The sequence below is a fragment of the Cyprinus carpio genome, unplaced genomic scaffold (genome assembly GCF_018340385.1).
Source record: "Cyprinus carpio isolate SPL01 unplaced genomic scaffold, ASM1834038v1 S000006617, whole genome shotgun sequence".
Classification (NCBI taxonomy): Eukaryota; Metazoa; Chordata; class Actinopteri; order Cypriniformes; family Cyprinidae; genus Cyprinus; species Cyprinus carpio.
The window spans coordinates 479,378-551,466 of NW_024879255.1; the positions used below are offsets into that span (position 1 = coordinate 479,378).

Genomic DNA, 72,089 nt, shown 5'->3' on the forward strand with positions numbered 1-72,089 from the left:
CTCTCTCTCTCTCTATTTAACAGCATCAACTTACAATGAAATACATCTTCCTCCAGGTAGACTGAATGTTTTCCTGCCTTGCTAAATGTTGGGCTCATGATCAGTAAGTTGTATTTGCTCTAATTGATTTAGTTAAATCAAAACTTGCGGACTCTGAAGCTGGGTGCAGTTAACGCGAGTCCCGCGCGCTGTGAAGCGGGAGCAGCTGATGGAGGACTCCGCTTGGTCTTAAAGCCTTCCGCAAATGCTACGTTCACAAATAACAATGATTTTCGTAAAATAATGATTAATTATCAATTGATAATTTGTTATTATTATGGTCTTGTGAAAACAATAATATGGGCTGCGGGAAAATAATGAATAAAAAGAGTAGGGCTGCTGTGAGTGCAGGCATGTTTCAATCCAGTAACATGACAAGACATTGTTCCTCACAGCCAAAAAAACAGACCGAATTCAGTTCAGCTGGAGGGGGCTGGGGGTAGTTCTGTATAGCTTGTGGAGGTTGATATAAATGTGTGAATCTCTTGTTCTTTCATATGGACAGTGTCTTATGAGGGTATCAAACTTGCAGAACAGGTTTAGATAGGACTCGTCATTTTGGTTTTAGGGCAACTTTGAAGAAAGGTTTTGATCCACTTCAAATGTTGACTAATGTATAGCGCAATATAGTTAATTGGTTATTATAACTTAATTTCAGAGGAAGTTGCCTTAACTAAAAATAAATAAATAAATTCGCAAACTGTTGCGTTAATTTTATTTTGTTTCGTCTAAACAATATTTTTTTTAGACTATGAAATATAAAGTCTCACAGAATGTAGCCTTTTCATAACCAATATATTGAACCATCTCTTTATGTATTTCTAAATCCCAAACAGAGTCCAGACATCAGTATGATCCATCTATGATGTTTTATAGGCTTTTTTAGATTTGGGAATACAAATGCGTTACAGACATGACAAAAAAACATTTTGGAGTTTTTGGAGACAATATTATTAGTATAATTTTTTTTTTTTTTTTTTTTTTTTTTTTTTGTAGCCTATTTACAATGCACAAACCAGAAGCAACAATATCTGCAGAGAAGGGTTGGCCATTCTCAAAAAAAAAATATATCAATTTTATTTCAATTTTCGTTTTTGTGTTTCAGAGGAAAAATCAGTGTTAAGGCATCTCTCCATTACAGACCGTTCTGAAAGAAAAATTATGCAAACGTGTATAAAATGCTTTAAAAACTTTAACAGAGATGTCTAGAGGCTATTTAATAGGTCTGCCTCCCATGTAAGATTTTTCTAGTTACTAGTCGTTCATTTGTCATTATTCAACTAATCGCAGGATTATATTACACTACATCTATAATCCATAATGAGCCTTAATATATTTAGCGCTCAAGCACATGCATTAAGTTTGCCCCAAAGCACAGGCAGAAGTAGCCCAATAATTGTAAAAAAGGAGACATTTTAATTATTTATTAATAAATGTTTTCTTGTCCGCTGCAAGATGAAATTCACAGTGCTGACTCTCTCCACATGAATGCGCCTTTAAAGAGAAATACAACCTTCACAGATTACATAATGCTTTTGTTCTGAATTGATTTGTTTAAAAGACATTTCAAGCTTTCTGTAGATATATTTCTCATGTATGTGAGACACCACAATTTTAAGTTAATTCATTATCAAGAAAAAATTCAAGTGATCTAGAGGGCGCCTCCCTGTCCTGCATGCGCATTAATAATTTTCGCACAAACACTTAAATATGAATAATTATTCACATTTTGCATATGCATTACAACGTAAATTATTTTTTACATGCAATTATCCAAAATAAAACCAAACAAGATTTGTAATGAAGATAAAACAAATAAGAATAAATGCTGCGCATGCTCTCAGCATCACTCGCGCCGTGCAAATAAAAAAGAAAAATTTATTGCACACCTGCATTTAAATGCGGCTGCAATTTTATTTTTTTTAACTTAAATTCTATGTAAGCAAGTAACGGCGGCTCCCTTTAAAATCACTGAAGTTGTCTATTAATGAAGCTCTTTTTTTACATCATTTGCACTTTGGTGATTATAATGAGAGAACTTGAGTTTAATCATGAGACGTTTTATTAATCCGTCCATTCTTTAGAATTTCAATGATTTAGCTAAATCGTGCAGGTTTAATTTATTCGTTTCTTGTTTTAATTAGAACTAAATAATGGGAACGAAATTATACAGTGCCTCACGTTTTACTAAAATAAAGAAAATTATTTATTAAACACGCAACAATTTCTTACAGACAAATATATTTTCCCAAGAAGTTGTCTGTCAAAATAAAGGACAGGTAACGAATAACAAAAATGCATGTTGTTTTATTAAAGGAATTTTAAAATATAAATTAAAATATAGGCCAAATATATGAGAATATTGACATTTTGCATATAAATCCATGTAGCCTAGCTCACTAAAATAGCCACTTTTAATGCTCTGATGCAAAGTAAACCACAATTTCTTTTGAATAATATAACACATAATTCATATTATATAAATAATACTGCACACCTATTAAATGTGTCAAATCTAAAATATGGTGTAATACTGTGCAGCTTAGAGAAAATATAAGCACAGGCTCAGCCACAGGCTTGACATTTATCCTGCTTGAATTCGTTCTAAGAAATGCACATAACTTCATAATTACCAAACTTTCATCTGTGAATATTAAATATTTTAACTATAGTGTTTTTCTTTCATTTTCCCTGACTGCAGCCGTCAAATGTAACACATCAGCGAGGCAAAACTGACGTCTATTTTCGAAAATGTGCTTTGATTGTGCTTGTTTGAAAACTTGTGATTAAAGCGCCACTCAGTGGTCAAAAGCTGCAAATGCACTTTGCAGACGCCGCGGCGGCAGTATGAGCGGCGGTAGAAGTAACGTTTTGGATGTCCACATACTGTACGTATGCCCTTTTTTAAAGGGTCATGAAACCCCCTGTTTCAGCACGGGTTAGTACACACCACAGTTTTAAAAAAGGCTAAAAAAGTGGGCGTGGTGCGCAGCGGAGGAGGAGGAGGAGGAGGAGGAAGAAGAAGAAGAAGAGGGGAGTCCGACAGTTTCATTTAACTCCTATCGAGTTAAAAACACAAATAAATGCACAGACATTTGCACTCTGCATCGAAAACATATATATGAGCGCACTGTTGCTTATTCTGAGGTGTTTATATAAGCCTTTTGACGGAAAAATGGTTATGCTCACCAAGTGAATGAATCGTGTTTGTGCTCGAACTCTTATTACAGAACAAAAACAAACACTCTTCTTCAATCCATGAACGTTTCTCTCAGTTGATGTGTGCGATGTCATGTCACAGTATGAAATGTCTGTCATAGCGAATCAACACATGCGGTTGTGAATAATTAAGCGAAGCGTCTTCTCATAGGATAAGAACATGCAGTTTCATTAATAATTTAATAGACACCTACGCGTCATCTATGTACTATAGTCCACTGCCACGTCACGAATTGTGACGTCAACACAATGTAGATTTTAAACCCGGAAGATGAAAATAGAGCAAAAAAAGCTTAAAATTAACCAGTTTTCTCCAACAGTTAAAATTATTGGATGCTAACATTGTCTTCTATGATGTGTAACACAAACACCTCTGCTAAAATCTCAGAAAAAGTATTCTGGGGTTTCATGACCCTTTAAGGACCTAACTTACATTGCCAGCCTGTATGTTGCAAATATTCCAGTGAAACTGAAAATGTGTTAATTTTTTATTAATTTATTATTATTAAAGTATTTAATATTTATTTACTTATTTTGGCCTTAGGACTGCAACCCTGAAGAAGCAGAAAAAGGAATTTCTGAGACCACTCTGGGGCTTTTTGTGATTCGCAAAGAAGGTGCTGGTGCTGAGGATGAGCCTGTTGATGTTCGAGTAGTGATAGAGGGTGCAAAGCTGTTACAACACTTAAAGAGTATTTCCTTTGGATTAGTAATGCTCTTCGGACTGATCTACGCCCTCAACTTAAGCTCCCCTCAAAGTCTCAGGTTCACATTTGAATTCTTCCAGAAGGTACTGATGAATTTAGATGGCAGCAAGCTTTCCCCAAAGGTTCAAGCACTTAAAATGAAAATGTTTCAGTGAATAGGACATTCACTGGTTGCCTACATATTTCCAACAATTGGAGGAACATTGAAAACTTTTAGACAAGAATGCCCTGAAAGAAATATTTCTACAAACTGATGACACTAACTCCAGCATGCAAGAGACTGCACTTTCCTGCTTCCTGTAGCTCTGAAATTTTTGATACAGGAGATGTTACTTATATTGCTATTGAGTCCAGGAAGTCAACTGTTCAGATAACTCATTTTCCGGTAGTGTTGAGGCTCTCTCGGGTTACGGTTCCAGTTCTTAGCCTCGTTGTAGTACTTTCTCGTTTTTCATGTTCTGCTTAAATTCAGCTTCAGAGAGTGAAAACAGTGTTCAACAAAAGTGGAATGCTACTTATACCACCATCAAAACAAAGGTCTGACATTTTTGAAGGCATGGCTGAGAAGATCTTCTGCAGTGAGTAAGACACATTGTAATGGCCTAAATGGTGAAATGTGAAAACCTGTTATATGTATTAAAAAAGTGTTGAAAACTTGATATATGTGAAGTAAAATATTTACTTTTCTTTTTTCCTCTTCATTTTAATTATTTTATTTTATTGCATTTTTTTTATTGTATTTTATTTTATTGTATAAAGGGTCCTGGTTATTTCATTGTTTTAACAAATATTTAGGAAGAGAAGGGACCATTTACATTTCTGTTTTGTGTTATAGATCAGGAGAAAGCACATTGTTTACTGTACTATGCAATAATATGACAGTGTTACCTTGAAAATGTGGAATTAATCTTTGATGCTAAAAATATGGTTTCTTGTTGATCCGTGTTAGTTGTGGGCACAAAGAGCTAAAAAGTCAAAAATGAGTCATAACCACTGGAAGATTTAGTTTATAAGGATTCATGAAACTGCAGAAAACAGTTGCTTTTATTTGTTAAGTACTGCGTTACAGTGTGTTGCTTTCATGCTTTTTTTTTTGGTCAGATTGGATGTTACTTTTGACTCATGGACCAATTACAACAATAAATGTTTGAAATTGTAACGTTTTGTCCATTCATTTAATAGAATTAAGAAAATGTAAGATGATTATATAAAGCAAGTAACAATAAGTTATTGAAAATGAGTAAAGTTTATGTATTATACAAGCTTAAATCACAGTTCATCAGTTTTCATAAAATGTATCATTAATTCATTAACGTTAACTGAACATGAAAGGGTGAAGCTTAAACAAATGTTAACTTTTGCGTTGGATTTATGTGATTAAATTGGATGGAAAATTGACATCTAATTGAATTACATAAGTTTTAACTTTTGGGGTTAAATATTTTTTTGAGTGTCTGCGCCTAGCTCACCATCTTACCGGAAGTCCTGTAGCTAAGAAGTTTTACAACAAGTTTTACAGCAGCAGAGTCCGATTAAGATGGCGGTCCGTGCAGTCGCATCTCACTGAGCTCCTCGAGAAGTCCCGATGTTATAGTTAACAAAAAAAAAAAATCCACTATTAACTGCCATTTGTCCAGTTCTCAGCACGAAAATGAAGAAAAACAGCGGAAAGTCTCCGGCGCAAAAAAGTCTCCCATTTGAAAGCTGTGTGAAGACGAGTGAACACGGCTATGCAGATATGTCTAACGTTAGCAAGAACAAACGAGGGCCGACAACCCCAACGGAAACCCCCGAAAAAACACACCTGGAGAAGAAAACGAAAGGTATGTCTCAAGAAGAAACAAACACCGAGACCATACTGAATGCTATCAAATGCTCTCTCGGTCAACGTGTAGACGACCGCATGGAAGAATTTAGTACGCAGTTGCAACAGCACAGCTCCATGCTAGCTTCTATTGCTAAATCTGTGCAGTTCAACGCAGAAGAGCTAAAAGAGTGTAAAACGAAAATAAAACACCTGGAAAAGAAAGTGGAGACACTGACTAAAGAAAATGAAGACATGAGGGGTCGGGTATTGAACAATGACAGATACAAAAGACGGTGGTGCCTGCGCATCAAAGGGAAAAAAGAAACGGCCAATGAAAACATAAGAGCGGAGGTGGTGGAGCTTCTTCGCAGGATTGCACCGGACCTGGCGGTAAAGATGGATGAAGCGGTCGACGTTGTCCACAGAGTGGGAAGACCGACAAACAAAAATAAACAACAAATAATAATATCAAAGACGAGCAATGAGAGATGACATCTGGAGGCGAACAAAAACTTCTCCAATCTGCAAAGAAGAGGGGATTCGCTTTACTGAAGATCTGACTCAAGAGGATTGGCGTTCCAGACAGGCTCTCTGGCCCAAAATCGACCAGGCTAGAAAGGAAGGAAAGGCTGCAGGCTTCAGGGGCCCGTTTGGATTCATCGAAGGCAAGCGTATTATGGAGGACACTTAAGTTAGGGGCTGAGACTAGAGCTTAAATGAATACATAGTGGATCAGATCAGGTGATGGGACTTCTATCTCAACGTTTTTACTCCACCTCCCTACATTTTTTTTTTCTTCACAAAAAGTTCATTTGTTCATGTGTGTTCTGTATTTCAGTTAAATACTGACTTTTCTTTTATTTCCTTTAATACAAGGGGACTTAAAAAGACTCAGTTAAGCGAAAAGCTGTCTTTTTGTTTTGCAAAGGGCAACAAGCACATTGCACTTTTCTTCAAGAGACTCACTCTGATATATCTGATGTTAAGTTTTGGTCACAACAATGGGGAGATAAAATTCTCTTCAGTCATGGGACAAATCGGTCGGCTGGAGTTGCCATATGTTTCAATAGATGCCCTGGTAAGATTCTGGGTGAAAAAAGCAGACAAGGATGGACACAGGGTAGCCTGTGTTTTGGAAATTGATGCTAATCTTATTATTCTGATTAACATATATGGTTATAACAACGATAACAAAAATAAAAATCTGTTACATCAGATATCAGAAGTTATCATAGAACTAAAAGCAAAATTCCCCACAGATCATATTATTGTTGGAGGGGATTTCAATTTAGCTCCTGATGAGTGGATGGATAGATGGCCTTCCAATAATTGAGAGAACATAGAAACACAATTTTGGAAACTCTTGCTAATAATAACCATTGATAGACAATCTGGAGAAGTTTACATAGTGGGGTGAAACAGTTTACTTGGCATAAACTGTCATGATTCTGCCCTCTTGTCCTTGATTCTTCTATAGTCTTGAGGCAGGATCATGACAGACACGTGTTTTGTGTGCAAGCACATGGCCTTGTCTTTGGGTCATGTGCTTGTGTTGTCTCGTTCCCTTGCCCCGCCCCCTTGTTATCCTCGTTTTGTCTTTATTGCTTTACCTGTGTCACCTGTTATGTTATCATTAGTCTGCCTATTTCAATCCCCTTGTGTTCGCTGTCTGGTGCGGTTCATTGTTGCACATTGTCAAACCTGTGGATTGTATTGCTGTTGTGTGATAACCAGAGTGAAGAGTCTTTTTGTTTTACTGTGGGTTTTCAGTCTAGTCAGAGTCTTGTTAAGTGTTCGTCTATTCCCTAGTTGTTGTTTTCCCCCTTGTGGGTTTTGTTTTCCCTTTTTGTCAGTAATAAACCTTGTGTGTAGTGCATCCTGTCTGCGCTTGAGTTCATCCCCGCATCCTCGTGACATAAACCTAATGGTCAAAACAAATCACGAATTGATTATTGGCTGATATCAAACTCAATATCAGATCATGTCACAGAAACAGAAATTGCTAACTGTCGTTTAAGTGATCATTGTATTATTAACCTGAAAATTGGAAACCGTAATAAAAATAACAAAGCAAAAGATTATTGGAAATTTAACTCTCAGTTACAAAAAACTCAAGAGTTTTTGTCATTCCATTAAAAAAATATTTTTGATATAAAAAAAATGACAATACACTAGACACATCTATACTAAAATGGGAATTTCTGAAATTTAGTATTAGAAAGTATTCAATAACGTTTGGTAAAAAGTGAATAAAGAAAAAAAAGCACAAGAAGCAACAGTGGTTTAAAGAACTCATGAACTCATTTTATAGTAAATAAGATTGGAGTGAAGAGGACAAAGAAAAAATAAGTAATTTGCAATCCAAATTGGATAGAATAAGTATATAGATAAAGTAAAGGTGCATATATTAGATCCAGGGCCCCGGTGGATTTGAAGGAGGGGAAAAGAATACTGCATACTTCTGCAAATTAGAAAAACGCAGACAAGAATATAATTCGATTTGTAGTCTAACAGTTGATGGAGAGGAATGTACAGAAACCAAACGCATTGAAAAAAGAATTGTTTTCAGTTTTTATAGGAATCTTTATAAATCTTCCTACTCCAGAACAAGATGCCTTATCTTTTTTTGATAAAATTAACAAATTGATTCCTGTTATTGATGAAAATTTTAAAGAAGTTTGTGATGAGGAACTAAGAATTGTAGAGTTTGACTATGCTATAAAAAAAATGGCATCTGATCGTTCGCCAGGAGCAGACGGTATTACAACTAACTTCTATAAACACTTTTGGGAAGATTTAAAACACCTATTGTTTCAGGCTATAAATGAATGTATTAATCAAAAAGAACTGATGGAAACAATGAAACAAGGAATAATAAAACTGATTCCAAAACCTGGAAAAGATAAGAAAATATAAGTAATTTAAGAATTAACCTATTACACTGTTGAATACAGACTACAAGATTCTAACAACAGTTTTGGCAGAAAGATTAAAGACGGGTACATCTAAATTACTCAGCCCCCAACACAATCTGGTTTTCTTAAAGGAAGATCCATCCATAATAACATCCTCCTGGTCCTGGATCTTATTGATTATAATTATTTAATTAAGGAAGATGGTTTTTATCTTTTTTTTTGTTTGGATTTTCCATAAAATGCATTCGATTCAGTGGAACATTTATTTATGTTAACACCCTGAGACCTTTGGCTTTGGAAATAAGTTTCTTAATATGATCACTATGTTTACATACAGATATCATAGCTGTGTTTCCCTCGCGGCAGAAGGTACATATCCTAGATTAAGGTTTTGAACGAGGAATAAGACAGGGCTGTAGTATTTCTCCTCTTTATTCATTGCAGTGACTGAACCTACTAGCAATTGGCGGTAAAAAATTTGAATATTAAAAGGTTTAGAGATAAACAATCATAAGTTTACTCATAAGTCAGCTCGCTGACGATACAACTCTGTTTTTACAAAATAAGGAACAATACCAGTGGCTGTAAAGGTAATAGAGCGGTTTTCACAAGCATCGGGCCTATATCTGAATCTGAGTAAATGTGAACTGATGAGCATTCATAACTGCGCTGAATTCTCACTATATAATATACCAGTCAAAAAATGACATTAGATATCTAGGTATTTGGATTACCAAATCATCAGATACAAGTGAAAAAAAGAATATCCAAGATAATACTGATAAATGTGGAAAAACATTAAACAGTTGGCTACAAAGAGATTTAACATTATTTGAGAAGAACGATGTTGACCAAGATTGAATCTATTTCCAGACTGATATATCCATCCTACTCTCTTGCTATTTCTCCAAAGTTAATTAAAGAAATTAATAGAATCAATTTTAATTTTATTTTGGAAAAATAAACATCACTATATTAGAAAAGGGGATCTGTTGAAAAAATTATGAGGAAGGTGGTTATTCCGTAAGGCAATCGACTTTGAAATTTATGAATGGAATATTGAAAATTAAATGGCTCCAATCTTTTTTTGAGGAACCTGTGAAGAGATATGGTTTCTCCTGAACCGGCATATATCTTTGATAGAGTGGGAGGTATTAAATTTTTAATAACATGTGACTTTGAAATATCTAAATTTGCCTATAAAACTTTCAAGCTTTTCATCAGCAGGTTTTGTTACAGTGGAAACTGATGTTTAAACATAACTTTCAGGGCCCCACAATGTTTCCATTATGGACACAACAGAGTTTTATATTGTGTAGAAGGAAATCTATGTTTCCATCCTCCAGCCTGAAAGACCTGGTGGGAAAAACCTTCGAATATGGTCAATTGTTCATATATTGGATGAAAATGGTAATATACTTGAATTGGAGAAATTTAATTCTAAATATAATATTAACTGCTCAATTGTGGATTACAACAAAGTAATACAGAACATTCCAAAGGTCCTTATTCAAGCAATAAAGAATAATTTTTTGAACAATGCATCACCAAGACTACACAAAATTAAAATCAATTATGTGGACCTGGTAGATACAAAATGTAATAATAAAATTCCTTAAGCAAACTCTTGTTAACATTTTGTACCCAGGTAGAACAAGAAGCACTCTTTTCTTTCTTGGTTATAACAAATCTGAAATATCTTCAATTAGAACAAAATTCCTAAAATATCCAATTCCTCCTACATTTAAGGAAGTACATTTTAAAACTATAAATAATATATATCCCTCTAATGAAATTGAGTAAAGAATAATTTGAAAGAGTAATTTGTAAAGAAAAGATTCAATTTTGAGGTAGCCAATTGTCATATCTGCAACATTAATGTTGAAACAACAGAACACCTGTTTTATGAATGTCAACTTGCTCAGAATTTATGGAAATCATCGTTCACAACCTGTTGTCCTCCAGATCTATAAACATAGATTTCTTTTCATTATCAAAACATTCAGATGGGTGTAATTTCTCGTTTTACAAAATAAAAATGATGAATTTTTTCCACTCAATAATCTAATTATAGCAACAAAATATTATATACATAAATGTCGATTTGCTAAGTCCTCCCCCACATGGTCTGCACTTAAAAATGAAACTTTTGCTGTTCCAAAACTGTCTCATAAAGGTTGAGAATGACCAGGCTAAAAAACTGCATAAACATTTAATAACACTTCAGATATGCTGAGTCCCTTTTATTTGGTTTGTTTTATTTTATTTATTTTGTTTTAGCTTATCTTTATTGTTTTTTTTTTTTTTTTCAATCTAGTTTGTTCTCCCTTGTCATGTGAACAGTATAGAAAATGTCTAATCAGATGATTTGCTGGAGGTGTGACTCTTAGTTTATGATACAATAAGATTTATATTGTACATTTTGAGGATGTAATATATTTTTTTGTCTTCTTTTTGTCAGATATTTTCATTGTTTATTGTGATAAGAAAAAAACAATAAAAGTTTTACAGCAGCGATATCAAACGCTCATTGGCTCTCGCCGGTTTCGTCATAGATTGCGACCCATACAGTCTATGATTGCGACACACACACGGCATGGTGATGCGTGTTTTGAATGAGAAACGCGCGCCTTGACGGAGTGGATCGGGAGAGTATTTTCAGCATTTTACAACTTAATTTATGCCCTGCTCCTCGCACTACTATTATATTCTGCCAGAGAGGACTGCAACTGCAGTGTATCGTCATTTGGACTACTGTGGTACTGCTCTTTGACACATCTGTAATAAATTCTTATGATTAAGTTACATGTGTTTATCTGTTACGTTTCTCTTATAGACTGTATACTTTATACACTCACTCTTTACACTCACTCTTGTTCTTCATATATATATATATATTGTTATAATATGTGCATCTGTGCAGTTCTTTGTCATAAATACAGTTTACAAAATATACTTAAGTTTCCGCTACGTTCAACCCTTATCACACCAGAGGTTTCCTCCAGTGAAAATGAAGCACATGAACGCATAGGCTATACTTTATAAAACAATGTTGCCATTTTCACTTGAATATATATATATATATATATATATATATATAATATATATATATATATATATATAGATAGATAGATAGATAGATAGATAGATAGATATATATATGCTCTGATGATTCCTTTAAGGCTTCGATGGTGTCTGCATTTTTCTTTATCAAGCTTGCAAAATTGTCCATATTCTCTTTTATTTTTTCAGCCACATGTCTCACAATGTTGTCTTGCAATTTGGAGAGTAGCCTATCAGCTTTTCCCTTCTTTGCGACCGGAGTGCACAGAGCTGAATCAGGAAGAGGGACAACTCCTCCGTCGAAATTAGTGTAGTAATACATATTACCTGCTTTGACAACCGTTAAAAAAACGTTAAATCTTTGGTTTTCTGTTGTAAATGAAAGCATCCTTTTACCTTGGTCTCTTGGTTTTTTGTATGTCATCCTTTTTTATTTTTATTTTTTGCAACTGCAGTCTGACAAACTCTGGGTAACAGATCACCAAAGAGTCCGAAATCCTTATCTCATTAAAGCCTACAACGTGTTTGCACTAATCAATTGTAACGTTTAAGGTTAGAAAATCTTTTTTATTTTATTATTATTAGTATTATTTTATTAATGCAAAAACACTTAATAACAAGCATATAACCACAACAACCCCAAAAACAACAGATTGACAAAATGAAAAAAAAAAAAAAATACACAAGATAGAAAGTAATAAATAAATAAATTAAATAAATGAATAAATAAAACTAAAAACAAACAAATAACATAAACCAGAGGGGGGAAATTATACAAGGTCAAACACTGAAAGCAATTTTTGACTTTTGAATGATTTTTTGTTTTTATGCCCATCAAACATAAAACTTAAGATTTATAGTCAATGAAGCATTTCTCAACCTTGAATATCACCAAACTATATTGAGCCATGATGATATTTGTGATAAATATAATGTAAGTTGCTCCTCTAAAATGTATGATAAAATAATTAAGAATATACCATTGCAGATGCAAATTAGTTAAGGAACAAGTAAATTATTCAATCATAATTCCCTAAATACCTGATCTTATGATAGAAAATGTTAACTTTGCTGATAAAAAAATGTTCTAACAGATTTTTGAGGAATTTCCTATTAAAAAGTTGTTTTCCAGGACCAGTAAATGGATCTTATATATTTTGTCATTATGGTAGGAAAAGAGTGTCTGAAATTAGAACTAATTTCCCATCAACCCTAAATGTAAAGAGATGCATTTTAAAATTATGAATCATATTTATCCTGCAAAAGAATTTCTAAGAGTAAGATTTAATGTTGGGGACTCTAATATATGACAATTATGCAATTTGGAGATAGAAACAGTTGAACACCTGTTTTTTCAGTGTAATTTTGTACAAACATTCTGGAATGATACATTCTGTTGGATGCACCAACGATTACCTGTAAGACTGATCCTCTCATGGGAAATTAAGTTTGGTTTGTCATTTAAGGATAAAAAGATAGCCTATGTAATAAATAATTGCTTTTGCTGAAATTTTACATTCATAAATGTAATTTTTTCAAAACTCCCCCACGATTAGTGGCGTTTAAAGAGGAATTTCTAATGTATTTGGAGACATTAAAAGGAATGAAAAAAAAAGCTAGATTTTTGTATACTTCATTACAGGACTTTGGTTTCTTAAAGTGAAAACTTCTTACTCCCCTACTTTTTCTTTATCTTTATTTATTTTTTTCTTCAGTGTTGTTATTTTTTTTTTTTCACTTTTATTTTATTCTACATGCATTTTGTTTTATGATGTACAGAGTGTGAACGAAAATTGTCTGTAATCTCAGTCATTATTTGTAAATCTCCCAGTAATGTATGCCTTTCTGTGTTAATGTTAAGCACTGAAGGAAAAAAAAAAAGATTATCGTCCCAGCCGCCATCTTGCGCTAACCCCTCTTGCTCATCTCAAACAAGACTACTCTAGAGGCCCTTTCACACTGCACGTTGGACCCGGAAAATTGCCGGATCATTGCGGGGTAGCCTTCTGTGTGAAAGCAAACACGTCCCGGGATTGATCCCGGGTTGGGGACCTAGTAACATTGCCGGGTTCAGTCGCGGAACGAGCGCTGTGTGAACAAAAGCAAGAAACTAATGCCGTGTCGCAGTGATGACGCACGTTATCGCGCGACTCTTTTGGCGTGTTTTGAATGTAGATCAACGTTCGCGAAGAAAAAAATATGTGCAACCTGTAACGAAGAAGAGATCAGTTAGTTCCTCACTTTCCGTGCTAAAGCAGATCGTTCGCCAGCTTAAGTGAAAGTTAACGTGCCTAGCGTTTTCGACTCGTACATTACACGTCACACCCTGATATCACGTGTCTTCACGGGACCTTTACGGGTTGTGTGCGAACGCACGCACATATTCCGGGTAATCACAGGCAGTGTGAAAGGGGCAAAATCTAGCGACCCGGGAACAATTGCCGGAAGAGCAGGTAAGGAAATGGCGGGTGGACGTCAGCGCAAACGGAAACTGACTCCGTGTCAGGTGGATGGCAACAGCTGGGCTGGGAATGGTCAGGAGATGGAGGAAGGAAGTGACGTAGTAAGTAAGACAGGAGAGGTGGGGAGCATTGGAGAGTTGGAAGACAGCGAGGGTAAAGAAGAGTGGAATATTAATAAAAGTAAAAAAGAAAAAGAATAATACAACTGATTGTGGTGAAAGTGCGTCTTTAAAGTATGGTGGGGAACAATATAAGGTATTTGTTAAGTTGGGGCAAGAAGGTACCACGTTCAGAGAGTGGAATCCAATACAACTTACAAAAGGGTCTAAGTAAAGAAATTGGAGAGGTAAGGAGTGCAAAAATATTAAGAAATGGACAACTTCTGGTGTTTTGTAAAAAACGAAACGAAGAACTCAACTCAAAAAAGCAGTTAAGATGAGTAAAATTCATGGTAAACTAGTGCAATGTTCAAAGGCTAATGACAAAAAAGTTAGTCAGAGGAGTCATTACAGGCATTCCGGTAAATGTAGAGACGGATGCTATAATAGCAAACATTAAGCAGGCTAAAGTATGTGAAGCTAAAAGACTTAAAACTAAGAGATTTGGAGGAGACATTTGCGACAGCTTATCAGTTATGCTTACGTTTGAAGGAGAAAACATTACCAGATAAGGTTTTTGTTGTTTTTATGAGTTATGTGGTTAAGTTGTACATCCCTCCACCACTTCGATGTTATAAATGTCAACGGTTTGGGGCATATCGCGGCTGTTATGTAAAGGGAAAAAAAGAGGTGTAGTAAGTGTGGAGGAGACCATGAGTATGATGAATGTGACAAAGCTCGCAATCAATGCTGCAATTGTGGAGGGGGAGCACAGTGCAGCATACCAGGGTTGTGAATTTAGTAAAAGAGCCAAAGAGGTACAAAGAATTAAGGTAACTGAAGGCATTAGCTACTCTGAAGCAGTAAAAGCTGGTCCCCAGAGTGAATGTAATACCAAAACTAAATGAGGGCATTGGAAATGACATAATAAATGAAGAGGATGAAGAGAAAAGGAAAAGACAATTTAGTTGTCAGCAAAACATGATTTTGTGATTTTTTCTGGTTTGAATTGAAGATTATCAACTGTTCTGCACAGACAACGAGTCGTACTGAAAGGATTAAAATTATTGTGAAAGCAGCTGAAAAATATTTGGGGATAAAAGGAATGGTTTGGAAAACCGTTAGGGATAACTTAAGTACAGACACACAGTCTACCCAGCACAATGTTGGTATAGACTAAATGGTGGTAAATGTAGGCATACTACAATGGAATGCTAGAAGTTTAATAGCTAACGGCCAAGAATTTAAGAAAAATATGTAGATGAGTTAAAAGAGAAACCAAATATAATATGTGTACAAGAAACATGGTTGAAATCGGAGTTAGATTTTATTATTAAAAGGCTATTCAGCAATAAGGAGAGATAGAGAAAATGGTAGAGGGGGAGGATTAGTAACTTTTATACAAAATGGTTTAAGCTATGAAATTATAAATGTAAATGATAAGAATGAATCAATTATCATAAGGATATGGACAAGTAAAGGCTCTATAGATGTAATAAATTATTATAAATCCTTGTGGGGAAAATAGAGGGAAGTATTTTGGAAAATATTGTGGGATCACCACTCAGTGAGGTAATATGGTGTGGGGATTTTAATGCACACAAGAGTACATTATGGGGAAGTAACAGTACAGATGCAATGGTTTAGCTTTAGAAGAATATATTGATGATAAATGCTTGGTATGTCTTAACAATGGTGAGGGAACACGGTTTAACAGCAACAATAAACAATACAGAATCAGTACTTGATTTAACTTTTGTATCCAGTGCAATAGCAGGTATTATTTAGTACGTGGAGTGTAGATAAGGAAACTACATATAGGTAGTGATCATTTCCCTATTCTAATTAAAGTTGGATCAGAGACGTGTCAAGAAAGGACTAAAAAATATTCCAAGGTGGAAAATAGAGAAAGCGAAATTGGGAACAGTTTCAGATCATTTGTGCAGTTAAAAATGTCTTCCTTTAAACTTAAAAAATGAGGATAAAGAAATAGGAATAAATGAGTTTAATAGTGTATTAGTAAATGAAATAATATTGTCAGCTGAGGAGGAAAACAATACCTAAAAGTAAAGGAAATAGGAAAGGGTAAGAATGTACCATGGTGGAATGATGAGTGCAGTGTAAAGCAGTTAAAAGCAAGAAACAAAGCTTTTAAATATGTTAAGAAATATCATTCTCAGGATGCTTTGATAGAGTATAAAAGAAAGCAGGCAGTAGTTAGGGAAAACAGTTTTAAGACACAAAAAACGCAATTTCTGGAGGGAAAAGTTTTGTAATGATATAAGGAAGGGATGTGAAGTTATCTGATATATGGGGAATGATAAGGAGGATGGGAGGCGTTAGAAGGAATTATGAATCACTGTATTAAATAGTGGTGATAAAGTGGCAGTTACGAATTTAGAAAAAAAAGCTGAAGTTTTAGCTCAAACATTTAGGAAAGTGCATAGTTCTGAGAACCCTCACTAAGGAAGCACAAGTGAATAGAAAGGAAAGTGTTAGAAAAGTTTCCCAGATATTTTAAAAAAGAAAGGGACATTCAGGAAATCCATTAGATGTACCGTTAAAAAATGTTTGAGTTGAAAAAAAGCAGTCCTTAATGCAAAACAGACTGCTCCAGGAAAAGACATGGTATGTTACAAAAATGGTAGCAAATATGACAGATGAGAGGACACTAGAAATAGTACTAAAATTTTTAATATAAATTTGGGAAATGGGTCAGCTTCCATCAGTGTGGAAACATGCAATTATTAGTACCTATTTTTAAAAGCCAGGGAAAAAAAACCCGTCTGACCCGTCTAGTTATAGACCAATTGCCTTAACATCGCAGTTGTGTAAAATAATGGAAAGATTAATTACAGATAGATTGACGCCATTATTTAGAAAGTAATGACCTTTTTACCCCATATCAGAGGTGGGGTTCGTAAGGGGCGAAGTACAATGGATTCATTATTATGTTTAGAATCCGATATTAGGAAAGCACAGACTAATAGGGAGGTGGTAAATAGCAGTTTTCTTTGATGTAGAGAAAGCATATGATATGCTTTGGAAAGAAGGGTTATTAATTAAATTACAACGATTAGGGAATTGGTGGTAGAGTATACAATTGGATTTTGGATTTTTTGTTAATAGGAATATTCAGGTAAGAGTAGGTGCAGAATTTTCTGAGGTATATATACAGTAGAGAACGGAACTCCACAAGGTAGTGTATGTAGCCCATTATTATTCAATATTATGATTAACGATATATTCTCAAATATTGACCAGAAAATTGGAAAATCCCTGTATGCTGATGATGGAGCATTATGGTTTAGAGGCCGTAATGAATCTTATGTTAAAGCAAAAAATGCAAGAGGCAATTAAGGAAGTGGAAAAAAATGGACAAATAAATGGGGATTTTAGATTATCAGTGTCAAAAACACAAGTCATATGTTTTTCAAAAAAGCATAAGATCACACCTGTATCCTAAATTTTATATAGTCAGCCTCTTGAGCAAATGAAGATTATTAGGTTTCCTTGGGATGTGGTTTGATGAAAAAACTGACATGGAAGATTCATTGGGAAAAAATGGTAATAATAAATGTAAAAAGATTGTTAATATCCTACGCTGTTTATCAGGACAAGCATGGGGAGCAAGCAGGGCATCTTTAAAAAATATATATTGGGCACTAATGAGGTCTGTCTTTGATTAGGGGTGTATAGCATATATGTCATCAGCAGAGTCTAATATCAAAACATTGGATGTCATGCAAAGCTCAGGCTCTTAAGGATATGTAGTGGATCTTTTAAAAAACACCCCGGTATCTTCTATGCAAGTGGAAATGGGTGAGATGCCTTTGCGGATCAGAAGGGTACAACTGATGTTAGCATACTGGATTAATGTGAAGGGACAAGTTGATAGCCATCCAGCTAAAGCTATCTTAAAAGATTGCTGGGAACATGGAAAGTCCAATTACAAAAGTTTGTGGGTGGATTGGCGATGCGAAAGCTGAGAATATTGGGTTACATAAATTACAGTACTGGTTCAACGGTTTCAGTCCTCCTATTCCACCATGGTTTTTTCCCCTATAACCAGATGTAGATTTAGGCATTCATAAGGAAATAAAAAGTAAGTCAAAGGACAGTAGCAGTGAGGGATATTGTTAAATATTATCTGGATATGCATTTCTCTGACGATACATTCATATTTACAGATGGTTCTAAGGATCCAAAGACAGGACACGCTGGGTCAGCAGTATATAAAGTGATCCAAAGAATGGGGGTATGTATGGTCAGGAAAAAGAATAACAGAGATAATTTATCAGTATACACAACAACAGAGCTGGTTGCAATTTTGTTGGCCTTGGAATGGTATACAGGGGACAATGAGTTAAATAACTCAGGATTATATCTGATAGTTATTTCAGCTTTAGAAAGCATAACAAAAACTGGGAATCTATCTAAGGAATGATATAATTCATAAAATTGTTATGGTTTTGCATAAGTAAATGCAAAGGATTTAAAAATCAGGTTTCTCTGGGTACCTGCACATGTTGGAGTGAAACGGGAATGAGGAGGTTGATAAACTTGCAAAACAAACACTGAAACCACAAATAGAATATTACAAGTTCCATATAGTAAATCCTCGAAGCTGCAAAAACATTCATTAAAGCATATGCAAGATCAAAATGGCAGGAGTATTGGGTGGATCAAGATAAAGGGAGGCATTTATATAATATACAACCAGAAGTGGGTATAGGAAGGACAGAGTGTAGGTAGAGTAGAAGAGAAGAAGAGTATAGTATTACACGGTTAAGAATAGGACACACTGGGCTCAATTCTTCATTGAAGATAATAGGGAAACATCCAACAGGGAACTGCCAATATTGCAGTCATTTAGAAACTGTAGAGCATATTTTATTTCAGTGCACAAAGTACAACCAAGAAAGAAACCAGCTTTTTCAGTCTCTCAGAAGTGTCAATCAGAATAATTTTACAATGCAAGGTTTATTAGGGAAAGCATCCAGTAACATTCATCAATTTGTTATTAAGTTTCTTAGAGACACAGGCTTAGCCTATAGGATTTAATTTTTTTTTTTTATTATTATTATTATTATTATTATTTTTTTTTTTTTTTTTTTTTAAGATCCAATATCTCCTGATTCACACCTCCAGCCCGTCGGGGATGCGGTAATGCACCGTTAAGTTGGTTTGCCAAACCGCCATAAATAAAAAACAAAAGAAGGAAGAAGAAGAACAATTGCCGGAACACATTACCCGTGTATTTCTCGGAAAAAAAATGCGGAATCGCAGTGTGAAAGGGGCTTTGTACTGTTGTGCTTGGTGGTGACGTAATTGCACTGCGACGGCAGCGGAAGAGACGTGGCAAAAAATGCAACCTAGCTGCCATAAATATATAGAGGATAGACCCTGAGCGTGTACAGTTCCGCGCTAATATTTGCATCAGTTTGTGGCTAACTGGTATTTTTATTGACCTTTTAAGGTAAATATAGTATTGTTTCACTATTAAAATGTTGATTAGTTGCGAGAAGTATGTTGCAGTCGAACAGCTAACCATCCGTGTACTGTCAGCTTACTTACATTTACCTTCTGTCTGACTAAATAATGGCACAGTTTTGTATATGTTATAACTACCAGCTATTTGCCAGTTTATATTCAAGCTATATATTGAAGTGCCAAGAAGAGCTGCATCGGCTAAATGTTTTATATTTAAAATGTGTATTTGAGAGTACATTAGAATCCACCCTCGAATCAAGTTGGATTAGGTTAATGTACGCGAGTTGAACAGATGATTCTGGATGATTATATATGGATTTTTTTGCTTGACAGACAGACCATGGTTTGTGCAAGTGTCCTAAGAGGAAGGTAACGAACTTGTTCTGCTTTGAACATCGTGTCAACGTTTGTGAGCACTGTCTTGTATCCAATCACAATAAGGTTAGTGCTCTAATATTTAGTTAAAATTCATGACTGAAATGGATAGTTTACCCAAAAATTTAAATTCTGTCATCATTTACTTAGCCTCATATTGTTCCATATCTTTCTTTCGTATTTTCTTTCTTACTTTTTTCTTCAATAGAATGTAAAATAATATATTTTGAAAAATGTTGGTAACCAGACAGTTTCGGTTGCCATTGACTTCCATGGCATTGACATAATACAGTGGAAGTCAAACTACTTGGCCTATCAGCATTCTGTGGAAAATTATCATCTTTTGTATACAAAAATGCATCACAAATGCATGCAAGATTTGTTATGGTATGAGCATGAGTAAATGATGACAGGATTTTCGCTTTTGGGTGGATTATTGCTTTAAGGAGAAAATATATTTTGAAAATGTATAAACACAAACACTTTTGTTTTGTTACTTTTATTTGTACAGTGTATTGTACAGTCATACCTGCAGTGGCTACAAGACAGCGATTACAACCCAAACTGCAGCCTGTGCAGCCAGCCCTTAGATTCCCAGGATAACTGTTCGGCTAGTCTGTTATGGTGGGAGTGGTGAGAACAACAGGCATAATGTTTTACAGTGAATTCAAGTCTGAGAGTTTAAAAAAAGAAAAAAGCAAGTAGGCATTTTACATAGTGTGTGAAGCCATGCATTAGTGTGACTTTCAATACGTACCTTGTTTTGAAAGCTGAACCAAAAGACCCATACCAAATATATATGGTACGACTGTGTGTACATTTACACCCCTAGCAGAATTTTGTAATTTTCTTTTTTTTTTCTTTTTTTTTTTTTATCTCATTGCATCTAAAATTATTTACCATATCAGATTTATTCCCACTGGTCATGTCTGAATGAGCTCGCCTCCCGTCAGCCTCTCTACACGGCACCTGCTGGGTACCAGTGCCCAACATGCCAAGGGTCCTGTGTTCCCACCCTCAAACCTGGCCAGTCCTGTTGCAGACATGCTGAGAGAACCAGCTGTCCTATGTCAACTGGGCTAGAGCAGACTGGGCCTTCCGCTGGTGAGGGAGAAATATGATTATATGGTTTTGATACACTTATTTCAAAACTATAGACACAACACATACTCCTTTATTAATACTATTTTCTATATCTGAGTTAAGTAGAGGGACCCATTAGTAAAAATTAGTAAACTAAATTTGTAAAAGTTTGTGAACAAACTTTGATAGTTAGCTTGAGAAAGCAACTTTACAGTATATATACCTTCATGAGTATGTTCAAGACGTTTTTTCTTTGAAAATTAATTAACACTGATTTAGCAATTTGCATTGATATATTTTTACTTCTTTTACTATCTAGATTGAAGATCCACCAAAGAGTGAGGAAAAGTACAACAACATGACCATTACATGCTACTCTGAGTGGTCATCTTTTGAGAGTGAGTTTGTCATAATTGTAATTTACATTTTTGGCAGGGTTCCACGTGTCTTGGAAAGCATAGAAATCTGTGATGCAGTTTTGCTGGCATAGAAAAAAAGAGAAAATAAAAGTTTTGGTTGTAATAGGGCTGTGCAAAAATCGAATGCGATTTTTCATGCGCATCTCCTCAGTAAAGGCACTCCTGTCATTAGTAGTATATCTGCTAATCGTGCACGTGCGTTCAGATCAGGATTGCCAGGTTTTCAAAACAAAACACTGCCCAATTGCTTCTCAAAACTAGTCCAATCGCGTTTTCATTCCGGGTGATAAAAATACACGTTTTTTGGCAGGGTTCCCTTGTTAATATTCACATTTTAGGGGCTAATAATATCACCTTATTGGTATTGGGGTCGCTTCAAACCCGCGAACATGAAAAACACCCACAGACTTGGCAAAACACTGATTGGCATTTACTACACAGAGCCGTAATTCACTGACAATCTACACAAAAACTCGATTTTAAAATCGCAGGCGATTCTTTGTCGATTTTGAAAGCGATTTTGTGTAGCTTGTCGGTGGACTACGGCTCTGTGTAGTAAATGCCGCTCCACCTGAACCAGTGTTGCCAAGTCTGCGGTTTTTTTTTCCGGGATCTGCAGGTTGAAGCGACCCCAATACCAATAACGTGATATTTAGCCCCTAAAATGCAAATTTTACCAAGGCAACCCTGCCCAAAAAGGTATATTTTAACCCCGGGATGCAATTTTTTTCGAGGAAACTCCTGGAAATGCGATTGGGCTAGTTTTGGACTAGTTTTGAGAAGCAACTGGGCAGGATTTGTTGTGAAAACCTGGCAACCCTGATCTTAACGCACGTGCTGGAGATATACTACTAATTACAGGAGCATCTTTACTGATGAGATGCGCATGAAAATCGCATTCGATTTTTTGCACAGCCCTAGGTTGTAAGTTTACATAAACCCAAAAGAATCTGCAAATTGCATGCCTTTTATTTAGCCATGGAGGTTATTTTTTCAGGGTAAGTTTTTACTTCAAGCACATGCGTGAACTTATAATAGTATATATTATTACAATATAGTTATCAAATATGCTACATATATACACTCACTGGCCACTTTATTAGGTATACCTTGCTAGTACCGGGTTGGACCCCCTTTTGCCTTCAGAACTGCCTTAATTCTTCAGTTGGTACTAAGGTACTAAGCAAAGTGTGCCAAGAAAATATCCCCCACACCATTACACCACCACCAGCCTGAACTGTTGAGACAAGGCAGGATGGATCCATGCTTTCATGTTCTTTAAGCCAATTCTGTCCCTGCCATCTGAATGTCGCAGGAGAACCATTAGAGCAGGGGAATGGTTATCCAATCTTCTATTGTCCAATTTTGATGAGCCTGTGTGAATTGTAGCCTCCGTTTCCTGTTCTCTGACATCAACAAGGCATTTTCTTCAACACAGCTGCCGCTCACGCTGGAAATTTTGTCTTTTTGGACCATTTTCTGTAAACCCTAGAGATGGTTTTGTGTGATAATCCCAGTAGATCAGCAGTTTCTGAAATACTCAGACCATCCCATCTGCCACCAACAACCATTCCACATTCAAAGTCACTTAATAAATCCCCTTTCTTCCCCATTCTGATGCTCAGTTTGAACTTCAGTAAGTCGTCTTCACCACATCTAGATGCCTAAATGCATTGAGTTGCTGCCACGTGATTGGCTGATTAGCAATTTGTGTTACCACGCAATTGAATAGGTGTACCTAATAAAGTGGCCGGTGGGTGTATATATTGTATAATATGTTAATTATAAAACACTATTGAAATAATATATAATATATATTATATTATTCTATTATGTTGTTATATTTTTTTGTCATATATAATAGTTATCTATATAATAATTATAAAACACCATTATAACAATGTGAATATTTATTTTATGGTGAATGATATTTATTATATTTTATTGTCATCTCACACATTGTGGATCTGCATTTCTATAATGTATTTCTATCATAAAAATACCTAGGCAAGGCTTAAAGTTCTCCGGCACCGTGCCAGATCTCCGGCGTGCGGCGTTTGGCTGCCGGAAAAAAAAAAGTCGTCCTACATTGTAAAAACATTTGTTGATATCACGTTCGAGGTTTATGAGTTTTGCCTACCAATTTATGAGAGGAGCTTTCACTCTCAACCAAACTAACATTACTAGCCAATCAGAAGTTTTTGCTCTTCTATAGACAAGAGACCTGCATCAACTGATGAATGGAAAAGAAGCCTGGGTCCTCAAGTGCGACACATTGAAAAAGCTGCGAGGCGCAATGGTCAAAGATTTCCATCTAGCGTCATATTTACATAGAAAAGCAAATTTAAAAAAGCAGGTGGAGGCTTTGGAACCGCATGATCTCTTAATGGTAATTTACCATTAAAGACTGTATGCGTGAAAGGGGCTAAACTCTTCCTCTGTATGCGTGAGTTTGGGTTGCTTAATTAACGTTCATCTGGAAAAACTCACTTGATTTGTAATCAGTTTCAGTTTATTAATATAGAAACATATAAAACAGCCACATGGCTGACCAAAGTGCTGTACAAAAATTCAAAATAATAAAAAATATATAAAAAATCAGCACAACAACGACACATTTGAACAGGGCTCTCCCCCTAATAATAATATAAGTAAATATATACTAATCAAGAAGAAAAAAAAAGTATAAACCCATAACAGACTAAGTAAAGACTGTAATAGAAAAATTATTTGTAAGCCAAACAAAACAAGATATGCATTTAGGAGAGATTTAAAAGTGGACAGAGAAGGGGCAAGTCTAATCTCTAAAGGGAGGCTATTCCACATCTGCAGCCCAAACCACTGAAAAAGCTCGATCCCCTCTGCATTTTGAGTCTGGATTGTGGGACTAGAAGAAGATTCTGACCACTGGATCGTAAGCGTCTGGATGGAACGTATATGGGTACAGTAATTCAGATAAATAAATAGGGGCTAGATAATGTAACGATTTATATATTACTAAAATAATTGTGAAATCAATTCTGAATTTAATAGGCAGCCAATGAAGGGTTTGAAGACAATCCGATTAAAACTGTAGGAGGAGAGTTCGTCAAAATAACGAGGCATGGAAATGGCAAAAACTGCACAAAAAATCCTACAGGAAATTCAAAAGAGAGCTGCGTTATAAATTTGGGCGTCTGTACTTCCCGGTCAGAGAGCACCTGTCCATCAAAAGCTCACTATCCAATCAGAGTAGATCCCTGTTAAGCCCGCCCCCACGAGAGGTTTGTGTCAAAACACCAAACGAAAAACTGCGAAACGTAAGCGAAATCTGTGGCAATGCATTCAGAATCCACGATTACCGAAAACCAATCTTTAAAAAACATTAACAAATAATGAAGCATATTTGAAGAGTCTGATAATTTGTGCGACTGAGTTCATTTTTTTCATTTTCATTGTGTTTTTCTTCTTCATTGTAATGGCATATTTTTGATAGTTTTCTGAAAAAGTTACGTTCAGTTTTATAAAGTTCGTTCAGTTTTATAAAGTTTCGTTCATTTTTATAGAAGCAAATGTAATTCCATACTAGACAGAACCATTTTTCAAAAAAAAAGAAAAAAAAAAGTATATTAAAACACACAGGATCACCCTATAACATTGCAGTAGAGCGATCCAATAATAATTATATCATAACTGACTTTGTTTTTTGTTTTTTTTTAATTAATCCATTGAAAAGAGTGAAAACATTTTTTTAGTAATTAATACACTGTAAATTAAAAATCGTAGACTGCCATGATTATAACAGGGGTAAAAATGTTAGTTTTGTCCAAACATTTTAAACTGATTTGATATACTCATCTGTGCTTCAGCCCCTACAGTGGATATAACTTCAAACCTCACACCCACCAGTCTACCACCTGATCAGGATGTGGAAACAATGCACAAAATGGAAACTGAAAGAGTGCCCAGAATCACTCTGCCATCAGTATGAGCACCACCTCTACCACCGATACAATCACCATTAACACAGGTAACCATTAGTACTGGCATATTGTTTTTGTGAATATTTAAGCATTTAAATGATTCCTTTTTTTGTTTTTTTTTTTTTTTTTTTGTTTTTTTTTGCTTTCTAATATTAAATTTCACTATGTACGGAAAAGGAAATAATTATTAATTAGTTTGTGATTTAACTTTGTTGTGAAGGCTAATGCCACCATCGTGTTCAGACTAGAACACTAATTTAATGTTTACTGTGTTCTGTGAATGTAAATAATGGATCTCCGTAAAAAAAAAAAAAAAATGCATACTGTATGTAAAACAATTCAGTAGTATATTTTTGCTATACTGTCAAATTCCTACATTCAGGTTTTTCCTCCGTATTGAATGAATGGTGACCAGTGATCTGTTCATTCAGTATGCTGGATCAAAACTTATTTTTCACATTTTATAATCAGTTGTTGTGGTGTGTTAAAAATGATTAAACTTCAGCAGCTGAATCTCATAATGGGTCACGAACAACAGGTTTAAATGCATTTGATGTCTGTAACAGTATGCTTTAGGTGTGTGATTGGTATAATTACAGTCTCTAATACAGAGGTCTCCAAATTCCCTCCTGGAGGGCTGGTGCCCTGCAGAGTTTTGTTCCAACTTGCCTCAACACACCTGCCTGGAAGTTTCTAGTATGCCTTGTAAGACCTTGATTAGCTGGTTCAGGTCTGTTTAATTAGGGTTGGAGCCAAACTCTGCAGGACACTGGCCCTCCGGGACCAAGTTTGGAGACCCCTGCTCTAATATATTCTTTGTTAATTTCTCTTCCAATTGTATTCTTAGCTGTATCCCCAAGAAAGGTATACGGACACACGGATTCAGGACACAGTGCAGTGATGCAGATTGACTTTGATGATGATAAATACCGCAGGGCGGCCTGCCCTTAGCTTGTTTGCACAGGTTCTGAAGTGAGTGTCCTTAGTCTGTGGCTTCAAATTCATTTATTGCAAAAAAAGAAGGCCTATCCTACTTTGTCATACGCTGTAATATATTTTCATTGGCAGTTTTGCCAGCATTGATTTTACACAACTAGTATGTGTAAATCCAGTATAATTTTTTTTTAATTGCTACTTTTTCACTAATTTAATTGATTTACCTTGGTTACATTTATTAAGGGAAAACATTTTTGTCTTCCCATTAAATGTACTAATATATGTGTATGATTTATATTCATTTTTTTTAGGAATCGTACTGGCACTAAGAAAAAGACCCTCACACTGAAACAGCGAATCTTCATGTGTTGTTGGTTGGAGTGATTGGTTTCTTTACCCTCGTTATAATCATGGCCCAAACTGGGGTCGAGCCTCAGCTGAGACAGATCCGAACCTGATCCCATGCTGAATCCCCACATCAGGGTAGGCAACATGTGATGGATCCACTTCCCTACTAAAAACTTTGTGGATTCAGCTTGCAGTTTGACTTTACTTATAAAACATGATTTGAAAATGCTGGAGAAAGAATCTTCCATCATTATTCTTGGACTAGTGTTTGGACTGTATAGGAAAGTGTGACTCGGTTGTCAACCATAAAGAAGATAAAGAAGATGGAGATTGGTCAAGTTGTTTGTTGCACAACAAATCTCAGATTTCTCTTGAGGAGAGATTATATAGGCTCCATAAGTGTGCAAACTGTGTATTATTCAGCGCTGTAATTATCCTTGTAATACCCTTCTTAAAATTGGGATAAAAGATTTTGTCACTATTTTGAAATCTTGCATTTTTTTTTATAATATGTACAGAACTCATTAGGACTACACGTGTACTGGTGTGGTTATTGCTTCTCTGAAGTGTCAAAATTTTGGTTACATTTATTAATTGCCGATCAGTTATCAACCCCCTGTATGTGAGAAGGATTTTTTATTTATATACACTTTTCTTTGCTGTTGACTCTACAAACTGTAAAATGGATTCACTAAAGCAATCATTTTGGTTTTGCATGCTTTAGTAAAACTATTTTGGTTAAAGGACACCTATTATGCCCCTTTTACACAAGATGTAATATAAATCTTATAGCTCTCCTGAATGTGCCTGGGAAGTTTTCAGCTCAAAATACTATACAGATCGTTTATTATAACATGCTGAAAAGTGTCATTTTTGGGGCGTTTGAGTGTTTGAGTGTGCATTTGCACAATGGAAACATATCAACTTGGACCTGTTCAACAAAAGAACGCCAGAGGGCGAGCTTGGACCTGAAGCTCACAACTTGATGAGAATAAATTTCGTATTCAGGTCATTGAGATGCTTAAAAACATCAGCGAGATATGCGAGCTTTGAACACTTCTGAAATTAAACTCTTAGTAACGCGTTTTACTCTAATTTTTTTTAGTAACGGAGTAATCTAACACGTTATAATTTTCAAAACAGTAATTAGAGTATAGTTACAAGCCGAGGCCTCTATACGTTACTGCCACGTTATATTGCTGACAGAATCCAGTGTTTTTAATAATCTAGAGATTGTAAAAAGGATGTAGCACATGCACTGTCAAGTCAAGTGCCAGTGTTTTAATTTGAGACCTGCTCCCACGAGACCCAATGCAAACAGAGGACAGTGCCGGACAAGAATTTATAGGGGAGAGCAGACACTCGTGTGTGTGTGCAGGATGCGGTAGAATAAAATGATTTACCTGACTCCCGCAAAATAGAATATCTAAAGATAAAATATCTAAAACAAAAAAATTGTTATTCATCTATTGCCACAAAAGTCAACATGCGAACTAAATATAAATGATGGACCAGGTGCAGCATATGCAGAGTTTCTATTTAGGCTATAACATGTGTTTGCAGCATTGAGCAATGCAGGTGCTGAATTTGCGTGCTCATGAATCCTCTCATTATAACACATGAATTATAGACATTAGAAAGATTCATTATGCATATATTTATTGTGTTATAACAGAGATTTGTGAGATTGCGATGAACTGAGCTGTCTTTTAGAGATTATAAATGCAGCGCTCTTTGCTGGCATTCTGCCATGCCAAACCATACATGCAGCAGCCGCTTGTGTTCTGTGAATGTTGATGCTTTAATAACAAATATTTATCGGGAGTGTGTATACTGGGATTTTATAAATTTCATGGAGAAAAAAGTAATGTAACTAGTAATGTAAACTATAACTTTTGAAATAATCAGAACAGTAACGTGATGTACTTTTTGAAAGGAGTAATCAGTAATCAGTAATTTGATTACATTTTCAGAGTAACTTGCCCAACACTGCACACAATATATTTCTTCTCCTGTTGTTTTGACATGCATTAATTGTGCCCACTAATATCAGTTAATTCACCCAGCTGCAAGAAAAATTTCCCATGGATCAGATTTTTTCAAAAACCATACTTTCAATGTGTGAGGACATGTAAATTTATTCGCCTACCAATTGTATTGTTTGACATGGGCACCTTTGATATTTCTCAGCTTGTGGACCTAGCAAGTGTTGGGCAAGTTACTTTTCCAAAATGTAATACATTGTATATGTACTTATTACTGTCTTTTTGAAAGTCATTAGTTGACATTACAATATTCCTGTCTCTGAATTGTAATGCGTTACACTACATTTAAGTTATTTTTTGAGTTTCACCTTTTCAAAGCACATACCGCAATCAAGTTCAGAAACTATAGCGGAAAATAAAGAGAAATGTTCATAACGCCCTAATGTACAAACAGTAACACACAACAGATAGCCTATAGGCTATTTTAGTTTTCCTCACTCCACACAACAAAGTCCTTTAAATTTAACGAATGATATGAAACAAAATAAAAATATAAGTTGCTAAACAAGTCAAAACAATTTAAGGCGAATCTGAACGCAAACGCTTTAGTTCTCACACAGCCTACCTCTCTCATTCGGCACAAATCCAAATGTTTTCCATATTAGTGATGTATCTGATTGCTAAACTATTATTATTGTGTAACCAGGCTTTGAACTTAACGTGGATTGTACTACGGACTATTTTAATAAACGAGTGTTCGTTGCGGGGCGGTATACCGGTTTACACCGAAAACCGGTGTATATTTTCGTTACGATATTAAGTTTTTAATATACCACACCATACCGATGTATTTATCTTACACTCAACGTTTGGAACGTTTATGCTGCTCCGCGGCACACGGGCACACTGTGTTTCAGACGGAACCTTTACAATGTTGCCTCCGACTTCTAAGCAGCGACAGCGGTAAACACAATAGTGCGCGGTGGTTACGTTATAACGCCTGTTTCACACATACTCCGTCTCAGTGGCGTATCCGTTGCGTATTTTTTTTTACGCGCATCCCATGTTAATGGATTTCGCAGCATTCTACTGCACTGAGGTTGCGGTTCCTCATGCGTTCCAGGAGCGGTGTCGTCTGCAGCAGTGCAGCGAACTTTTATGTACCGAGTCTAGTTTTGCCTGTGCTGCAGGCGCTGAATTGTGAAAGTGCATTGTTCGCAGGAAAAATTAACATGGATTTACACTGAAATGCAGTTCAATTTCACAATAATGTATAACTAATTAAAGCTGTTTCCACAGACGCAACACATGGGTTTTTTGGCGCTAGGGTTAAACAAGAACAAGTGCACTTGTTAGATAACAAGGAAAACAATATATTATATTCACTTTTAGGGAGGCAGAAAAACAAAGTTCTTAAGACCCGTGGGATATGCTTGTGATAAAGGATTTAATTTCAAAAAGGCATGAGACTGTTTTCTGTCTGTGGTGTTTTAATTTGAAACAATTTTTAACAAGAACTAAGTAGTGCCTAATTAATTGTGTTTAAATTGTTTTGCCGCTCTGCGCTTGAGCAGCTTATTATACAAACCTAGAAGTCAAATGCATGAATAAATGCTTTGTTTATATTTTATTGAGTTTAAAACACCTAATGTCTATAATAACTATGAAAGATTGTTACTGTTCTGTGATAAAAAGACTCACAATGCTGAAAAAATGTGTGTGTGTGTGTGTTGTGCTAGTGTGTTTTTTTTTACTGATAATAAATCAAAACAATGAACAAATGTTGTGTTTTGTGGACTAAACAAGTCGCGGATCAGTAGCGACTGCAAACGCGTCCTGTTGTGAAAAGCACAATGAGTCCGAGCTGCGGACTGCATATTCACTGCAGACGGAGCTATGTGTGAAAACAGGCGCTTACCAGGAAGATGGATTGCTGCAGAACTAGTAGAACATGTACACGAGAAGAACTTTGGTGGCCAAAAAAAGAGGATCCTGGTCTGTTTGTTTGGAGGCGTTTTTGGTTTCCAAAAATCCAACGTCGACCAAACCAACCATTTTAATGCCAAGTGCTGTCGGGCTAAAAGTGCACGTTTATGGAAATATCACAACCTAGCAGAAAATCCATCGTACACCTGATTCAATTCATGACATGAAAAAAAAAAAAAACGTCATAAACCGGAACCGGCATCATACTGATGTGAGGAAAAAATGTGATAATAAATTTTTTGGTCAACCCAGCCCAGCACTAACAGTTGGTATATATGGTTGTGGTTGACGTGTATATTATTCCGATAATGACCAGGCTGCAACCGTTTGCAATGCTGCGTTGTTGTGTGCATGGAGGCACCTTCCAAGATCAAACAGTGGAACATACTCCGTCATTTTTTTGGTCATACAGATCATTCAAAACTGGCAATGTGTTGACTGGTTATTTTACGGATGCGCTTTCTGGTCATCTCGGGTTTCTTTCTGTGAATTTGAGGGTTGTAGAGCCACACAAAAATGAACCAAACTCAGTGCATGCGTATACACTGTCATTTTGTCCTTTCCGGTTTAATCTGTTAAGTCCAATATATTTAGCATATTCATTCATTTATATAATATAGATAATTATATATATATTATATATCTATATATATAATATATATATGAAGTTGACTTAATAAGTTAACTTTTCATTTAGAGAGAGTATAGTATGCTTTGTCGCAAAACTTTGATTGATGAGGGTCATGACAAACTTCAAACCATTAAAAACTAGTTAGAGTTGGTGTTTACAAATTAAATAAGAAACTTAGGTTACTGATTATCTATCTAGTCTATCTATCTATCTATCTACATACACCAACAAACAAACAAAAAGATGCTCAGAATAAACAAAATTTCGTTAAACAGTACGTTGAGAGTCAAAGCTGTGTAACATTCCCCAATTAAAAACCTATTTATGAGTTTTTGTTGTACTAGACATTAAATAAAAAGCTACAAACTAGTTCGTTTCTAGTCGTTGTTTACTGCTATCTCCACACTCTTATAAAAGTTATCAGATACGTGCTTGTCTAAATTCCACTATCGTGAGAGTCTAAAATTGTAAACCTTACATTTTAAAAACTATTTAGAGTTTGTTTTACCAGTTAGAAAGAAAAGAAAAATACAGAGGTTTGCAGTATTTTGTATCTTACCGTGATCTAAAACAAAAAAGAAGCGAACGTTAAGCAAAACAGTAGTTTTTTTCTGTGTTACAAATCAGGAAAGTTCGCATTTTGTCAGCCCCGATAGAAAGTAAAAGAAAAAAAGATTCCCAGCTTTAGATTCACACTTAATTTATCAGGTCTAATTCCTTTATTTGTCTTTATTTGTGTCAGTTAACTTCTAACATGCTATATCGGGGTATTTTAAAAACCCACACCACAACCTATGCTTGCGCACAATATCACAGAACCGACGTGTTTGGAAGTCTTGATTTCCTTTGTCACGTTTGTTATCAGTTGAAATAGATGGTACCAATGTCTAAACTTTTACAACATGGTACGAAAGCGTAACTATTTCGTCTCAAGTAGTGCAGCAAACCGAGAAAGGACTGGGTTGTTTGCATTGGTGATTACTGATGCGAAAATATCATGTTGGTATAATTGAAAGTGTTAAACACATCTAAGTTTTCGGGGTTGAAACTCAATGGTAAAAGGAGTTTAGTTTTGAGGGTGCGAACATTGTAAATGTGTGTTGTGTGTCAACTAAAGTTAGTGGATCAAAAAAAGATCGGGCTCACGGTCAAAGGGGACAATTTAAAACTTTTTATGATCTAGAGCTGTGAGGTGCACTTTGCCAAAGTTTAGCCAAAAGCTCCATGGAAGGTCAAAACGGATGAGACCTTATATTGTTTTTAACAAGTCAGACTATGGTTATAGGAAATTGCATAATTTTATTTAGTTAATTTAGTTATCGTCGACCAAACAACCATTTTATGCAAGTGCTGTCGGGCTAAAAAGCACGTTTTGGAATATCAACCAGCAGAAAATGCATCGTACACCTGATTATGCATGAAAAAAAAAAAACGTCATAAACCGGGAAACCGGCATAATTGAGAAAAAAAATGTGATATAAATTTTTGGTCAAACCGCCCAGCACTAACGAGTGTATATATGTTTGGTTGACTGTATATTATTCCGATAATGAACAGGCTGCAACGTTTGCAATGCTGCATTGTGTGTGCATGAGGCACCTTCAAGATCAAACAGTGGAAAATACTCCGTAATTTTTGGTCATACAGATCATTCACAACTGCAATGTGTTGACTTATTTTAGCATGCGCTTTCTGTCATCTCGGTTTCCTTTCTGTGATTTTGAGTGTCGAGCACAACAAAAATGAACTCAAACGCAGCAGCGTATACACTGTCATTTCCTTTCGGCTCTTAATCGTTACGTCAAATATAGTTAGCATATTCATCTCTTATATATATATAATATATATTATATATCATATTATAGAATATCTAGAATATATATTAAAGTTATACTACATAATTTAAACGTCTTAGAGGAGTAGATTATGCTTTGGTTCGCAAAAACTTTATTTGATGAGGGTCAGAGAAATCAACTTTAAAAACTAGTTAGAGTTTTTTACAATAAATAAGAAAACTAGGTGTACTGATTACTATCTATCTATCTCCTATTCTATCTATCTAAACAACCAAACAACCAAAAGATCAGATACATGTCGTGTAAAAACAGATATGAAGTCCAAAGCGTGTACATTCCAATTAAAAAACGATTTTTTAGAGTTTTAGCCAATTAAATACAAAGAAAAACTAGGGCTAGTGTTATCTATCTCAAACAAAAAATATCAGAATCCGTTTGTTAACACCACGTGAGAGTCAACAATCTTGTAAACTTACATTTAAAACTAGGTATTAGAGTTGTGTTTACCAGTTACCGAAAAGAAAAGAAAATACAGAGGTGTTGCAGATTGTATCTTACTTACCGTGATCTCAAACAAAACAGAGCGAACTTTAAGCAACAGTAGTTTTTCCTGTGTGTTACAATCAATGAAAACTTAGCATTTTGTCACCCCGATAGAAAAAAGTTAAAAAGAAAGAAAATGTTCCCAAGCAAAGCTTACGTCATTTTTTTTTTCGTCAGATCAAACCTCACAACGCCGCTGAACAAACTCAGAATGAGCCAGGAGCACTTCAGTTACACCACACCTGACACCCTCCCCCTTACGCTGAGGACGGAGTGACCAGCACACAATAGATTGAAATTTTCTGTTAAAAAATTCAGTACGTGTTTGTAGTAATCGTCATCATTTCTTAATTGGTGGCAAACATTCTACCGTTTTTAACATTAAATGCCGTTTTTTGTTACTTTAAAAGTTACGATCACCTATGACAAGTTTTTCTTCTAACAATCACCCCTCCCAGCCACACGAACAAATTTTTTTTTTTTTTTTTTTTTTTTTTTTTTTTTTAGTTTAGTTTAGTTATTCACACTTAATTTATCAGTCCCTAATTCCTTTAATATGTCTTTTATTTTTGTCGATCTTAACTTCTAACATGCTATCGGTTAAACACACACACACATATGCTTGCATAAAATATCTAACAGAAGCAGTGCTGGAATATCTTTGATTTCCTTCTGTAGCGTTTGTTATCAGTTGAAATAGATGTACAATGTCTAAACTTTTACAACGTAGTGCGAGCGTAAATATTTCGTCTCAAGTAGTGCAGCAAAGCGAGAGGACTGGGTGTTTTGCATTGTGTGATTACTGATCGCGAACATATCAGTGTATGGTATATTGAAAAGTTAAAAACATCTAAAAGTTTTCTGGGTTTTGCAACTCAATTTGTAAACTGAGTTTTTGAGAGGTTCTGACGGTATAAATGTTGGTGTTGTGTGTCAACTAAAGAGTTCAGTGATCAAAAAACAGATCGTGCTCACTGGTCAAAGGGTGACAATTTAAACTATTTTATGATCTAGAGCTGTGAGGTGCACTTTGCCAAAGTTTGTAAAAAAAGCTCAATGACAGATCAAAAGGATGAGACCTATGATTGTTTTTTAACAAGTCAGACTATGGTATAGGAAATTTTGCATAATTTTATTTAGTTAATTTAGTTTATTTTAGTTACATTTATTATTTTTATTCACACCTTGATTTTCAAGCCTCAACACAAACATACACTGCAAATGCACATAAGTACACAAATATACAAATAAACAAACTAGGTCACAAAACACACACACATGCATTTATGAGACATACCTAATACGTTCAAGAGAATTGAGATCTTTTATTTCCGGCGTAAGACAGAAGAGCTTCAAATGCAAATATCTACCCCCTCATGAGATGAAGTTATCGTATCCTAAGCCGCCCAGGGTATGTAACAAAGACCAGACAGTTTCTCAAGGATCCACGCTTAGTAATATCACCCCCCAGTTAAGTTGTAAAAGAAAAAAATCTTAAAAAGATGTTTCATCTGTTGTTGCATGTGCATAAACCGACGCTATACATTTTATGAGTAGTAAAGATTTATGGTATTAGGGTACCCCCCTACGGATGGTTGTCAGATTTTACGCGGTGTTCTCAAGAGTCACTTCCACACACCAAGTCCCTTCAAAACCAAAGTTTTATTACGCCATTACCTGTAAAATCCTATCTTCAAGTAGTGCTACGCTGAGATCTCAACAATAGATGGGAAACAATGGCTGACAATTGCAGAGGGGTAAGTGTTTTTTCACCTGGAGTTATTTAAATATATTTTAATGTGAATATATGTTTAATGTCTCTTGGTTAAAATCTCTAGCTTGCGCTTTGCGCCTCACAGGCTTTTCAGTGATGGTTGGAACAGTCCCGTGACGAGATATGTCACAGTATGAGCTCCACTCCTTCTAAACTATTCAAGGTCAACTTCGACCCCGAACTCACCCTTTCCTCCTTTCTACCAGATGACTACGGCGGAGCTATTTGCATGTGATGGCCACTCGAGGCCGGTTTAATCCGGTAGGTCCATCCCCGGTCCCCCACTACAATCCCCTCTCTTTTTTCTCAGCAAGCTGCAAACGTGGCCAGTCTTCCACATAAGCTTTCACCAACAACTAGTATTTCTTTCTCATTCTTTGTTCGTATCTCTTTATTATTTTGACCACGGTGAGCAATTGTTTCTGAGTCACGTGGTGCTATTCGTGATACATCTACGCAGCACCCGCAGCGGACCCAGACACAAGCGGCGTCCGCACAGAGTCTAGGATTGCGAATCACATCACAAATACAACGTCACAACATCACCACATCCACCCCCCACCCACGTTCCGTCTTCAGAGGAACACGTCTCGACAAGATCCAGGAAGCTTTTTCGCTTTTGCTTCAGATAACGTGTTCACACCCCAGGTACGTCCAGCCCGACGACTCCAGAGGGTCGCAGCCGGTGTCCTGCGTTCGAAGATGCGGTACCTCCAGAGCAGGCAAATGGATGATGTTGCGACACATAAGGAATTCAGAGACTAATGAACAACTGATTAGTCTTTCTGTTTTGGCTTTTCTATTGAAATAAACTTAATCACACTCGTATCATTCTTTACAGAACAAGCCGGTCCCATGACGCAGGCGGCCCACCTTCAAATCACAGGACGTGGGGAGGATGCTCACCCATGCTTACATGCGTGGGATCAGTGGTCCTTCAGCTGCCCGATCTTTCCGGAAGCGAGGAAGAGGGGAATTACCTCATGAAATTCACTCAGAATTGTTCCGTGATCGTGATTTAAACAGGAGGCTCGATTATGCATGACTGCCTCTCCCCTGCCCCATGTTAATCGGAACTTTGAGACACTTTTTTGACTTGAGCGGGACAAACCGTTATTTATCGGAAAAGCATGAAGAAGACTCATTGCTAGTGACAACAAGTGTATGTTGTACGATTTTAGAAATATAATAGCGTGTCAACAACAACAACAAAAGAATCCTTACGTCACGGGGCACCCGTATGGGGAAAAGAGCCTCGCAAGCAATAGACGCACCATCCACGCGGCTGGTTTTTGGAGCCTATTGCCAACGAACAACTGTAATGGTTGACATTCCGACACGTTTCAGGCAGAGCATGAGTGCCGTACTGGCGAAATCCATGAGGTAACAAATCGATCAACGCTTATTTTTTTTACGGTTAATGCCTTATCGCTGATTACTGAACGTTTAAATCTTATTCAAAGAAGTGTTAAACAGATTTGTTCAACTCGGTTATGATGATAGGTTGTTCCGTGATATGTCTTGAAATTGTTGATTGTTTTTGTTTGTGTTAATTGACATCGGATTCATTATTATCATTGGTTTATTTCCGTAATTTATTACTATTGTTTTGTTACTGTACAGACCGAATCTTTTTGTTTTTTTTTAATTTTTTATCATTGGTTATTTCTCAGATTCTTACATTTATTCATATTGTTTGTTTGATAAGACATGTTGTTAATTTTTTTTTAAAAAACCATTGCATTATGTGTGATGTTTATTGCCAGCCTTTGGCGTTGTTTTACTTATGGAGAAATGGTGGTTTTGTGGAATTTATACGGTGCATAGGTGTGTTGTTATATCTGTTATGTTTCCGCATTGTGAATGGTGTTGCTGTTGTCAGGAAGTGTACGCGTTTTGTTCTTAAGCTTGAAACAGGTTTGCGTTATTTTGATTTTAAAATAAAAAACAATAATAATTCAAAATGAGCAGGTAAAAGATTGTCAACGATTGATTTAACATCCCGCACACTTTCAAGGAAGATGATCAGAGATCATTAAGACATAGATTTTCCCAGACACGATTTTCAAAAACACATGAGCGAACAGTTACGTGAAAATGATTAACAATTCATTTTCCGAGATGTTACAGCCTGAATTCGCTTAATCATGGTGGATAGATTTACACAAACTTATAGACGTAACGCAACACGGAATGGTTGGTGCTGCAGCTATAAACAGCGGAGAATGAACAGTTCGGTGCCAGGGCCATCTAATAAATGAACCCCTTAGGTTATGATCCCTCAGCTCTAGAATACATGGGTCTCAGCCATAATCATAGTAGCTAGACTAGTGATAGAAGGAGTGGTAGTGTTGGGTGATTTTTTTACGATTGTCCCCAGAGCCAGATTTACTGGTTTTAGGAAATTCACAGAACTTTAAATTTTCAACGGGAAAATAGCCACAGATGATTATGCAGCCTATAATTTCTTTTTGCAGGGATATTTTGAATGAGATTGTAAGCGTTTTCCAGAATTGAATGCGGGTGTGAAGGTGGTTTTCTGAATAATCTCTGCAAGTGTGTGCACAGTCTCCCCACATAGTATTAATGCAGTTTCTTAACACCTGATAAACAAGCACAATGTTTTAATGTATTTGTTTGAACCAAAGGTCGAACAGGCAGTTTTCAAAGCCAAACATCAGGATTGTGGGTTTTGATACTGCTTTAGAGGTTATGTGTGTCTTGTAGCGCGAAACAAACAAGGTGTGGTACATAGGAAGTTTGCCGAAATAGCCCATATCAGTCATAGTGTGTCTCCGGGTCTATCTTCTGTCTCCTTCATGCAGCCGAAAAATAGAATTGCATTTGTTCAGCCCCAAAAGCGATTTCCATAGACAATATGTGTTTTAGCATGTGCATTAGCTCACTTTTTAAAGCCTCAAAGCCCCGACGGTGAATTGCGTGAGAAATAGCCAGAAATAGACATACAGATCTGGGTTACGATTCCACAAGATAAAATTGCATTGCATGATGTTTCTAAATTTTGAAGGGAGCCCTTCTGAGACCCTGAAAATAGTCATCTTTCCAAGTTGTAGGACCTTGTGTGAACAGTTCACAATCAATAACTGCAGAATCGGCTGCTTTCTGCCACTGGAATTAAAAGCCGCATCATGTCCTCCCATATGCACAAGGCTGAACACTGTTAATGATTAAGCTAAAGAGGAAACAATGCTCCGTTGTATGTCAACTTTAACAGAAGGGGACAACGTGATTCCGCAACAGAAGGACCTTTCTGTTCCAAAATACCCCTGCTCATCATAAAACTAATCAGGAGCTAATCATGTGACGTCGACATTCCTGTGTAAGCTTCCTGTCAGCCATGACGACTATCACCCTAAAAGGGCCTGTGATTAAATGAACTCTGATCAACAAGACCCAAACCCGCAGGCAATCATCAATAATTAATGGACCACAACAAAGGGTCCATAACAGCGTGTCTGTCCAGGACTTGTGACCTGCTCGTGAGAATTTTTACAAACACACGAACTTTTCACATAAAATAACCTCAAAAAGGGACAACCAGTGAAGAATCTGAAAGGTTTAACTATATTCACAAATAATATGTTTTATGTCTTATATTTGTTTGATGTCGTTCAAATGTAATCGGTTGGCAACTTTAACCAATGTCTTATTGTTTGGTAGCAGATAGTGCTATTAATGTGTGGTGTTAGAGATTGGAAAGTTTTTAGTGTTGAACGAAAGATTCACGTTATTGGCTTAAACTTGGAGGGCGACATGCTTAATCAATGTACAAAAGAGAAACAGTTAAAGGGCGCGTCTAGAGCTCCTGCAACAGCATCCCATTGAAGAGCGAGTCCGTGGGATGGAACAACATCCACTGGATAAAACCCAAGGCCGAACTAATGCCGTGCTTGCGTGCTTGCCCTTCAAGACCACCGGCTTTCGTAGCCATACAGGAGTGCTTGCACGTCATCAAAGAACTTCAATTTTTCCGTGACCGAATCTTCAAGGCTAACGCAGCCGCGCAAACGAAAAGGACTCAGAAGAAACTTTGTCCGCGCAGCCAAGGCAAGAAGAGCTGTTGTTGGATCGTCCAAAAGCGCCCGGGCAGTCAACTGGACCAATCAAGGCAAAGGTAACCCCCAGACGTCATTTACGACAGGCGAATCCCAGCCGGTATTTCCCCTTCAATTGCGAGGCGTTACGCAGCCAAAGTAGACTAAATTGAACGCCAGTAACCTCCGCTTTCCAGCAGGCAAATCCACAAGTAAGGCAAACAAAAACCCCTCTATCTATTGCTGCCTATGGTGCAAAGTGGTTATTTAGTTGTAAAGATAACTAATGCTCTGCTTTTACACTTAGTTTTCGGTATACGCCGGTGAATTTAGTTAGAGTTGTTCTCCAGTAAACTCACATCATAAATCGTGTTGCAAACTGTGGGTATGTGTATGTTGTTTAGTGGTTGTGTGTGTGTCATTAGTTAGATCCGTAATTAGAGGAGCTTGATAAAATTCTTGTTTCAATCTATAAAAGACAAGAATTATTGTCGCTTTGGTGGTGTTATTTTAAGATTAAACTTTGCATAGATTCTGTGCTAGAGCTCATAGCGTACTAAATTATCATTCTGTTTGTAGTATTGCTCCATAAGAAGGAATATCAACAGACTTGTAAGGCTATACTGAATTTTAAGTTCGGTGGATCGAACCGTTTGATGAAGGTTATAAACGAATGTACCTTTGGAATCAGTTAAAAGTAAAGGCAGTCGAAATCTCTAGATTTGGATTCTTCTTAAAGAAAAAAGAGCGAACATTTCCTTATACAACGATCGGGTTTGCATGGTAAATTGGACAGTGTTTATAAAAATACAGGTGAGGTACATCCACAAGACACATTAGGCGCGCTTTTGCCACTGCATGGTACGGCTCGGTTCGGCTCGGTACGGTTTTCAACTCGGCGAGGAACGGTTCGGCTCGCTTCGCTTTCCTTCTCCACTGCTTGGTTACGGACTCGACTTGGTACGGCCCGGTTTGGTTCGCTTTAGCTAGGTTGCTGTCCACTGCAGTTAGTACGCTTGACAAAGTGGGTGGGACGATCGTTAAATTAGTTTGCCGCCTCCTACTGTCATGCATCATAGTAAGAGCCATATTTCAAAAGCACACACAGAAACACATGGAGCCTGTCAGGAATGTGTTCTTGATTCTCGGATGTGGATGTTTAACGTCAAAGACGGAGAAAGAAATGTGTTACAAATGAGGGCTGATGGCAGCAAAACAAATTACTGCAAAAAAAAAAACCAAACGAGTCTGGAAACTTTACAACGAGCGAAAGCTGAGCACATCACTCGATTGGCACGACGCGCACGAGGGTAAGCTAATCTGTTAGGGTCTCAATCGCTATATTGTCACAAAGCATAAGGATTCGCTGACAATTGTAGGTATAAAATGTGTACTCTCGTATTTCAGATGTATCATATTTGCAAAAGTCGCCGGTCACAGACCATCTGTTTTGGACATTTATAACAGCGCTTCTGAGTGGGGGGTGTGATTGTCATGGGTTTACAAACACGCAGTGGTTGGAGAACTTTAGAAGTCGGAAGAAAAGAAACTTTTATTAATTGTGCAACAAACTGCTGTCCTGCGTGGAGAGGACGGTACACAACACTTCCGCAGTGTGTGTGTACCTCAAAGAAAGAGAGCCAGTGCACTGTGGAAAGCTTTGCTATCCGAATAGGTGACACGCTGTTGTTCGGTAAGTGTGGGTGTAAATACACTTGTTGTGCGTATGTGAAAAAACCAACAGTTTTCCCTTGCATATTTAGTTACCAATTTATTTAATATATTAATAATAAATAGCTCATATAAAGGTAAGGACTCCGGCGTTGATAAGTTGACCACTGTTTATGGAAATCTGTTTTGCAGCAGGGACATTAAATCTTAATTTAGTCCAGGAGTGCAAAATTATTAATCTGTAACATTTGAATATTTTGAATAGGAATTATCACTCATAATCACTCAATCATGTTTTCTAGGTTTGTTCACTGACATGCAATTACAGCATCATCAGGGCTCTTATCCAATGGTGTGCACCTTTGGAGAAATTAATTATCACATGTTCTGTTTAAAGCTTTTGTCAACGAATAGATTTTTGTCATTTTTGGCCCAAACACTATTTTTTAAACCACGAGCAGTATATGATACAAATACTAATCGGTTTTAAAGCTGAGTTTAAGGTAATAAGGTACTCTTCATCTTTAAATGTGACATTTAGCTTGATGAAACCGTTGCTCTTATCCACAGCACCATAACAAAGGAAAAGTACACGTTTGACAAGTAAAATGTATTTAAGAAAAATGTAAACAGATTTTTTAACCGTTAAACCAAAGTACTATGTATGTAGTGCAAAAAATGTCTATAAAGAAAGCATATAAAGACATATGAGAAAGACAAATTTAAAAGTAAAGAATGTACCACCAAGCAAACTTTAAATATGAAAATTATGTAGTGCAACAATCATCAAATAGCCATATAGAAACTTAAAAGTAAAAAATTTACCCTAAACAAACTTTAAATGATTGTGTGCACAACTTATAGTAGTAGAAAAACTCACAGGAAAACAATCCGTTAAAAAATTACCTATTTCCTGTTGAAAGTATGGACTAGGGAGGTTTAGTCGAGGCAGAGAGAGGATTTCTGTTCTTGTCAGCAGGTTCGTCACTGTCGTTCTGTTATTCATCGCCTGTACAAGATTCCCATGACGTTGAGAAAGGCTTGATTGATGCAGCCGTTTGTACATTACTCACTCTGTAAGCGCTTCTGCTCCCTTGCTTGCGGGCCTAATCTATTGCCATCTGCAAATGGTAGCTCCCGTGCCCGGTTAGTTCCTGCTATTGAATATCAGCCACCTGCAGCTATCTGAAAACAGGCAGATGCTCCTGATGGTGCCATGTTCTTTCCTCTTGCCGGACACAAGAAAGAAAAGATAATTGTGATTTTTTTTTCTAAAAGTTTTTGCTAAATCAAAAAAAAAAAAAATTGAGAGTAAAATAAGGTATCAGGATCATCGATTATTTATGAAAGAAACTGTCATTCAAAAACCCCATGATTACAGTGTGAACGAATCAAAGTTACAGAGTAGCAATATGTAGTCATGGTGCGCAAACGATTTCATGATATAATCCAATTTTAGTGCAGGCTTTCAAAACGACATAAGAAAAGGATTAGGTAAGCTAGTCGAAATATATGATTCTGTAACATTAAGTGTTTTAGCATATTTCCTCAGGGTGGACAGAAAGTAACCACAAATCAAGGACTTGAGTAAAAGTAACAGGATCCTATTTATATAAAATATACTCCAGTAAAAGACTATCACTTTTTCCATGTTACTCAAGTGAAAGTACACAAGTACTAATTTTTTAGGTATTAAGTTAAAAAGTACTGAAAGATATAGTTGCAATGTTATATAGGCTACTTAATTTCATTTTATATTAAGCACATATTTTTTGATATCTACTGACTCAAAAATACCTGGGATTTTGTCCAAACATAACACTTTATGGAGTCACGAATATTTTTTGTTGTTGATATGGATATGTTGATGAGAGTAATGTTCACTGTGAAGGCTTACACTGTGATGTCATGAGAGAAAAACAGCAGATGCCCATCTGATTTCACAGTAAGAAAAAAGTATTTCAAGTTGTTGTTTTTGTACATGTAAACTTGGCTAAATATAAAAAAAAACCGGACTACGCCACCGAGGTTACTGCTCCACCTAGGAAAGTAAATTAATAAAGAAAAATAAATAAAAATACCCAACAAGAGAATTTAACCAAAAAGAATTACAACAAAAAGGACCCTTGTGGTTCGATTCTTGCATCAAGACAGAGGACGTGACTTTTCAAAAAGTTATACAAAAATATCCGCACAAGGAAAATCATCATTTAACAAAAAAAACATCTAAAAATAGATCTCATTACCAATTACCAATTAGATACCCACAATTAATAAGAGGACCATAATAAACCCATTTACCAGAGAGGGGACAAACACCACACAGCAAATCAGGGGAACCAAAGGTTCAAGACAAGTGATCACCAAAAAAAAATAAAAACAAAGGAAACAATACTCAACAGAAACAAATACCCTCACCACTTATGTGTTAAGCTTCAATATCACAGTTCAAAGACTCAATGCTCGGTATACATGCAATAAAATGGGTAATTACGAGAAAAGCAAACAAAAGTAGTATACACCACAAACAACCTTAAAAGTACAATTACTAAGAGTTTAAGACGTTTGAAGCTCCTTTAAACTGACCAGCTTACCAGCGTGTTAGTTTGATATAACAGCCCATGGAACACGCCTGTCTAATATTCAAGAATTCATAAACGAGCAAGGCTCGTTAAAGAGCTCAATGGATACAGCGGTTCAAACCGCGACGTCACCTGCGTTCAGTGTGCGAACAGTACAACTAAAACTAGTGACACAAAAGTAAATATAAACAAAACGAAACAAACAGCATCTAGCGCTCTTGGGCTCGCACCTGCAATTAGAAACAGGGGAATAAGACATAATTGTAATTTCTCCTCCCACAAGAGGGAAAACCCACAAAAGTTTCTTACCTCGTAGGAATTTCTACAGCTCTAGTGAAAAATTGATGTACCGCTGCGGTCGCCACTTCACACACACACTCAGATGAAATCATCTTTAGACTATAATCTGGGATGAGAAAAGGGCAATCCCATAAAAACAACTCACCAGCGAGGCAACGCAAATCAAAATGAGCAGCCTGTTACTACACAGCACAGAGAAGATGTCAGTGCCCCACTTCCACAGGCTTTTAGCACGCACTAAAACCGAACGCACCTCATGTTGCGCCCGCCACAGGTTGTACTCAATGTCAAGCCACGGTTTTTTAATGCCAGTGGCCTATCTTACCATGTAAAATATACGCAAACATTAAAAAAATTACTCTACTTCAATGAGCCAAACTGAACATTAGGTTCTCAACCCGTTACATTCTACCCCTAGTTTTAAATCCGTCGCCCGACGATATCCAACTCCCAAGGCTAAAAGAGTTGGAAACACGGTAGTAAACAGCTAGGTGCGAATTCACAATAACCCGTCTAAACCCCATTGCCTCTGGAAGTGGTGGGCATTGGAATGGTAGCTGCATTTGTGCGGTGTGGTCCGACGTAACGGTTGGCACAGTAAGTGGTACCCTCACGTCACTGAGGGATCGCTTAGGCACATCATCATGGACCAAAGGAGACCAGGATATTCTACTAGAGACGTGAAGGACACCCTCAGAGCGTTTGTGCAAAAATGGACGTATCGTAATGGTGAAAATGGACAACAATTGTTATGTCACTGGGGGAGGAGCTTCTGCTCGGACGGACAACAATAGCCATGCATCCAGTATATCATCCTCGCAGAGTCCAACAATGATGTTTGATCAGACTCTGAAAAGAGAGGGTTAAAAGGTTCTGCCAAATTCTGACCAGCCGGTGGATCTTAAACAGGGTACGATGACATGTCTTAACTTTCCAAATTTCAACAGGGAGCAATAGTGTACACTGATCCACAGGAGTTCGGGGTCGCAGCACTTTATAAAGAAACCGAACCCAGCGATTCTTGGATCTTTGCCGGCCTCCCACCAACGTCCGCAAATACACCAGCTGACCTTGCTCCAAAAGGCTCATCCTGTTACTCTCAATCATGCGCTCTTTTCTACGTTCTGCTGCAGCATTCAGCGACCTCTATTGCGCCATCAAAGGACACTTGAAGTCTTGCTTGAATGGTCATAAATCCAGTCATGGACGCTGCCCTGAGTAGGAGTCTCAATTCTACCAAGAGGCAAACAACAGGCAATTGTGGGTCTTGCCCAACATTCAGAAATAGGGGGATTCACCTGTAGGACTGGTGCGGGGTAGTTTTATAAGAAAAAAACACTTGAGGGAGTATGATGCACAGTTCTTCTTCTTACAAGAAGGAAAGTAAGCAGCAAATTGTGCAGTGTGCGATAAATCTCTGCATTGACCCTTTCTAGTAGGATGAGCTGGGGTGGGCCGACTCCGTTCAATGCCATACAATGAACACAACTGTGAAGAAGACTGCTTCGAATTCCTCCCTTGGTGCGAGGGAATCGAATTGGGCACGCCAAAAACTTGTAGGAACCACTCATTAACGAACACTTTGCCACCGTAGATGCTCTCTCGTCACGAGTAGCAAGGCCTGGGTTATTGGAAAACAACATCTGTTAGAACACGAACAATCTCCATTCCATTTCTGGGAGGCTCGATCAAACTGAACGTCGATCGCCAGATTTGGATTAGGCCTTGCGAGCCAAACAAGAACCATATAAGTCTGCAACCGAGGGAAGACATCTTAAGAAACAGTACAGGCTCACATTGCTGGCACCAAACGCTTCACATCCTCACACATACCTGGCCAGAAAGAAAACACCTTTGTCTCACCAGCTCTGTTGTACGCTCCACTCCCGATGGCCCTGCTCATCATGAAGCTGCGCATCAACAGAGTTTTTAAAGAGGTCGGAGCAAAAGATGAAGAAAGGACTACACCACCGCCCTGGGGATGGTAACACGGACGGTACACTACACCATCCTTCACCTGTTAATCTTTTCCATTGTTTCAGGAGTTTACCCCATCTGCCACACAACCTGCCCTCTTCACGTGAAAGGATTGGGGCCCGCTCTCAATAACTTCAGGAATAATCCCAATACTGCATCTGCTCTGTAAACCGTATAAAATCTGCAGAGAATAGCCAGGGAAAGTGGGAATAGATGCTTGATTCCCTCTCTGGGATTCGTAGAAGGCGAATTGTGGAGGAGGACACTGGCAGGGAACTTCCTGGAAATCTAGCTTCGTAACACAGGTCAGCAGGGTACTGGTCGCGGAGCGTGCGTCGCATTACATTACCCGTCCAGAAGATACTTAATGCTGAAGCAAAAAGCGGCGAGTTGGCAGCATCTCTGTTATAAAAGCCCCAAGTTCAGAAGTATGGATGGGTAACTCAGAGGTATTATTATCCGTGTATCCAGACACTTGTGTCCAAGTAATACCCGAAATTTCTCGGTCAATGCCCAATTTCAGGGCAAAGAAATTCAAGTTTATGGAAATATAATGGACATTTCCTCTATGAAGGCCTTAAAACCACGACTAGCAATACGCTACTGGTCGAACTCTTCCCTCCTGTTCTGTGACAGGACTGCTCCCATCCGCTTAACTGGCATCCACTTCTAAGATAAATGCAAGGAGAAGTCAGCATAAGCAACAAAAAAAAGGAGCACTCAACAACCGTGCTTTCAGGATATCAAAACCTCTGCTGACACTCCTCTGTCCAAGCTCCCTACAAGACGGGATGGGCCCTGCTTTTTAGCTCCAGTCAGGTCGCTACCAGAGATGAATGGGGCAGCCATTTTGGCAAAAGACTCCACGAAACCGCCTGTAATAGCTTGCAAAATGCCCAAAAATGACCGAAGTCTGACACCTGCTGGGGAGGCTGCCAATTAGCAACTTTTGCATCAATTTTCTTTGGATAGGTGCCACCCCCTTGGGCAGTAATTTCAAATGCCCACGTAGTTCACCGCAGCCTGGAAAGAACGAACATTCTCCAATTAGCCTCAAAACCTTCTTGTTGTAACCGCTGCAGGACCCCCTCCAGCCGTTGCAAAAAAATGCTCAGGACACTGTGGAAGAAAAGACAATAAAACATCGTCCAGATAAAAGCAACGAATGATTGAAAATGTGGCGAGCCAAACATACGCTCCATCAGGTCTCTGAAATGTACTAGGTGCATTGCACAGGCACGAAGGCCATCATATTCCAACATATAATCCAAAAGGTGTGCAGAAGGCCGTCTTCATCCTGTCCTTTAAGCAACAGGGACTTGCTGTAGACACTAGCAAGATCCATTGCAGGAACCACCTGGCACATGCCCAGCATGCCAAGGATTCTTCAATATTGGTAATGGAAAGAATCTTTTCTGGTTTATGTTAAGTTGACGATAGTCAACACACATTCGCAGGCACCATCATTTTCTTCACAGGGACAATGGGATGGGAGAGAGAAGCTAAGGCTGCTACTTCTCTTATAATTGGAGTTTCCAGCACCTGAGGTAAGATGAGCTTACTGGCGTCCTATTCTGAGGGAGGCATGAGTTATAACGCTGCCTACAGGAACCCTATCAGTCAAAGGAAAGTGAATGTCATGTGTTATCACAGTAGACAGCACAGATCGCTATCAGGTGCTGAAAAACACAGAAGAGTATTTGAATAGTAGAGCCCTAACTTGACACTGTTCTCAGGGGTCATCAGAGACAGATCAACAGAATCTATCTTGTCTTGTAGAGAACCTACAGTCATCTGGGAAGAAACAGTGGCCTGCACACTCAAGGGGACATCCTCTACCACCAGGCGGGGTAACTGCACCACAGTTACTGGAACTACTAAGCACCAAGAACAGTCGTGCATAAGGTTAAACATCAACTACTCCCACATAATGAACTGGAACATAAACCTGGCCACGAACTTCAAAAAAACTAAAACTTGATCAATGGCAGGGGAGGTCAAAGACCAGCTGACTGAGCCCACCCCTCGAAGGCTCCAAATATACAGTAAACCCAGTATATGATGAGAACCACGTAACAGGAATAAACTTCATGGTGCCACCTGGTACCAAGATACACCTGCCCCCTCGAAACCGAAACACGTGCTGAAGAATCTAAAGGGGCATAATTGGGCTGATGGCACTTCTGTAAGGCTTGTTGCCAACGAATTAGGGGGCCTGCTGCACTAAGCGGTCTCAAAGAGAGTTCTGTCCATGAACGTCCAAACAAGTCATGATAGCATTCTCGACTAACATCATGCCCAAACCACCAGCACCCTGAGAAGGAGTACCTAGAGAATCTTAACTATGCGCCGCAACGTTTAGGAATCACTTTACAAAGACTTCAACGTCCAGCTCTAAAAGCCTATATATTTGGATATCTAGGCCATTGGCAGCTTAAGCTGCAACCAATGACAGGAAGCTGAAGTTTTTCCAAACCCCATGGCTTTCAAGTTCTGCAAATAAAAACAACAATAACTTTCAGTCCACCGTCGACACCATTGAGCCGGTGTCTAACAAACAGGGAATAACACCCCCACCACCACAACAGTCACTGGGGGATGGTGCTCATAAAGGGGCAATATTTCTACATTCAGGAAAAACAGCATCTGAGCCAAAAACACATAGCCTCTGCATTGGGCCGGGAGCACAGAATAGGTACTAGTTTCCTGAAAGGTAAAAGGGGGGGGGGAATGGGGCTTGTCACTACTGGCGAGGAGGGCAGTGAAGGAGAAGGATAACTCTCGATGACAAACTTTGCGAACACAATCACGGGCAAATGCCAGGCGGTGGCACTTCCTACAGAAATATTAACCCCTGTTAAAAGGACTTGCGGTAAAAAGGGCGATTCTTGGGGCCGCCTGTTGAAGCGAAAGTCACAATACGGGTTAAACTGATAAAGCTGTTCTTGCTGCTTTTGAGCATTCTCCTTTAGCTCTGTAAGTCGGAAGTTTGTAGAAGCTGGCGCAGACCATAAACCCCATACTGAAGCCATATAGTAGAAGTTTGACCAAACTACGACCAACTGGTACTCTCAACATACCTCCGTTCCACTAATGCTTTCCCCTCTAAACATCAAGACAAAGTAGCCCTAGAGTGTGGGTACAAACCTGTTTTACTTCCTTTGCGAAGGGCGAATCCAGCACAGACTCTACAATTGGTCACGCAACCGCATCAGAATGGGCATTACCATTTGGAGCATTTTTATACTTTTCGACATTAAGACAAGAAGGGCATGTGAAAAATTCCTGGAGGCGTGATCCCCCTCTAGTGTCGTCGAGAGAAGAAATTATTCCTGCACAAAACAATATATGATTCCGGGCAGCCATTCAGCTCAGTAAGTATTTAATAAATTATCGGGGTTGTCCCCGGTCTTCGCTAGGCCTAAATTTTATTCGTCCATAGCTTCCCTCTAAATGGTCTACAGAAAGTGTGCTTTATCAAAATAGATAAGTGGCGAAACACGCATACTGGCCTTTACTTCCTCTAGCCAATCAGCTAAAGCAAATTCCGGTACGGACCCATAAAAACAGGAACATTTCCTCTCCCTAGGAACATAAATCAATCCTTTCCGGTCACTACTGGAATTGACCGTTGGAGGAAGAATCTGCGGTCCATGTCCAACCCCCGCCCCCCTCTGATTAAACTCAGAGGACGCAGAGCAACTCGGGACTTGCCTGACCCTCCAAACGTTCTGCCGCAGGTGTTCCTTATCAGCCTTAAGTTGGGGCTACCATGTTCTCGCAATGGCTGCACGCTCATCTCTCATAGTAGCAATCAAGTGACATACCAAACACTGATTCTGAACGCGCTTAGCTAGACTGTTTTTGATGAAAAAAGCAAAAAAAAAAAAAAAATACAAATTGATATCACAAACAAAGTAATAGTCCCGTCTCTGCGTCACATACAAAATGAAAACTCCTGCCGACTAACGCCCAAATTGTACCTTTGGCTAAAATATAAACACAAACAAAACCCGACTACGCAACCTAGGGTTACTGCTCCACCTAGGAAAGTAAATAATTAAAAAATAGAATAACAAATAACCACAACAATAGAAATTTAACCAAAAAGAATTATACAACAAAAGGGACCCTTGCTGGTTCGATTTGCATAAAAGACAGAGAAGTGAATTTCCAAAAAGTATACAAAAATTTATTCAGCACAAGGAAAAATCATCCTTTAAAACATCCTAACAAATAGATCTCATACAAATTACCAATTAGAGTACCCAGTAATTTATATAGAGACATAATATAACACACTTTAACAGAGAGGGACAAAACCACACAGCAAATCAGTGACCCAAAGGTAAGACAGTGATCACCAAAAAAAATAAAAAAGGGATGAAGCGGCGGGGGGGACCAAAAGAAAACCAAATACCGCTCCCACTTCTGTTAGCTTTCAATATCCACAGTTTCAAATACTCAATGGGGATATCACTGGGCAAATAAATTGGTAATTACGAAGAAAAAGAAAACCAAAAGTAGTATACACACAAACAAACTAAAACGACATTTACTACTATTTTAAGGACCGTTGAAGCTACTTAAACTGAACCCAGCTACCCAGCGGTGGGGTGGTAGTTTGATATAAACAAGCCCATGGAACACACCCCTGTCTAATATCTCAAATAACTATCATAACGAGCAAGGCTCGTTAAACGAAGCTCAATGGATTACAGCGTTCAAAAATCAGCGACGTCCCTGCCTCAGTCTTGCGAGACAGTACAATAAAACAGTGACACAAGTAAATATAAACAAAAACGAAACAAACACAGCAGCTAGCGCTCTTTGGGGCGGCACCTGCAATAAAAACATCACGAATAATACATTAATTGTAATTTCTTTCTCCCCTCCCAAAGAGGGAAACCCACCATAACGTTTTTTACCTCCGTAGGAACTTCTTAAGCTATAGTGAACTTGAAATGCTAACCGCGCTCGCCACTCTTCACACACACACTCCTGTGCAAACACATATTTAGACTATAATCTGTGACTGAGGCAAAAGGGCAGTCCAAAAAAACAACTCACCAGAGAGGGCAACCGCCAATTCAAAATGAGCAGCCTGTTACTACACATCACAGAGCAAGAATGGGACAGGTGCCCCACTTCCACAGGCTTCGGCTTTATCACCAGCCACTAAAAACCGAGACGCACCTTTCATGATTCGCCGCACAGGTGTACTCAATGTCACAGCCACGGTTTAAATGGCCAGTGGGCGTATCTTACAATTTAAAAATATTACGAAAAACATTAAAAATTATCTACTTCCAATGAGCCAAACTGAACATTCGGGAATTCTCAAACCCGTTTGACATACCGAACATCACAGTTATATATGACATGATAATAAGGCCTGAAGTTCAGTATAATATAATTTAAAAAACACCCGCTGGCCAAACAGGGATGCATCCTCTTTCCCGCTTTGATAATTACTTGTATTTACCATGTTTCTGAACATCCACATTCTTTCACCACTTTTTTTCCCCTCCCCAGATGTAATATGTATATATATATATAGGCGGTTTGAATAAAATATTGGACATCATTTATAAAAATTACCTCAACTTAGGACCAGCAAGCTTGTTAGCTAGACAGTTAGCATCAGCTTACAGAATTATGTACTTTTTTTCAGTACTGTTATGAATAAACAGTGTTTCAAGGAGGATTGGGGATCGTGTTGTCGACTGCGGGTAATAGTAAAGAAATAACAAATCAAAAACACTGTATTTCATACCTTTGTTCCGGGCGACACTGCTCGTGTGTTGGTGTCCGGTGAGCTGGTGCCGCGGTCGTGGAGGTTCTGGTGGTAGCCAAAGTGCATATAAGACACATCAAAAGAAAGAGGGCGATGGGACGTTGAGGCAAGCACTGGCTAAGAGACAGATGACAAAAAGGGGGAAAAATGCTACACGACAAGGGGGGATATCAAAATCGGGTACGGGGTATGGCATCTGAAACAAAAATTTATTTGTACAATGTTTTTAATGCCACAAATTACAGCAACAGGCAAATCACTATCACAACAATAAACAAATCCAGAACAGTTTACATAATAATAGAATCGGCATGGGCAGTTGGATGATATTAGTCACAAACATTACATAACACAAATCCAAAAATCAGATTAATAATACATTGTCCCAGACGGCAACCACAAGGTGGCCGAGTCCCAGGGCACCCTCAAATACATCCCGAGTATGCTCGGCAGGGTCGACCTTCCGTAAGATAGGCGTCCATGGGTGTGGGTCGCAGCCACGGGTTGCCAACGTTGCTGTTCGTGTTTGCACCACTGTCCGGCCGGTGGGGTGGTGGAGGGGGGGGCCTTTGGTAGGTGGGGGGGGGTCCTGGCTGGGGGGAGGGTCATGGTGTGGTGATGGGGGTGTTTTTAATTTGTACCTACAGCTGTTTGTAGATGAACATGTTCGTGTGTTACTCCGTGTGCGGCTACGAGCTGTGCTACTCTTGGGAACGAACTTTTGTCATTCGGCCTGTTGCCCCGATACCTAACATCTCGCTTGGATTCCGCTCCTACTAACGTAAACACCGAACAGCAGAAAATAATACCACGATCAATCACCTCGTCCACTTACCAAGACGGAAGTAAAGCATGTTCTATTTTTGAAAATTTTTAAAATCTTTTATCAAGTATAATACTCTAAAAAAACCTGCTACCGGCGTTGGCATAGTATGTACGGGCTATTTAAAATCCTAAAGCGTATTATTTAGTTGTGCAATAGGTCGCGCAAGAAAATCACAAATAGACGACTGGTAGTGACGATTCTGTCTGAAACAAAACATCAATGACATCTGCATTGTTTTTTACACGGTCGCACAGTTTTAGTATCTGTGACGCGTATGCGACTTGGAACCTCCACAGAGGTGGTACCATTTAAAAGCGAAGCACTAAAGCGAAGCCGTACGGTTACCGTGTGGCGCCCGTGCCGGATAAGAGAAATGCGCCATAACACTGAGCCGGTACCGAACCGAGCCGGTACCCGTACCATTGCGAGTGCCGCTGGAAAGCGCCAAGCGAGCCGTGCACGTACCGACACCCGTACCCTTACCATGGCAGTGGAGCGAAGCGCCAATTATCACCGTACAGAAATACAAAAACATCTAACCAACTTCAATAAAAAATCTGAAAGGTTTCTTAGGGTATGGGTATTTTGTGCGTACTTGCTATCATGGTTGTTTAATGGATCGTAGTTTTATGATTAGGTGCAGCAAATTACTATGCAATGTGGTGTGCAAATAACACAGTGCTACACACATCCTAAACCAAAATGCAACTTTTACAATGGTGATGATTTGTTTGAGATGTGGGATGTGGGGGGTAGATCTGATTTAGTTATGTAGGAGGGGGGGTATAGAACAAACACACGGAAGGTAGAGCTGGTAGAGATCTCAGTGCGATCTCGTAAAATACTGCAACAACAATGTTACAGACAGTACACGAGCAAATTGGTCTCGTCGTGATAAAATATTATCACACAACAACGTGCACAACCATCGATGTGTTGCGATTGTGCTGAAGTTCTGACGGATGAAGATCAGCACTGTTGCAATATTCAACCATGTCAAACGGTGAACATAAAGCCATCAGACTATATTTATTTTGAGTTTAACACAAAACGATGTATTGAAAACAGCGTTCCATACAGCAAATTGATATTTATTGCAGCCACGCAGAGCTGGGTGAGGAATTATACGGTAGAAGGTTGGTTGACTGTGTAGACAGATTGTTCAAACATTTTCAGACGGGGGGGACCAAAAACGCTTGATCGGTTTCACATTTATCGCACACAATTAGTCTCAGCTTTCGACTTCTTTTATATTGCTCGAGTATTTCACTAGTCAGGCGACTACTATGCCCCCCAAAAAATTATACTCCAAGGCTGTAGACTTGTTTTATATGTACACCAAGTCTTTTAAAAACAGAGATACATCGATCAGCTATAGCTTCTTGCTGATGAAATTGTCAGAAATGCCATCTGCTTGTAAACCTAAGACACCAGTGAAAAATGGTTCTTTCCCCATCATTTTAATTGCTTGCAGAATGCAAATTATGTGGGTCCGTATCCATCTAAAGAACACTATGGATATCAGACGATGTTTGACGCTCTGAACATGTAAAAATTTGATTCATGGTACGAGAGCGTAACAGGGGAGGGTGATTGACTTCAAAAAGCAACTAGGTTTGTAACTGCAAGAACGATGTTGTTTTGTTGCGAGAGGCTTGCATGAAATACAGAAAAGAGTTTATAGAGTGTACAAACATAGACCCTTCGCGATGTATACATGCCTAGTCGGATGTGCTATGAAAGTGTTCAAAAACCACTTCTTTTTAAAAACCAAAGACACAACTAGCCCAAACGCCAAAACTTTCTTCTATTCAGTATTAATATATAAAAAGTATGCATTTGTAACTTGTATTATTTTCTTGATTTTACTGGTTATACTACTACTTTTTCTTCTTTATAATAAAAAAAAATTAATAAACGATTTTTTTTTTGTTCTGTTTTGAAATATTTCAACCCTCACCTCAGTGCCTCCTACCTGTGGGTATCGCTGTTTGAACAGTGTTATTCTGCCTTCCTGTGCTGCTGTTTTGTGATCGGTAGCTCCGTGTAGTCTTTGTTTTTCCTGTAGAATCTTTTTATTATTATCACTCTCTGTTGTTTAAAGTGATAAAATATAACCTTAATTCCACCATATTTCTGATATTATCTATCAATCTAATCTGATTAATTGGATTGTTCACTTTTTATTTTAAATAGCGAGTGCGAGTGCACCTTGCATCGCGTTTACGTTCATCAAACAACTGTGGTAAGAATCTTTCATGCAAGCACGGGTGAGTAATGGCTTCGCGCTGCTATTGTTTATTGCACTGCTTGCCAACATGTATAGTTATCTGTCTCTCTGTCGGTGATGAGGGATTCACCTGTGATAAAATGCAGGGAAATAGGTTAGGCTGACAGAGAAGATTTCAGAATTAGAAGACAACGCATCCACAAACTTGTAATTGAGGACAGTAAGAATGTGAGGGCTACTAGATACGGCCTTTGGATGCGTCTAGCTCAGGGAGTCCTGTCACACAGTTGTTCGGTTCCGGTAACAGGGCCTTTGCAGCAGGGCAACTGGTGAGTCGTGGGTCTAAACACCACTCTTCTGTTCCGATCAAAACATTACAAACAGGTTCTCCCCACTCAGTGATGCACCCACTGAGAAAACTGATAGGCTTGAAAGTGCTCCTAGTTATTGGTGATTCTATTGTACTGGAACGTGAAAATAGAGACACCTGCCACCATAGTCCAATGTTTACCGGGAGCCAGAGCGCCTGACATCTTAGCAAATTTAAAGGTGCTGGCTAATGCTATGACGTAAATACAGTAAGATTGTTATTCACGCCGGTGCTAATGATGTTCGACTTCGCCAGTCGGAGATCACTAAAAATATAACATAAAGAGGTGTGGGAACTTGCAAGCATGATGTCAGACACGGTTAAAAGGCGCTGCTGTGCTCTGGTTCCCTCTCTCGCTTACCGGGTGATGAGTGAGATGCATAGCAGATTGTTATCACCTCAAAATGGCTGGATGTCTAAGTGGTGCCAACAAGACAGAATAACATAGGTGTTCATAGACAATTGGACAAGCTTTTGGGGGCAGACCTGACCTCCTGGGGTGGTGCCGCTTTCTTTCTAGAAATATGGCACATAGTCTTAGAGTTGGTACTTGACTAACCTGGGGCCCCCGGTCAGGAAGCAGACAGACTGGCTAAACCGCCCGTCTGCTAGCCGCCTCCAGTCACAGAATTCCAGTTAACTTCAGCACATAGAGAAGTCTTTCACCCCTTTTAGATATCACACTATAGAGACTGTGTCTGGGCTTCCCCAGTTAGAAAATACAAAAAACGTCCAAACCAATTTAAAAGCAAAAATTTAACAAATAAAACTAACAGATGAGAACCCAATATGGAATAAACAGCAATGATAAGCTTGGGGGGGTTATTGAAAAAAATGTGTGATCAGGTACCCTTTCTATGAAAAGCACTTTGGTTGTAAATACTATGATCACTGATCATAATCTAGCGATGCATATACTGTTGCACAGAAACCTGGCTAAAACCTGATGATTACATTGCTTTAAATGAGTGCTACACCCCAAGATTACTGTTTAAACATGAGCCACAACCAAAAGGTAAAGGGGGACGGTGTTGCTTCAATTTTATAACAAACAAAATTTATAACAATTTGTCAGGATTTTCCGCAGACGGGCAGGCTTCAATGATATAACTCGCTTTGAAGTATTGGGCACAGTGGCTTAATATAACATCAGGACTCCAGAGAAACAAAATGTTTCATGATAATCCCTGTGTGATGTTTGTACTGGCCACTGTATACAGGCCCCCAGGGGCACCATACAGACTTTTATAAGAAGTTTGCTGATTTTACATCCAAGTTAGGTGCTGGCATGCAGATAAAGTTTGACACACTTGTTGGTGATTTTCAATATCCATGCTGATTAATGAAAAAGATCCCTCATTGGGACTCGCATTTATAGACATTCTGAAGCTGCTATTGGGGTTAGACAACCAACGTCTCAGGACCCATACTCATATAGTCGAAATCAATACTCTACCGGATTTTTGTTAAGTACACAGTCACATGGAATACATGATGTTGATGGTGTTGAAATTTAGAATGGTTTTGCGATCATATAATCACCGAAGGCGTGATATCTAAGATCATTATTTTTAGGGGGTGGTTGTGCAAACTTTCATATAGCTAACAAACTGTAAATGTCCACTTCGTATCAGTTAACAGAGTATAGTACGAACCATCACTTCTACCACAAAAAGATCTGCTTTGTAGTGTAATCTTCCGGATGTATCAACAATTCCTTAGCATATCCAAACCCTCAGAACAACTTGATGATGTAATAGAACCTACTATGGACTCTCTCTTTTGGTTATAGCATTTTAAATACAGTTGCTCCTTTGATGAACTAAAGGTAAGGTTAAGGAAAACCAGTCTGACACCGCCGGTGGTGTAATGAGCACACTCGCACCCTAAAGAGAGCTGCCCGGAAAATGGTGGCGCGCAGCTGGAGGAAAACAAAAACTAGAAGTATTTCGTATTATTGCTTGGAGGGCAAGTAACCTATCTTACAGAAAAGCATTAAAAAATGCTAAATCTGATTACTTTTTCAGTCTCTCTTTAGGCAAGCAAACCACAAACATAACCCCAGCGTATTTATTTTAATACAGTGGCTAAAATTACAGAAAAAGAATAAAGGCATCAACAAGTGTGGACATTCGGTGCTCAACATCCGCCAACAGCAGTACAATAATGACTTTATGAACTACTTTACTTCTAAAGTCGATACTAGTAGAGATAAAAGATGGCAACATAATGCAGCCATCAGCGACGCAGTATCACATCAGACAGGTGCACTATAGATCCGCCTGAGGAACAGTTCCACTCATTCTCATACTAACATAGGAAGAGGAAGAACTGTATCAAACTTGTTAAAATCAGGGTGGGTAATACAACACAGTATGTTAGTTGACCCTATTCCATCTAAGCTCCTAAAAGAGGGCTTCCAGAAGTCATAGATCCTCTCTCTGATCCATTATTAATTCCCATCATTGTTATTAGGGTGTATGTCCCCAAAACCGCTGCACAACTGGCTGTTTATTGCAGCTGACTCTTAGTGCAAACAAACATACCACAACTTAGACCCCAAAGAACTAGTTAATTATAGGACCGACTCTCGAATCTCCCTTTTCTTTCCAAGATACTAGAAAAGTTAGGTAAGTACCTCACAATTAGAATTCTTCTTAGAGAAAAATGGCATCTGTGAGGATTTCCAGTCAGGATTTAGACCGTAGCATAGTACTGAAACTGCTCTCCTCAAAGTTACAAACATGGACCGCTGCTCTTATCATCTGATCCGTGGTTGTATCTCTCTATTAGTGCTATGGATCTTAGTGCTGCGTTCGACACTATTGACCACACTATTCTTTTGCATGATGACTAGAACACGTTTGTTGGCATTAATGGAAGTGCATTAGCAGACAGCTACAAATATATACTATATTGATGGAACCGCGCATCAAATTCGTAGCAGCTGAATGAAGAGGTATCATAATCGTGATCACAAGTGCAGTATGGAGTACCGCAAGGCTCAGTACTAGGGCCGTTACTCTTCACGCTTTACATGTTCCCCTTGGGAGATGATCATCAGGAAACACAGTGTTAGCTTTCACTGTTATGCTGATGTGATACTGCAGCTCTAGTAGTTTCTTCGTGCTTACGCCCCGGACCACGAAACATACCAATTTTGAAAAATTGAAAACTAAACGGAATGCATAGTCATATAAAAAAAACTGGTGATGACAAGTAATTTCTACTGCTAAATCTGAAAAAAACCAGAGGTGTTAATTATAGGGCCTAAAAGCTCTGCATGTAATGACCTAGAACGCTGTCTAAGCCTATGATGGCTCTGCTCTGTCAATCTTCGTTCATCAGTTAGGAACCTAGGTGTGCCTATTGATAGCAACCTTTCCTTAGAAAAGCCACGTTTCTAGCATTTGTAAAAACTGCATTTTTCCATCTCAAAAATATATCTAAATTCTACGGCTATGCTTCTCAATGTCAAATGCAGAAATGTTAATCCATGCGTTTATGACCTCAAGGTTAGACTATTGTAATGCTAACTATTGGGTGGTTGTTCGGCACGCTTAGTAAACCAAACTCCAGTTAGTCCAAAATGCAGCAGCTAGAGTTCTTACAAGAAACCAGGAAGTATGATCATATTAGACCGGTCCTGTCAACACTGCACTGGCTCCCTATCAAACATCGTATAGATTTTTAAACATCTTGCTTAATTACTTATAAAGCCCTGAAGGATTTAGGCACCTCAGTATTTGAAACGAGCTCTTGTTACATTTCATAGTCCTCCACGTCCCGCTCCGTTATCTCCAAAACTCTGGCAATTTGATAATACCTAGAATATCAAAAGTCAACTGCGGGCGGCAGATCCCTTCTCCTATTTTAGCGCCCAAACTCTGGAACTAACCTCCTAACATTGTTCGGAGGCAGACACACTCTTGCAGTTTAAGGCTTGCATTAATTAGGTAAACCGGAACCGGGAATACTTCCATAACACCCGATGTACTTGCTAACATCGTTAGAAGAAATGGCATCTACACTCCTTAGTCAGTTTTCTCTCTATTCCGAGGTCACCGTAGCCACCAGATCCAGTCTGTATCCAAGTCAAGGGTCACTTGCAGTCACCCGGATCCAGTATGTATCCAGCCCAGATGGTGGATCAGCACCTAGAAAGGACCTCTACAGCCCTGAAAAGACAGCAACCGAGACCAGGACTAGAGCCCCAGAGGACAGATCCCCTGTAAAGACCTTGTCTCAGACGCCCACCGGGACAGACCACAGGAAAACAGATGATTCTTCCTGCACATAGGACTTGCTGCAGCCTGGGAATGAACTGCTGGTTTCGTCTGGCGTCAGAGGAGAACTGGCCCCCCCAACTGAGCCTGGTTTCTCCCAAGGTTTTTTTCTCCCCTTCCGTCACTGATGGAGTTTTTGGTTCCTTGCCGCTGTCGCCTCTGGCTTGCTTAGTTAGGGGACACTCATTCATTTATAGCGATGTGATCGTTGACTTGATTGCAAAACTTATTGCACAAAAAGATACTATTTAAACCTGAACTGAGCGCACCAAATGATGGACATCACATGAATTCAATGATGAACTGCCTTCTAACTGTCATTTGCATTATTTGACACGTTTTCCATAATTATTGTACTACGTTTTTTTCTGTTTTATAATTAAAATGGATTAATGAACCTCACACAACACAATACATAACATATTACACGTTTTATAATTAAAATGGATTAATGAACCTCACACAATTTTGTTCATATTATTGTTCACAAGTAAGATATATAACTTTAAATTAGAGGGACTTTTCTTCGGGTCTTCGTTTTGGGTGGGAGCATCATCAGTGGAACATCTCCGGGGTTTCTCCTTGTACGACGTGCGATTGCATCAGCCTACCTGCGCGAGGCTGATGAGCGCATGCACAGTGTCTTCTCTCTTGGACATTCTCTGGTATGCTGATGTTTATCGTCAAAGCACGCATAGTTTTGCTCAATTTAGTGTGATTTATGTGATAGAAGCATTTTGATCTGGTTGGTTGTGATGAAGGTGTTAATTTAATTGAAATAAGATTTATGAAATTCATAATGTGCTTAACTAATTATTATATTACGCTCAGTGTTTACACGAGAGGAGAGGAAGCCATTGCCCCGTTGATCCACTGATAATGTTGGTCTGTTTACAGGTATGTTGTTTGATTTCGGTTGACTTAATAAACATGTATTGTGCCATAAGTTAGTGTTTGAAGAAATCCATTTGAATGATTCACGCTGTGCGTGGACCGCACGTCCGGTAAGCGCCTGCACATGGTGTGGTGCTAAATGTGTAGTTGAATGTTTCATTTGGATGTTACTAATGGCACCTGTAATTGTTTATCTGTTTCATTTAGTATGTTACATCATATGAATTTGAATTAACAAGTACATATTTGAATGTAATCTAGTATTGTACAAATTATAGAACGGATAGTATAAGACTAACGTAATCATAAGATTCAATAACACTGATTGGAGTGCATTAAAGGAGGAACATCCGGTCAATTTAACATTTAGCTCTGGGGTTGTTAAAATGTGGAGTGGCGGCAGTACATGAGAACAATTTGAAGCAAACACATTGTTGTTGCCTACGCAGTTTTCCATTCCTCCTTTTAATGCAATTGGCACCCAGTTGACTAAACACCGTGCGCAACTGTTGTAAAAATAGACAACAAACAAACGTTCATTTAACCTCTGAACCACACTGTCTTCAAAATTTGAGTTATACGTGCGCACGAACAGTGATTTCTTTCTTCTGAATAGGGAACCACTGTGAATCTGACTGCAGTAGCTGTGAAGTATATAAAGTGATAATTTCATGCCAGCATCCCTCTGTTTACCTTCTTTGTTTTCCAGTGAAGGTCACACAGTAAATCGATGGTTGACCCGAATTCTCATCTACCATATGATTCACAAACATTATTCCAAAACGTATGTTTTTATTAGGCCAACAAAACAACTACTTGACGTGGTTCTAGTCCTCCGTAAATTGACTATGTAGTACTTATAAATATAAGGCCGTAACATAAGTGAATAATACCTACTTCCAAACTTGTGTTCAGGTTTACTTGAGCCTACTGCGGGACGTATCACATGTGACAATTGACTCCAATGTGTATGCCTATCTATTCACAGCTAATGCAAGTCAGAGTTCAAACGCTGTTCACTCGGAATAAATCACTTCACATTGCTGGCACTTGTAATGACATTTCGAGGCTGTTAAGAACACATCTGCTAAACACGCATGTTTATCAACATGCACCCGGTTTCAGTCAACTGGGTGCAGATTTTAAAAGGAGGATAACACTGTAGGCAACACCGATTGCTTTCATTGTTCTCGGTACTGACAGCACTCCACATTTGCAAACAACAGAGCTAAATGGTGAAATTGACCGGAGTTCTCCTCTAATAAGAATGTTAATGTGATGTTTTATAAGGAAGACAATACATTTATATATTGTAATCCGTTTTCTTTATTTACATGCATTTCATTATTTATTTATTTATTTATTTATTTATTTTTATTGTGTAAGGTAATGATATCAGTTTACCTGCGCAAAGCTGATGAGTGCATGCATGTTGCTTCTCTCGTGGATGTTTCTCAGTGTCTACATGAGAGTGAGAGAGAAGCCATTGCCCCGTTGATCCACTGATGTTTGTCTGTCTACAGATTAAAAAAAATACTGTATCTCATCGTTGAGTGATCGTGTTGCAAATAATTATTATTTCCTATCATAAGAGTACTTACATAAGAGTAAACACTTTTGTTTTGTTTTTTTAAATAAAATATATTCACCAAAATGTCACTTTCGACATTCTATTCAAAAATCAGATCACAGTGTCTGTATTGCATGTTCAAACCTTAATATCAATCATAATAACAGGTTAAGTGTTTCCTCCATAATGAGTTTGGAAATTTTAAAGAATGCTTAAACTTATCCATTTCACTAACCCTAAATGTAAAGAGTATTTTAAAATATTTACTTAATTTTGATTTCAGGTTATGTGGAAAAGCCTGTGCTTGGTGGAGATCTACAGCAGATGACCACAGCATCCCAGGTCCCAAGAGGGGACTGGTTTAGTAATTTTCTACTGGGCGAAATTAATCAATCCAAGACAAATAATTAATTTACTACCAATAATAATACAAAAAAAAAACAATTATTTTAGAAAAAAAATCATCCAATCAATTCACCAATGTTTTACTTTTATATTCTATTTGAAAACGAGATCACAAATCTGTTCCTGTATTGCATGTTCAAGCCTTAAAGGTATAGTTCACCCTGAAATGAAAATTAGCCCATTATTTACTCACCCTCAAGTCATTCTAAGTGTATATGACCTTCTTCTTTCAGACGAATACAATCAGAGTTATATTAACAAATGTCCTGACTCTTCCCAGCTTTATAATGGAAGTGAATGGGTGCTTCTGTTTTGAAGTCCATAAAAGTGCATCTATCCATCATAAAAGTGCATCAATCCATCATAAATGTGCATCTATCCATCATAAAAGTTCACCTATCCATGGATCTTTAAATCTTGTTTATCAAAATGAACAAGTAATTTAGTTAATTTAAACAGAATGTAATTAAAATTAGGGCTGCGCAAAATTGAAGAAAAATGCGATAACTCATTTAATAATGCGATATGTGATACGATAATGCTTTGTGTAAATAAAATTTAATGTTATATTTAAAAACTGAAAATGATATAACCAACATGTTACACATTATTTTTGTGAAAAGAGAGCATCCCTACAGTTCTGAAAGTGTTTTATTGTAACATTATATTAAGTGTTATTTGAACATCACCGTAAACCAGGGGGGTTATAGTTTTAGGTTGGCCTACATTAGGCAGCAGATTGACAGTTAAATGGGAGTGGTTAAGGATAATCAAACCCAAGTTGTCAAACAGACGTCATCTAGGGCGGAAGCACAATTTCAGATTTTTTTTCTGCGTATTAAAGCACGATTATTTCCACAAGACAAGTTAACTTTTAACAAAGTAAATGGAAGTTTATTTTCATGAGGACTATTTAGCACTTTTATTCGATGCACTTATATTAGATGCATTTATTAATAGTGACTTTTTGCGTATTAGATGCACTTTTAGGACTTCAAAACAGAAGAAGCACCCGTTCAGGTATTAAAGTTGGGAAGAGCCGGACATTTGGTTAATCTACTCTGAGTGTATTCGTCTGAACGAAGAATGTCATATACACCTAGGATTGCTTGAGGGTGAGTAAATCACTGGCTAAAATTAATTTTGGGTGAAATAACTTTAATATCCAATCATAATAACAGGTTGGGTTTCAGTGTTACTCCTCCATAATGAAAAAAGAACTTGTAGGATTTACTTAAAAAAATCTTTTTGTAAACAATTGGCACAAAACAATTTAAGTAAATTTAAGTATGGAACCAAGTAAAATCTTGCTTAACTAGTTAGGTAAATAACAGGGCCAGTTTAGAGTTTGATGAGTAATATCTAGTTATTTATTTAGGTTAAATGCAATACTCAGTACATTTCCCTCAGTTACAGTTATAAAATTACTTTGACAAGGTAACACTCAAAAACAACCACGCTTTTAAAGCATGGTGGTTCACTTACAAACATGCAAGCAGGACAAACAGACAGCTTGTTATCCTTCAAAGACAATATATCCACTCCTATAATTATGACCGGATTTGAACAACAGAGACCTCAATATTGGTACACACACACAAGGATGATGAACAATCAGTGGCTAGTGTTTGAGTATAAATGTATCATTTCAAGAAGCAAATAATCTTCCACATGTCACAAAACAGTACGTTACTAAATTACCTAACAACAAAAAGCAACCATAAAAGAGTGTAAATACTACTCGAAAAAACAGTGTGAAAAATTTAACTTTTTAATTATTCATGCCCCAGTATATATATATACATTTAAAGAATTTGCCACTATATAATAATACATAATTCAACCCCCCCAAAAAAACAATACAATACAAAAAAAAAAAAAAAAAAAAAAAAAACAATACAATACAAAAAAAAAAAAAAAAAACAAAAACAAAAAATCACAAAAAATAACAGAAAAAACATAACAAAGCAATTCTGTAAAATATACTTAAAAGTTCAAACTTTAATTTCACAAGCTTAAATGATGTACTAATATAGAATCGAACTTATTTTTTAATTGTGCCTGTACCTGAAATTTACAATTTTTTTTTTATGTCGTATTTACGCCCCACAAAAATCATTTTTATCAGTGGAATGAGTTTGGAAATTTAAAAAGAATGCTTAAGCTAATCCATTACACTTTAAATGTGCGCTATGCAAGGAGTAGTTCATGGTTAGGTGTTAGTCTAAACCCTAAATTTAAATAGTATTTTAAAACTTCTTTCTTTTTTTTTGTGATTTCAGATTATAGGAACAAACCTGTGCTTTTGTAATCAACAGAAGATGGTCCATGGCAACCCAGGTGTGGGAATAGGGGGACTGTTTGTTAATCCTGAAATCTGTGTAGGTCCGAAAAGGTATGGTTTCTTCTGCTAGATAATTTAGCATGATAAAGTGTATAAAATCTGGATATTTTACTTACCCACCAAACGCATCTCTTCGCGCTTAAGAAGGGCCTTTATTTATAGGATTAGTTTCGCTCTCAACATGAAAATTGTCCTGATAATGTAATAACCCCAACTGCCATCCAGCATGTGCATGTCTATTCTGTTCCTTTTCTTCAGTGTAAAAGAAATTCATTTTTTTGAGGGAAGACGATTTAGGATTTGTCTCAACACAATGCGACTTCAAAATCGCAACAAAATGTTGGCATTCAGTTTCTAAAAAAAAAAACAAAAAAACATTTAATTTAATACTTTTTTTACCCACAATGTTCTCTGTGCGGTCTACGATCGGCAGGCATTATGTCAGGTGGTATCAAAACAATAAACTTTTTTCTCAAGCTCCGGTTTAAACTAATCTTGAAAAAATAGTGAACTATTAGTCATTAAATTCCCAGTAAAGGCAATTAAAAAAAAGTCTTAACACATATACATGTTAAGAAATGTATGCTAAAACATATTACAAAAGACTGTGAACTGTAAAACACTGAATTGTGGAGTTAGACCTGTTAAACAAGTTTCTCACCATTGCTGTGATCCGGATTTTTTGGACGGGGCTAAAACGGGGGATTGATGACGCACTGCGTCCCCCTGAGCTCCTGGCCCACCCCTAACAATATAAATGAAGCACATTCGCATCAGTTCGCCGCACAACCGCGAGTTACTGTCATACTGTTACTTACTACAGCCTACAGTTTGCTGGCTATGCCTTCGTCACTAACCAATTAATCTGTTAGGAGCATCCATTCGGCTGTAGTTGTGACAGTTGAGTGTGGTAGACTGCAGCTTTCCCGCGGAGTGGGCGTGGTTTCAGCACAGCCAGCGGACACGCCCCCAGCGTTTGAGAGCTGAGACTACTGCTCATTTTTTTTTCGAGATTTTGATAGCTTATTTTATACTTACGGCTGTTTTTATTTCATTCAAATTTTGCTGGGTGGCTAATACAACATTTTTTCTGTGGTAGGAGACAAACTCAGAACACATACTTAAATTTGACTTTACAGGGACTTTAAAACTTGTTCTTCTCTTTCTCTTTATAGTATTCCAGTTAAATCACAGGTGACCTATCTATATGTAAGGAAGATTAAAGATATAGATTAAACTTTGGACCCAGTTATTGGAAAAGCTAAAAGGAAATTCAGCTCATGGTTACAGAGAGATTTAAGAGGCCAAATCCCATTGCAAAGCAGAGGGTATTTCAAGAATGACTTACCCCACTCTCTCTTTATATTTAGATAAATCTGTATGTGCAGACAATAAAATAATATTAAATAACGTTCTTTGGAAAACATAGGAGACATTGTCTGAAAAAAATCTGTTGTTATAAATAAATATGAATGTGGGGGCTCAAACTTTTTAGATTTTGTCTCTTTAAATAATACTTTTAAGATAAACTGGTTAAACAAATTCTGATTCATTTTGAAATATTCTTCCTAATATTGTTTTCTCTAAGGTGGGAGGAAGGTGGAGGGCTCACTTCTTATTGTTATGTAATTACAATATCACTAAATTGCCCCTTAAATTATCAAATTTTCATAAGTGCTTTTGGCATGGCATCACTATCTATAAACATAATTTTAGTCCTCACAGTTTTTTTATTTGGAATAATGGTGATATTCTTTATAAAAGTAAATCTTTGTTTTTCCCAAATTGGGTCAATAATAATATTATTGTAGTTTATAAGTTAATAAAATTCTGAGGGTTACTTTTATTCTTATTCAGAGTTTCTGAGTAAATATAATATTCTGTCAATGCCTCTCGAGAGTTTCACCATTGTAATGGACGCCATTTCCTGTGGGGCCATGACTCTTCTCAAGGGCTCTGCTTAAATCCCAGTTTTGGCAATGAATCATCTCTTTTTGATTACAGTGACTGGGAAGATTTGTTTTTTATCTACCTCTCCGGTAGGAACAAAAGAATTAGACAACTGGTTTCAGACTGAGATAACTCTCCCATACAGTACATTGTGTCTCACTGGAATGGCCTATACGAAAACATTCCATGGAAGAAAGTGTGGACTTTGTCATCTAAATATTTAATAACTAATAAGGAAAAGATGTCTCTTATAAATAACTTCATCTTTTTTACCCTGTTAAGTTCTATATGGACAAAAAATGCTTCCAGATATTGATTCTTTATGCGCCTTTTGTGGGGCTGAAGATGAATCTAATTTACTAATTTACCGTGGAAGGAGTTCTGTATTTTTGTACATGATTTTCTTCACAGAGTGTCTCTTCTTTGTTAGATAAACGCATGCTTTATTAGGTTGTCATAACTTTACTATTAAGAAGACAAAGTACAAATATTTTTTGATAAATTTATTTATTTTTCTTGCAAACATATACTTTTTACACCAATGTGAAGTTTCAAGGTGATTAGCCCTACCGTTCCTGGGTCCTGCTACAACCTTAAATACTATCTCGACAATCTCTCTTACCACCAACAGTTCCAAAAGCTCCTTATAAACGTCTCATTTCGTGTCATTTTTTCATACTATCTTCCGATTTTGTTACAGCAATTGTATTCTCAGTTGTGTACTAACCTCATAACATGGATTTTTGTACTTTCTTTATAGCAATTTTTATTATATTTATTATTAGAGAAAAGGATCAGTTGGTTGCGGACACTATCATAGGCTTCACAGACCTTAGGAATGCAGCAGTAAAGCGAAACACAATTAATTGTTAGGAGCATGGAGCTAGCCAATAGTTTCCAAACACAACCGCGAGGCGACCAAGATCGTCGCCGACAACGCACATATTATGTGTTTTCTCTGTATCACCAAATTTCTGGGGGTGCTACCAGCGTTTATCTTACTAATCGGGAGATGAGGGTCTGTATTACTACAATTGGCAGGGGAAAGCAGGTAAAGGCCGAAATTGGATCACATGTCCCCCTTAAAACCAATCACAATACAGCCGAGATTTAAAGAGTACCTAAAAAAACCATACTTGAGCGGTAAAAGTACAGATACCTTACAGTGGAAATTACTCCACTACAATGTTACAAGATCAACTCCAAGTTCCAAAAACAAATCAGTAGAGATCTGATTTAAACAGTACTTAAGTATTTAACTTATATTTTCACCATAGCCTCAAAACCGCACTAGCCATCAGAGAAACAGACCCCTGTCCACCACTGTAAACGTTTGTAGAGCGAGCTGGGGGGAAAACAGCACAGAGGCAAGGATATATGGCAAAGGTATTACGTAATGGAAAAAACTAGAACATCAAACCATACAGTCAACAACCAAAGAGGAACACAAAATAAATGAAGCCTGGCACAACACCGCACACCATTACATTCAACAGACCTCACCAGCGAACTAAAGAACAACTAGCCCCTGCATCTTCAATTGCGCTTTTGGTCGAAAGAACTTATTGGTCCCGCAAACTACAAACCTGATATCAAAATGCGGTTAGTTAGAAGAAAAATAGCCACAAAATGGTGCGCGGGGCGAATCGGCTGGCGTGTGTCAACCCAAATATTCAGATGTGTGCAACGGCATTTGAACAGCTGAGGAGGAGAGCTAGACTCAACAATGTCCGGCCGTTCTGGAGCTTCACAGACACACTGGTACCGTATGTTACACCGATATTTCACTCCTTTGCCACTGATAGAATTCAAACACACAGTTATTCCGACAGTGCTAGAGGTCGGGCTTGTTGCATTTGTTGTTTCTCTGTCACCCCCAGATGGCAAGACAGTCGATTTAAGTTCGCGCGGGCACGAATACACCCGTTATGCCAAAGGACAAACCAAGCAGTTAAATGAGGGAGACTAGCCTAGAAGAACAAGGGAAGCGGGAGGGAAGAGAACCTGGAGATGATAGCAGAGGTAAATCCCGGGCGGCCCAAGAATGAGATACAAGAGGGACGCGGAGGCAGACCCAAGACAACTGCACCCGGCGTGTAGGAAATAGTGACAGATAAAGGTCATATAATCTATATATATGGCCCCACTGGTTGCAAAAAATGCCACATTTGTAAATGAGTTTTAATGTTTTTGTGATGGTCGCGCTGTGTGAGACCAGCATCACAGTAATGGTGAGAGGACGTTATCATTTTCCGTCACATTGCTTGAGTGTATTCGGCTCGCAATCACGCACTGGAATAGCTGGCCAATCACCATGCAACACCTCAGGCTTTTCAGTACCGATGAGCTTTTATAAGAGGCGCATCCATATCTATGTATTCAGAAAGGAAGGAGATAGAGGAGAAACAATAATATATCTTATGTGGAAACTACTGTTTTTTTTTGTTTTCTCTTAAAACCACATAAACACATTTCATTACACCAAACCACAAAAATAGATGTTACTGTTTTAGCACAATCCAGTGAGCCACCAGTTTTTAACTTAGAAGATAAAAGTCCCGAGAGTCGCCCATCGGCTTTATAAACAAGCGTCAACTTAAGTATCAAGACAGCGTAAAACACATACAGTGAATGGCACATGGTTTGAATTGTTAGTTGACCTAATAAGATCTGGTATACTTACAAATACCCATTATGGGCACTAATGCAATCTACCGTGAGATAACACTGATTAGCTTGTATTATCTTTGGGAATTAACGAGCTGTTTAGAGGTCAAACGCAAAACCTATAGAATGGGAACAAAGCTGAATGAGTATACTCATCTTTATTTTTTATTTTAACACTCAGCTATCATTGGTACTCATTGTTTTTTTAATAATTGTTTAAAAGTGACAAAAGAATGCTTTTTCACCAGAGAATATTGAAAGATATTGAATATTGTTCATGTTTAGGGCAAACCTTGAAAAGAAAACAATCTCCTTTATAGTCTTTTCAGATAAGAAATGGAACATACATTTCTTTCAGTATCGCCATGCCGTATGACATTCTGTACTTGCCACCAAATAATCATCTTTTTGAATTGTTGGCCATCCAACTGATCAGTGTTCAATAAAAATGCTCATGAAATCAGTGGGAATTTGCAACATCTAATAGTGGCTTAGGGTTGGCGTTATTGTTTGAAATTTATGTACTCCCTTTCCAATTCTGATTCTTTCTGCTATTGACCTTTTCAACTTCATAAATCGATTCCCAGTTTAGATTTCCACCATGTTGGTTAAAAGAGTAAAGTAAACCATTTTGACCCTGTTGTGCATCATTTAACCTACTGATTGATTATTTTTTTGCTAAATAAATAAAATACAGTTAACAATGATATATATATATATATATATATAATACAAGTACAGGTCAACCGCAAAGTTTGGAAAACATTACTATTTTTAATGTTTTTGAAAGAATGTCTCTTCTGTGGCTTCATCAAGCTGGCATTTATTTGATCAAAAAATACACAGAACAAAAAACGTGTATATTAGTGATAATATTATTACCACTTAAAATAAATAAGTTTCTATTTGAATATACTTTTAAAAAACAATTCATTCCTGTGATGGCAAAAGCTGAATTTTTCAGCATACATTACTACCAGCCTTCAGTGTCACATTTAACATCCAGTCTATCACATGATCATTTTAGAAATCATTCTAATATATCTGATTTATTATGAGTGTTGGAACAAGTTCTGCTGTCTAATATAATTTGAGAAATAAAAGGTTAAAAAAGAACTGCTCTTTATTCAAAATAAAAAGACAATGTCTAATAATATATATCTAATAATATATTATTTCTTTACGACTATCACTTGGTTTATCAATTACCACACACATCCTTGCTGAATAAAAGTATTGAATTTTATTTAAAAAAAAAATGAAAAAAAAAATTACTGCCACCCAAATTTACTGACTCAGAGTTAGTCATATTGTTATTTTTACAAAATAGTTTAATATTTATAAAAACCATAGCTGTCTTTTTTTTTTTATTCATCAAAGTGGATCCTCAAAAAAGTGATCACATTGTTCTGAAAAAATATTAAAGCCAGCCAGAAAACTGTTTCTCCAACTTTGATAATGAATCCTCATATTGATGAATGATTTCTAAAGGATCATTGTGTTTGAATCTATCCTAAAAAATTCATGCTTTGCATCACAGAATAAAATGATAATTTGAAGTATAATAAATTTAAAAACAATTATTTTAAAATGGGTTAATTTGTTTAAATAATATTCACAACAATTATTGTTTGTTTTTCTGTATTTTTGAAGCAAAATAAACTGCAGGCTTGATGAGCAGAAGAACTCTTTTACTTTCAAAAACATTAAACCAGTAATGTTTTCCAAACTTTTGACCTGTACTGATATCTATATATATAGATATATCGATATAATCTATATATATATATAGATTATGTGTGTGGGTGTGGTGTGGGTGTGGTGTGTGTGTGTGTGTGTGTGTGTGTGTGGGTGTGTGGACAATTGATGTTGGACCATTAAATCTGATGTTCAGATTTATAATACTCTCCCTTGTGACCAGTTTAAGCAGCAATTTACAGTTCGGCTGAGTAGTACAGTAGGGTTTTTATGAGACATACGCAGACTGGTATATAGTTGATCAGAGCACATGTTTGACGAAATATACTGCCTCCCATTTGGGTACTTCCATTAGTTTCATTGTAGTAACTATAGTTTACTATATGTGGTTATACTATGTTAAATTTGTGTTACGATGTTTTACTACAATAGGCATAATTATGGTTACTATAGTGAGAGGAATAGTAAATTGTGAAAACTGTGATCCCTTACACAGCAAATACCATAGTTAAACTAGTTACTATAGTAAAAACATGGTTCATTTTCCAAATAGCTTTAATGAGTTAACACATAGACTACACATGCGAATTCACACAGAATAAAAACCAAAAAAAAAAAAAAAAATAATAATAATAATTCTTTGTCATGTAGATCAAGGTGTAGGTAATATCTTATTTTAATTTTAAGAGCATGCTGTGCAGTAGTGCAGACGTTTCTAGTTTTAGCGGGAAGGCTCCCAAGGTTTGCCAGATTTGCTTAAAAAAAAAGCTATGCGGAAAACTGCAGGCTTAGAAAATACTGTAAGACTTGGCAACACCAGAAGGTC

General features: G+C 37.5%; 1 pseudogene; it reads left to right on the forward strand.

The window, feature by feature from the left end:
- Positions 1 to 14,412: 14,412 nt before the first annotated feature.
- LOC122133970 lies at positions 14,413 to 27,083 on the forward strand (annotated as a pseudogene).
- Positions 27,084 to 72,089: the final 45,006 nt, after the last annotated feature.